This window comes from Falco peregrinus, chromosome 9 (assembly GCF_023634155.1).
Source record: "Falco peregrinus isolate bFalPer1 chromosome 9, bFalPer1.pri, whole genome shotgun sequence".
Classification (NCBI taxonomy): domain Eukaryota; kingdom Metazoa; phylum Chordata; class Aves; order Falconiformes; family Falconidae; genus Falco; species Falco peregrinus.
The window spans coordinates 26,057,859-26,118,347 of NC_073729.1; the positions used below are offsets into that span (position 1 = coordinate 26,057,859).

Below are 60,489 nucleotides of genomic sequence, written 5' to 3' on the forward strand. Positions count from 1 at the left end.
CGAGCCCGCCGCCCCCCGGCCGCCCCCGGCCGCCGCGCCGCCGCCGCGCAGCTGCCGCCCGACTCCCAACTAAACGTTCGCAGCCATTTGCCCCGCCTTTTATAAAGGGCCGCCGGCCAATCAGCGGCGGGCGGAATCCCTCTCCGGCCGGTGATGTGAGGCTGGCGGCGTGCGCGTGCGCGGTTGGCGACGGAGTGTGTGTGTGTGGGGTGGGGGGAGGGAGGGAGGAGTGGAAGGGGAGGGGGGGGAGGAGGGAGCAGCTCACAGGAACCCTCCAAAAAAAAGATGGCGGCGGGCTCGGATCTGCTGGATGAGGTTTTCCTGAACACGGAGGTGGATGAGAAGGTGGTGAGCGACCTGGTGGGCTCCCTGGAGTCCCAGCTGGCGGCCTCCGGCCACCACCACCAGCACCACAAGGCGCAGGAGCCCCTGAGGGCCGCTGGGGGGCTGCTGGGGAACCATGTTGTGAGCAGCAGCAGTAGCAGCAGCAGCCCTAGCCCTAGCCCTGGAGGAGTAGTAGTAGGAGGCAATGCTAATGCCCAGACAGAGAGCAGCAGCAGCAGCAAGATGGGACTGAGTGCCCCAGAGATCACAAAAGCAGGTAACATGGGCAGGGGTGGGGGGCTCTGAGGGAGAGGGGCCCTCCCCTCCCCCCACTCCCCAGCTCCGGCTGCCTCCTTCCCTCACTGCTTTCCCCCCTTTTCCCTCTCTCCTCCTTCTCGTTGTGGCAGGAGCGGGAGTGCAAAGGGTGGTATCGATCATATGGGGGAGAGCCTCCCCTCGGCATGCCCCCTCGGTGTGTATCCGCGCCTCTGCGCCCTCCCCTTTATTTTCCCTCCTCGCCTCTGCTTACGAGAGGGTGTTTTATCATGTGTGGGGGCAGCCTCCCCGCAGAACCAGCCGGCAGTGCCCGTCCGTGACTCGGCCGGTCCCCTCCGCTTTTCCTGCCCTTGTTGCTGGAGTGTAAGAGGGGCTCTCTCGATCTGGGGGGCTGGGGGAGGCAGAGCCCACCCCCTGGGTAACGGCTGTGCCCCCCGTGCCGCCTGTGGCTGCCCCCCTTGCCTTCCCCGGGGGGGAGGTTATGGGGGGGATTCCCTTTTGATAATGCCGCCTTAGCTGTCTGTGTAAATGCTCCTTCCCCTCCCCCTTCTCTGTTGCTGAAGTGCAAGGGGGTGTTATTAATCATGACACCTATTTCCTGTAGAGGAGGAAGCGAGGGGGGATTTCAAGGGGAGGAAGTCCCTCAAAATGCTTCCCCCCCATATCTGCCCGCCTGGATATTCCTCCCCCACCCCCCTCCCTTGTTCCAGGGGCTTGGAGGGGGCATTCGACACCTCCGTTCCTCCTCTGCCCTCAAGGGGGTGTTGTCACAACACCGGGTCCCAGGAAGGGGGGGAATTCAGGCCACGACACCCCACCTCGACACCGTCTTCTGCCGCCCGCCTGCCCCCGGTAGCTCCCTGGGAATGAATGTGCCCCCTCTCCCTGTGGTGAAGGTGCGAGGGGCTAGTGTGAGGGCTGGGACTAAGAGCTCACTACATGGCAAGGGAGGGAAGCTGTTTTTCAGGGGAATTAAAAGAAATGCCTCCCCAGAACCTCTCTGCAATTCCTCCCCCCACCCCCCCCCCGCCCTTTTTATTTCCTTTTTTTGCTCGCTTTCTTGTTGCTGAAGTGTAAGAAGATATTACAGACCCTCTGTTACGATTAATGAAGCTCTTCTAGGAGGATCTCCTTAACCCTTACAACGTGCATCTCTGTATCTGTCTGTCACTATTCTTTCCACATTTCTGTCTCCTTAGGGCCAGGACCTGGACTGTGTGTGATTGTACTTGTGGTAACACCAGGCCTCTCGTCAAGAGGCGTGAGGATTATTCAGGACAAGAAGCTACATCACCTTGTCTCTTCTCGAAACCAGCTTTGCTTTTTATTTATTTATTTATTTTTAAGTATCTCTGGCTGTGGGAACTTCAGATCTGGAAGAACAAATTCTGTAATAAAGTGGAGGGCTCTTCTGGTAACCTGCTCCAGGCCTTGCAGCACTACTTCCCTTGACAGGCCAATGTTTTTCTTTCCTTTTACTTTTTCATGTTTTGCCATTGTTGAGCCTCCCGATCTAACTGTAGGAGATGAAAGGATTAGAGGGTAACATGTGCAGGGCATAGGGAACATGGCTTATTAATGTGTGCTCCACTGCTGTTTTGCCCTCTCTGCCATTGCACTTCTGTTGCTAAGCATTATGTCAGGTTCTAGAATGGGGAAAGAGGTCTAAGGTGGTCTTCCTCCTCCCTTCCTTTGGTTTGTATCAAATCTGTTTTCCCTGTTTTGTCTTACTGTAGTGTTGAAAGCAGGGTGTCACAATTAATATTGAATATGCCAGTCTTTGGTGGGAAGTTAGAGGCTTCGAGATAATGTCTTCAAAGCTGTGATCATTTTGTTCCCTGTCCCGTTTCTTGGCTCCAGGTGGGCTGCCTGGGAGATGGAGAAGACTTGGTGATGAGGGAGAACATTCTGTCTTCTCTGGACCTCTCTTCTTGCTCGTTCTTTCTGTTTAACCTTCTTGTTGTTTTGCAGGAGCAGGAGGAGTGCAAGGGGGCGTTATTAATCATAACACCAGGTCCCAGACTTCAGCTCTGGATGGAGCCACCACAACGAGCACCAGCACCACCACTGCAGTAGCAGGAGGATCTGAGGTCACTGCTGCTCCAGGGACCCTCAGTCAGGGCAAATCGGTGGTTATCAGCACTATGGCAACTGCCTTGTCCACCAGGAATGGCAAGATTGGGACCACAACAGTGCAAACTTTGAATGGGAGTAACGTGGTGATGAATTCTCACCACACAGGAAGTGCTGCTTTCTCTGGGACTCCTGTGACTGCTAACCCTGCTTCTGCACCTGCTGTTGCCCCTCTCGTTAACAATGGACCTGGACCTGTGGGGAAAGGAAATACTGTTAATGCTGTTTTGCCATCGGCTTCCAACACTGTCATCCAGACTTCTTTCCTTAATACTGCTGTGTCCTCTGCATCTTCCTCCTCGCCCACAGTTATCTCCTCGCAACCACCACCAAGCATTGGAACTGGGGCGCCTACAGTAACGCTTGTGAGGCCACCGATTCACACCGCAGGACCCACAGTAGCTGCAGCTGGTGCAGCCACTCAGAACGGGAGCAATACTGTGATCAATTCAACCATCAGTGTGGGGAGTTTTCCTGCTGTTGCTACAGCCACTGTGGGATCTGGAGTTTCCCTCCAGACATCGCTTGTGAACAGCCAGTCTGGTTCCACTGTGCCAGCAGCTCCCGCCACACAGGTCATCAAATCGGAGTCTCCTAAAACTATAGTCCAGGCAGTATCCCAACAGCAGACGCTGGCTACTGGTGGCCAGCCCAGTACTACAGGGGGTAACATGATTATTGGGCAAACTATGCAAGCTGGGCTCTCCAATGTTGCTCCCAATCCTGGTGGGATACCTCCTGCAGCTCCTGGCACCCCCACTGGAATGGCTAAAGGCACTGCCAATACAGTGGCACAAAGTCTGCCAAGGACTCCAACAGCAACTACGAGTGGAATCAGAGCAACTTTGACTCCTACAGTTTTAGCACCTCGTTTGCCTCAGCCACCTCAGAATCCAACTAACATTCAGAATTTTCAGTTACCACCAGGTAAGTAAGAGGATCGAGGGGTTTTAGTTTGGAAGTCTATTTCTTGCAGGGAGGAAGGGATCCAAATAAGATTTTTTTCGCTGTTCAGTTGTGAGTTGTGGAAAAGGCATTACATTTAACAATGAGAATCATCTGGTTTTGAGTAGTAGCGTAGTAGCATTCTACTACTTTGCATCTGATTTTGGGTGACGGAATAGTCTTTTCAGCAGTAATAATTTGAAAATAATTCTGCCTGGAGTCTTTGTTACTATGTGAGTATAGATGAAGCTGCAAATTGCCAAAGCATGACAATGGAATATTTTTATTATTAAATGAAGTGTTGCTATTTCATTTCCACGTAAGGCATTTTGACTTTTAAGGCGGTTTTGTCAGTAGTTCGTGTAACCTTTGCGTGCTGTTCAATTCCCTCTCTGTCCCTGCATGCCCCCAGTACCACAGAGCACTCATGAATAGAGAAGCGGCAGATACAACACAAGAAAACTGCCTTCTTTTGCTTTAAACATCTTCAGAGTCTAACTTAAAAACTCGCAGATTTGAAGCTTATGATCATCTTTTTAGTCACTGGAGTTCTGATACAAAAGGCAGTCTTCCTATGTCCTTACCTCACCCTGTTGTGTCTAGGGTTGCAGCTTTTGTAGTAGCTAGTCTCGTGCTTAGTGCTGAGCACCTCTGGACAAGCAATCTAGTCCTGAGCTCAGTGAGTGGGTAAAAAGTGGGATGAGAAGCATTTCTTTTTTGAGGAACTGTTCAGTCCCTCCTTAGATACCTTCTAGATTTGGAGATTTAAGCCTATATATTTGCTGTTACTTTGAACCAGGCTTGTACTTGCATCCAGGTTCATTTAAAACTGAAAATGCTTGTGTGAACCTACACATAGTTTCCTGTCTTTTTAATAATATATAGTAATAGGTATTCTTACTATTCACTGTTTTCAGGGCAGTATACAAAGAACAACTAACTGAATTTTGCTGCTAGTACCAAATGAAATCAGTGGTGGTTTGTATATCATCTATTTCAATTGGTCTTCATAAAAATATTTCTACTGAAACTCCTAACCAACCTTAAAACAATGCACCTGTCACAAAAGGTAGATCAGAAGCTGTACTATGTTACTGTACGACATTGTTTTGTGTAATACACTATCTATGGTATGTGATGCCATGTAGTTTGATGAAGTCTGTCAAACATTCTGTGTGTCTTCAGTTCCAACTGGCATTAATATTCCTCATATGTTTTTTTAATAGAAGATTATTCCCTATAAGAGTAATTTAAATTGCACCTGTTACTACTTCAAAAAAATAGCAGTAAAACTTGTACCTTGAAAGTCCAGTGCTTAATTTGAAGCTCCTAGATTGATAGGCTGGAAAAGCCTTATTTATTTATTTATTGCCACAGTGTATCAAAGGATTTTTCACGTTTACAGTCTATTGCCATGTATACCTACATTTTTACTAATACTGCATTATAGACCTGATTATGGGAAAAATGCTACTGTTGAGTCCAGTGGGACCTTTTTTCCAGGTAGCTGATGTTTTCAAACTGCCATAGCACACTGAAATGTGCAACTCTTAGAAGCAGCGTTGCCAGTCCTTAAGCATAATTGGACCATAAATTGCTGCTTTGGAGGTCTTGATAGATCAAAGTAAAACAATATAGGTTCTAAACACTTCAGGTTTTTTATTAAGCACTTTTCTTGTCTGTCCTACACTTTAAAAAATATTTATAACTTCAAAATAATAGCATGACTTTTAAAATAAGCAAGTATACATGACTGAATACATAGAAATTGGAAATTGGGCTCTTGCGTGATGAGACGGACAATATTGGAAAGGATTTTTTTAGTGAAACAGATTATTATTTTTTTTTAAATTGCTTTGGTTTACATTTTTATACTTAGTGCAAGTAGCCGACTTTGAAAGTGTTTTGCATGAAGCGTTTCTTTCACAATACTTAAAAACCTGATGGATGTTGAGCTCTTACAGACGTATCACAGGTGCAAGGGCTAAGCATCTCTGAAAGTCTAGCCATGTGCAGCTGCTGTAACCTGTAGTAGAGTGAGTGTCCATTCATAGTGAAAGCAGAATAGATGGGTATGCTTTTGAAATCGTATTTCAAATTACAGTATCATAAGCCAGATTTTTAAAGGCAGCTTGGTAGTATGAAGCTGCAATTGCAGTGCTTGTATGCTGTGCATCTACTGTATGCATCAAATTTGCATTCACAAGTTTATGTTTTTAAAAGTTAGTAGTGCGTGCTCATAGGGGTTTGTAAGGTTTAGTGCTGGAAATAGCTTCAGGTCATATGCTGCACGTGTTGCTTTCTACACCAAGATTTACAGACACTTGGAAAGCAAATTCTTATGGAAGGTTTGACTGATAAGCAGCACATGCTTTATAGTTATTTTCTTACCCTGAATTACTGTTTCTAGCTCTCCAAAATGCAGTTAGTTTCACATGTGTGGAAAGCAGAATATAAAATGTCAGTAAGTGTTATTAACCTGGGACTTGAAAATTGGAAACCTTGAAAGGTTTTAAATGTTCTTTTAAAAAGAACATCTGGAAAATAAACTCAATTAATGCTCTTTAAAATATATTACTTTTAGAATAATGCTTTGTATTACATCAAGGCATCAAATGTTGACTGACCAAGTTAGAGATGCTGGAAGAGCTAATGGGCCGTAGTTGTGACCTTACTGGATTCTGGTGTATCGCTTCTCAAAGAAACTGGGCTATTCAGAGTATCTGTGCATTAATAACGGTTTGCCACTTCTGACCTCTTTGAGGAAGAGGACTGTTGTGCTTAGGCTTTTCTTCAGGAGCCAATGTTGGAACTTGGTGGTCCAATTGGACAGATCCAGGTAATGAAGGTCCAAAAATAATGTTACTTACAGCTTCTTAGCAATGACATAAAAATATTGTCAGATGGTTTTCTAGGGGATGGAGACACAAGTTTCTCTTTATACAATAGTGCTTTAAAGATGCAACATCATACAATTTATTTTCAGTCACAGTTTCAAAAGAAGTTCTTTGTTTCCAAGTACTTCAAGCAATAATGTGAAATGTGTTGTGTACAATAATATGATAAGGGGTAGGAAAATCGGTGAGTTTGTTAACAGCAGAACGTTGACTTACTGCTTTACAGATGCTCAGAAAAGTCTGCAGAAAAGTGTAACTGAGATTATGCCCTAAGATTAATCTTTTGCAGTGTAGGAGTTCTTAAAATGTTTAGAGGTCACTGCTGACACATGGTAGGATCATCTTGTAAAATGACAAAACTTGCGTGCTTTGAAATCACTTTTCAAAATACTGTCTTCTCAGCAACGCTGTAGTACGGTTTCAAAACCAATGTCTATGAGCTTACACTTACTTTAGCAGCGCTGTCAACCTGAGGGTTCAAAGATTTGGTTTCTGTTCTTGCAGATGCTTTAGGTTGTTACTCTCTTCTGCTTTAGTTTTATGTATGAGCATCTCATAATAAGCTTTTAAAGGTGCCTGTGTAAAGAAAGGAGCAGGTTGGGGAGAGTGCTGTAGGTATACAGTAAGAACAATATAGAGCTAGTAGGTCTGGACAGTTTTTTCTACTAGCTTGTGTGAAACTGAAATCTAGAAACCTTCACTTCCCCTTGTCCCTCCCTCTTTTGTTTTACCTTCTGAGTGAATGTTGGTACTGTGAAAATTTGCTAGCTTGATCCTAAAGACTATTCCCACCCCCCCAATATGATTCTGTGATAGTCCTGTCTGTAGATAGCAGGTAGGGTAGGTTGTCTTTATGTAATTTTTTTTTTTTTTTTTAACTTCTGCTATCCTGACTAGTATTTTCATTAGCAGTAATGCAGTTGTGCAGCTGTAGTAGAACTGCTATCACAGATTTGCTTTGCTTTGTATCTAATAATAAAACTTCTTTTTTACTTTACAAAACGCAGTTGGATCTGCCAGTAGCTGATGATCAGGGATGAGGCTAGACTTCTTCATCACTTTCTTTCTGGAGGGTGTCTTGTGCCATTTCTGTGGTGGCTACAAGATGGGCCCTTTCCCAACTGAGGAACTGATGGGGCTCCTTTAAAAATTGAATGTTCCAGAGTTCTGAGCAGTACTAATGCAGATGACCCCTACAGTTGGTTTAAACTTACTATTGGTGCTTTCTAGAAGCAAAGGGGACCTGGAAGAACATTGGTGATATACATCTGCAGACCCTGGGGAGTGGACTACATCTATTCGCATGTTCAAGGTTTTCTTCGTGGCCTTAGAGACTGTAAACTTCACTTGGTGCTAATGGAAGTTTAACTTTTGTAGAAACTGATGATTTTTTAGCTTGTGTTAGCTATCCAAGAAGGATTCTGTCTTAGGCCTTGATTCTAGTGGCTTTAGGATGGGAGAACTACCTGAACACATACTGAATTTAAAGCATGGACTCGGATCCTTTCGAGTTGAGCAGTCATACTTTTTGGAGCTGGAGTCACTGAAAAGTAATGTCTGCAGGAGCAGTTCAGTTTCCTTCAGTAAGGAGTTGGGGTGCTAGGCTGTTGGGCAAAAGAGAGTGGATAGAAAAAGCAGAAAGGTGGCAGACTGAGAAGGATCAGACAGTCTTTTCATTGTAAAACAGTTTGTTACTTCTTCATCCTTTGGTGGCTTACTGTGTACTTGAAACTTACCCCAGAAGTGTCTAAAGTAACTAGGAATATAAACAGATGAGGAAATCTACGGACTCCCATGATGCAAGAAATACAGAAAGGAACAGAAGAAATACTATGAAGTAGTGGAATGTAGTTGTTTCTATTTCTCACTGACTAGTAAGCGAGTTCAAACATATCCTGATTATAGTTTCCCTGTATGTTGCATGTACTGCCAATGTTATGCCTGTTAACTGTGTTGGCATGGCTCTATTTTGTTAAAATAATGTCTAATGCACAATGATAGTAGGAGCTTCATAGAGTACTTATAGTATGTTTTACTTTCAAAGCCTTTTACAAAACTTAATCCTTGCAACATGCCTGTGTGGTTGGTAAATAAAGTAGTATGAACTCTGCTTTAGAGCTGGGGGAAAGAGCAAGTTAGAGAAGTTCTGACTTGCCCAAGGCCATGAGGGAATCGATATTTTGCCAAGATTAGAGCTTGGGAGTCCTATACTTGGCGCATAAAGTGGTATCTCTCTCTCTGAAAGATAACTGTGGATCTCTTCTGCAGCACTCCTCTGGGTGAGGGGTGGATTTTATGTTCAAGTCATGCATCAGCAAAAGGAACATTCCGCTTTATTTGAAATCTGCTACATCAGATCTGCCATATGTCACCAGGCTGAAAGTTGTGTTTGTTCTTATTGAAACTTTCATAACTGAGGAATCCTGCATGCTTAGCTTTGTACCTCAAAGAACTTAACTCAGAGCTGTGCAAGAAGTTATTTTTGGTTTTGTTAAAATGAGTGTCAGTGTCATGAGATGCTTTGCACATCTGATAAGTGTCTCTTTAAGCGATGGGTTCTAATGGGAATATAATTGCAATTCCGTTAAAGTATGAAAGCTATTAACTTTGACTACATATTGTTCAGTTCTGTTATGGAAAATACTGTTGTTCCTAACAGCCTTTGGATGAGCATGTGTGGATTTGCTTCATATGTCTGTCTACACTTGGTGTTTCTGGTTTTTTTGGGTATCGCTAGGCTTATGATCGAGGTTGTTGGTCAATCACCAGAAGAGAGTGATTTATTTCTTTTGAGCCATTTTGCACTCTACTCCTCTAGAAGTTACATGGTGTTTCTATGTTCAGTGAGCTAAATAGATTTCCAGAGATGGAAAACTCATGTGGGTTACTTCTGAAAGGAGCGCCTTGGTTTGAGGACCACAAATTTGGATGCTGCCCAGGACTTGAATCGCTTAGTAACACAGGATGCTGCAGCAAAGTTAGCAATCTGAGGTGAAAATGCAACAGTTTTGGGCAGTGATAAGACACAAATTAGTAGGTGTCACAAATTTTTTAAATTAAGTATTTTGGTGTATGTAAATTGTCACTATTGTTTGTCGTCTCTGTTTGGGAAATGATGTGTAAAAAGAGTCCTAAGAAAGCGTATGAAGTATTTCAGGAATGGGGTTGAAAATACTGATACTAGCCTAACTGTGTTTTAACAAAGAGAAGATACTGGCTCATGGAAAGCTTGCTTTCGGTTCTTACAAAATAAAAAAAAGTGTGGTCTAATACTAAGAGTCTGCTTAGTAGGAACCGGGACATAGAAGTCACTTAAGAACACAATATGTTAAACTTTTTTTGTTGTTACTATATGCAGTTTTTGACAGAAATACTTGAAATGAGCATTTTTACCTGAAAATAACTACTCTTGTCAGGATTGTTCTCTGTGTTGAAGCTTTATGAATGTTTGTAACTCCGTTTATCTGTCTGAATCTGCTCCTTGAATTTGATGCCATTGGTCGATGCTAAAAAGAAGGCTTCTGCCACTTGGAAGACAGGAAGTGTTAGCAAGTTTAACTTTTTTATGTTAGGCATATTATCTCTTGTGAAAGATTTGAAGAGGTAGTGGGATGAAAAAATAATTTTGAAAGTTGTGTTTCTCGCAACTGAAGACAATGAGAGAAAGGAATTTTTAGTTGTAATTAGTATTCAGTTGTATTATGATCTGTAAAGCTACATGTGAATGAACGCCAGACTCTCTATAGAGAGAGAGTATGTGGTGCTCACAAGTTACAAAGGGCTTTTACTGTGCATGGCCACAGGGATGTTCCTGTGTACAAATAGTTTTGTGATCTGTGGATGTTGCCGAAGTTTCCCTGGTGCACGTCTGGGACCGAAGCCTCGGTACGTCTTTATCCCTTTGACAGATTGCACACAGTTGTTTTACAGAGGCAGTGGCTGTAGGGATATTCTGGCTTTGTTTTTGTGTTGTTATAAGTTGTTAATACGTTAACTTGAATTTCGTTTTAAACTAATTAAGGTCTTGTCTCAATGCAAAATGTTGTAGTGTATTTATACTGATAGGTTTTACAACTTCCAAGAAACCTCTTTCTTGTTTGGATACAGTTTTTGCTGTATCAGCCTTCTTGCCTACTGCTTCCTCGTAAGAGAAGGAAAACAGCTTATACAGTAAGTATCTTTTACAATGATATAGTTGTGTCCACACTGGAGCTTGTACTACTAAATTATTGTGACAAAATCGTCCCATTTCCAGCTCAAATGTTGAGAGAAGCGTAAAATCTGTACACAGACCAGGCTGTAATTAAACAGGTGTAAAGACTGTGCAGTCACTCATATTTCAGATTAATGAAGCTTTTTTCCATTGAGGCCATGGACGCATGAATAGAGCAATTTTTTTTTAACTTTATTTTTATTTTAGTTTTTATTTACCTTTTAGGACAGTTTAACCTTAGCTTAATCTGGAAACTTTTACCCTGGTTCTGTTCTGTGGTAACTTCCTTCCAGAAATGCTCGTTGTCTTCTGGAGGTACGGGTGTCTCAAGGAACTGAGAGCCAAGTTTTTACCACAAAATCTCCTGTCTTGGAGTAATTTTCTTCAGGTGTCTTTAGCGCAGTATTTAATGTAAACGGAAATAATTGTCCTTGAGGCCTTATTTATGTCTTTTATTAAGGGTTGTAAAAATACAGACTGTTATGGGGGAGAGTAAAACCTTGATTATCATCACTATATAATGGTATAGATTATCAATAATCGAGAAAGAGGTGATAATCATAAGGAATTGATAAAACTGCATCCTGTTTCTGCAGTGAGATCTGTTCGGCACCTCAGTAGAGCTGTCATAAGGCATTGTACAAATGCAGATAGTCTTTGGCTCTGCAACTGTTGTCAGCCTGGAAATAACGTTTTGAAAATAAGAGTTTCTGCACTTGTATTACCAGTGATCAGAAAGTTACACTTTGACCATAAAAAGCTGATTCTCAGCAAAGTGCATAAATAAGTTATAAATCCTTTTACCCAGGGACAGTGCTTTTACTGTGTATTTGTACAGGATTTAGTGCAAGGTTTGGCTCTGTTGCCAAGCTCTTTTTGTGGGATTTGGAAAAGTATATTGATAAAAATTGAGTAACTTCTTGTCAGTGCAGAACTCTTGTTTATAAATTTGAACTGTAAATTATGAACACCCTGTATCTTTTAATTTTGATGCTTTTTTCCTTAAAATGCATTTCTAAAATATTTTTTCAGTAACATGTTGTAGCCAGTGCCTTGACAACTAATAACACAAAACTTGCACCAGTGTGATGTATTATTTTACACGGCTAGTGTGACTGTTTGAAGATCTGTATTGAATCAAGTAAGCTTGTCTAGTAAAAATGATCTAACTTACCATTGTAACTTCTGGGAGTGTTGAACTTAAAGTTTTTAAAATGTTAAAAGCACCACAGTACTTTGTACAGAATAAAGCACATGCTGGGTAGGCTCTGTACAGACAACCAGTATAAATTCAGTTGAAAAATCTGTGCTCTAGATACCAGAGTATAAACAAAAACTAAGCAATGAGGTGTTGTGTCATGCTCTAGTCTTTCTTAAATGGTCTGGGGGGGCAGCAAGGCTGTAGTAAGCTGTCTTCACACCTTCCTTCAGTTCATTAATCAAATATTTCTGTAAGGGAGGGTTAAATTTAGTTCGTCCCTCAGAATGTAATAACATCAGGTGCGTTCAGCGTTAAGTGGTGGTGTGGCGAGTGGGACCAGTTGTACTCACATGAGTCAGAAGTACCAACTCCAAGGAGCAGCACGGAGGAGTTGCAGCATCTGTAGCAAAAGAGTCAATGGAGGTGGCCAGAAGAGTGTTTGCTGAGGGATCAGTGGAACAAGTCAGAAGAAGACATCTGGAGTAGGAAGGCTGGGGGTGGCTAAACTCTGCAGAAGTCTATAGAAAAGCATGAGGAGCTGTTAGTTTTTAATAAACATAGATGCAGTTATGTTTGCAGTAGTAGCAAGGGTAGATTGGAAGAAGAGACAAGTGTTCATGCCATGAACCTCTTATTTCCTTTCATTCTTCCTTTTTTTCCCAGTGTATTATTTGGTTTTCTTTCCTTTGCTTTCCTCCATGGGGGAGGGGGAGAGAAAGCACTAATTATTTATGTGTTAGTCATACCCAGTCATTAAGCTTAGTCATTACTCAGGACTGTGCATTTGATGGTTGGTAAAAATCAAAACGAGACTTTATTTTGTTTAAAAGCTCATAGGTGTGAAAATACTTCTGTGTTCAGCCTAACTGAAGCAGCAGTGCTATTTAATAAATGTTGCTGTCAGCCAAATGACGTGTAACGTCATGTCCATGTTGATACTTTGTATTCGAACTCACAGGCATAGCGCTTGGCATACTCTCAAAGCAGAGTAACTTCTGTACCGGCAGCGAGAGAGTCGTAAAATCGCAGGCTGCCTCTGCAGGGGAGGATCTGAAGGGAACGTTTCCACCGAGGCTGCCCTGGGTGTAGCTGTCAGTCGGCTGGAATTGTCTGACATCGGGTCTCCATAGCTCCGGGTGAAAAGGTGAAAGAGTTTTTACACCTTACAAATGGTGTATACCTAGGGTAGGGCATTCACAGTGGGGACAAACTAAACGAATGAGTTTTTTATCACTTTTCATGTACTTGTTTTAGGGTGTTGCTTTTTGAAGGAGAATACTGTGGATTTAATGCAGTATTCCTCATTAACTATTTGTGTGCAGACTGTGGTAAATGCAAAGTAGCTTGCCCATTCCCATTTCATCAGGTGCTTGAACAGCACTAATGTTGATATGCCTCGATATAGACAAACTGCCAGAAATGAAGATTTAGTTGAGTTTTTCAATCTCCTATTTAGAATAACAGATCAAAAGAATTAGTGACATTTTTATTTTCTGTCTTCCTTTCTCGAAAAAGAAATCTGATTTTGGTATAACTGCGTTGTTGCTTGATATAAGCATATTGAAATTAATGGCAGAGCTAAATCTGAATCACTTTGAGATCAATAATTAAAGTAATCGGTTCAGCTCTTGACAGTGTTTTTCTTAGATCTTTCTGCATCAGGCTAAAGACAGATTGGTGTGATGATTGGGTTGCAGTTTGACAGAGCACTCCGGTGTTTTGGCTTTGTATGCTTGACTAGAAAGGAATGTTAACACACTTTCAAGGAACACAGCTTTCCAGAAAAGTAAAAATAGTTTCAAGTGACATTGTTGTTGAAGCATTTGTCAATTGTTGCTGTATAAAATGACATACTTCCCAGAACACTTCTTACACACCTTCTCAACTGAGCAGGTAAGATTTTTTTTCCATTTGGGATCACTGCTAAATACAATGGCTTTTTGGCACTCCAGCATGACATTTTTCCTTTAACTGAATTCTGAAAGGACTTGTGAATCAATAATGTACAAATGATTCACTTCACTTTTTAGACAGTACAGTTGAATTCTGTAGCTTGAAACTGTTTTCTTGCATAATAAGAGTAAGCAAAAACTTTTACTATGAAGTTGAATTTCTTTTGTCTGTTGACTCTTTAGTAAGAAGAAGCAAAAGCAATTTTTCATAATGTGAACTTGTGTACTTTGGTCTGTACAAAATACATTTTCTGTGCACTCCAGTCAGGATTTTTGACATTTTTTGAGAATGTATCTTTCATCTGTGTTGGTGATAATCGTAAATCAGCTGTTCAAGATTTAGTATTTCACAGACCATAACCGTTAGTTATGATCTGTGATCTGTGTTTGCAGATTGGGCATATGGGGAGAGTAATGACAGGCAAATGAAGCAGGGTGCTGTAGAAAATAAACTAATGCTGTACCAAAACTTTTAGGCATTGTATCTGGCTAAGATTTTACTTGATTCCAGAGTGACGTGAGCTGAAAAGCGGAAGAAGTGATGTGCTTTTGTCGATCTTGTAAGTTCTTGTCCAAAACTCTGTGCCATGCCAATCTTCACTACGGTGTAATGTTTAGTGCCTGTCAGGAGAGACTCCAAGTGCTTTGTATTAGAGGTGCTCTGAAGCAACACCTGACGGTCATGTTTTTTCATGCCAAGTTGTAGCTCACCTTAAACACAAAAGGTGCTGAACATTTAACAGGCACCCTTAAGATGTGTTCGGTGCAGCCTGGGCTGTGTGCTCTCAATACGAGTGTGTGCAGAGCCTCAGCATTCATTGCTTTAGGGCGCCCATTACTCTGAAACAAGAAGCGAGGGGATCTGGTACAGTATCTTGGGTTGCTCCAGTGTGCTGGACAGCTCTGTCACCACCTGGCTCTTTTATGGCCTGTAGACCTGCAACTTAGCAGGGAACGTATCTACTGCTAGCTCAGTTCGTGCAGGCTGACCTCATCTGTGCCAGTGCAGTGCAAGTCGTGTGCAGCAGGTGAACTCACAGGTAGCTGTGGGCTCATTTTCAACAAGCTGGCTTGCTGGAGCTGGTACCAGCACTGTGTAGACTTCTCCATAAGCACGATGGTTATCCTTGTGGAGCTAAGAAGCCTTTACACAAGTCACAAACCAGCCACGCTTGTTCATGAAGTTCAAGAACCTGGATTACTGATGGTGTCAAAGACTTTGGCAAGAAAGTTCAGGTAGAAGTTTTCTGGATTTGTTGTGCAGCACAGATCACCTGAGGTTCCAAGCATGTAAACTAATACAGTGTATCTAATGTGGTGGTGCACATCTCTTATCAAGTACAAAATACTGTGTCTTCAATAACATCTAATCCACAGCTGTGTTGCCATTCTAAGTTCTGTGTTGTGCATCTTGATTAGCAATTGCTGTTTCTCTTGAGTTGGTGTATAAATTGTCCTTCATGAGCTGCTATGCGTCTGCTGGTTTATTACAGATGTTCTTTGACATACGTAAGTAATTCTAAATCTGCTAAAAGTTGTCTTGTATTAGGGAAGATTCCCTTAATTACCCAGATTTTCATGGAGCTGCGGTGGACTAGCACTGGTTCTTTCCCCATTTCCTGGCCTTCCGTTCCTATAGAGTGAGAACTTTTCCAGGCAGTTCAGTTACCATAAGAGGAGGAATGGTGGATTGTTGGACAGCATTGATGTCATACCAGGGTATTTTCTTTTCTGCAATAAGGGGCCATATCACGTACATCACTGCTGCTGGAAGTTCTTCCTGTAGTTTGTATAGGCAGCTATCCTTTTCTCCAGCTGTCTCTCCAGTATTCCAGCTTTTTTGTATTGGGAAAATCCTAGAAACTTTGTCCTTTTAAAAAGATTTTGCCATTCCAGAGTCTCTGTTTGCCTGATCCAGTCATCTGCAGAGCATTGACTCATCCCCTTTGCTTGATATGGGTTTTGTGGTGTATATGATACCAACTTGCATAACCTTACACACGCTTGCTTTCCTTTTGTTGCAACAGAATCTCTTCTGACAATGCAGAAGGGATGCTATTATAAAGCTTTCTTCTGCTAATACGGCACAGCCTGCTTATGGTTGCTGTCAGATATTTTTTTCGCCATGTCAAATGTTTGCAGCATCTTGCCACAAATGAGTATGTGCTTGAGAGCTTAAGGCACAAACTGCTTTGACGTTAAGATAACCTCTTGGTGAACTTCTCTGGCAAATCTAGTTAGGGTTTGAAGATTTGTTGATGTCAGTGGACTTTATGATCGATAACCCTCTTTTCTAGAGATGTTTGTAAGGTCTTTGATTTCCTACACCAGAAGCATCAATCCTCTAGCTATTCTTTTAGGCTTGGACATTCTTTCTGAACATCAGCGTTTGTGTATGGAAGGTGATTCTTTGTTGCCTAACAGTTCTCCCTGACACTGACTGGTGGGGGTTGTTTTTTGTTTTTGTTTTTGGTTTTTTTTTTGGTTTTTTTTTTTTTTTCCTTCTCCTGGAAATAAAGTTCAGTTACTTTTTTACTTTAAGAAGAGAATTTCCTCAGGAGACCGGAAAACGGTGTTCTCCATTCAATTTCAAGATCATGCATCCATTAATTCTTCTGTGATGTCTCAGCTGCTAAAATAAAGAACTTATTAAAAGTCTGTGTTCCTTAGTAATGGTTCTGAATTGATCTGGGTTAGACCATGAGTTACATCGTGGGTAATGAGCAAAATCTGTCAGACTGAACCTTCTGTTCTTCTGTTCAGTATCTGCGTCAGAGAGAGAGATGTTGTCACTAGTGATCCTATAGGATGCTTTCTAGGTTTTATATTTCACAGGTACGCAAGGGTTTCGTTCTTGCATGCTGGTATGCCCAGTGACAGGCATGGGCGTACCTTTGTATGGTCCTCGTGTTAGGTGCTTGCTAACTGGAGATGAAGTCTTTCAGTATGTCACCTACCGTATGAATAGAGTCCCTGAGAAATGGAGCATTTACTGTGAGAGGGTAACACCTAGGTATGTTGCTGTTGGAGTGGCTTCTTGCTAGGTGTGCTTGTCAGAGGTGACAATTTGCTGCTGTGTATTTCCTCAGAAAACCTGAAGATGCCTGCTATATCTGCAGGAAGTTTTAACTCTGTCATTGGGAAGTCCAGCTCCAATAAATATTAATAATCTAGGTTTACCAGTGAAAACTGGTAACAGAATAGGAAACTCTTGGTTTGTGGTTTTTGGATGTAGAGGTTCTCTAGCAAGAAAGCTGCATGTCTCAGGGGTTATGTGGACAATCAGAGCGGTGTGCAAAGGCTAAATATTTCTTTTGTTGTTCTTTTATTATTCTGATAATTTTTTTCTTTAGTCTTTGCTAAGCCAAGCCACGTTTGAAAGAGAGAAGGAAGAGGAAGGCATTAGAAAGAAGTCTGGTTTGTGTTTTTCTGACATGTCGTATGGCTAGAGCTCTTCACTTTTTATTCCAGTGCATGACTTTGCAGGTTTTACTAATTTAAAAAACCCCAACGAACAACAACAACAAAAAACCCCCAAAGCACAACACTTTTAAAATGGAAATGCCATTAGCAAATGGAAATACAAAGAGGGCAAATACAAGAGGTGAAGACAACACAGTATAGAAACATGCGGCTACATTATATAATAATGAACTTTTCCATCCAAACACTCTTGGAAACAGGAGAGATCTGGGAAGGTCTCCACAACAAGAACACGTGAGATGACCATTGTATTAGTCAAGAGTGCAAGTCGTCTTGGCATAAGGAGCAATCCAACTCAATTTTGTTAATCCTTCATTTGGAGCCACGATGAATTGTTTAATTCAAACTAAAATATGAGCCTCTTTCAGGATTCTTTTAATCCTCTAACTTCTAACAAAAATGGTAATTAATTTTCATTTTAATTAGTTTTTTAATGAGAGGCTTGGAAAGAATGCTTGAGTGTTTGCATTTTTAATAGTGAATATGATTTTGCAGTACACGTGATCAGAGTTTCTAGGAAAAAGAAGGCAGAGATGTTTAAAATGCCTAAGTTTTATTGTCACCTTTTCCTAATTGAACACTTCCAATTATCTTTATTAGCTGTTGGGTCTCAAATATCAATCCATCCATTTGTGGAACAAAAACCTGGATGGTAAACTTGAAGTATATTCTCCATCCTAACTTTAAATATGTTGCTGAATTGGAGAGGTGAGATACCTTGGTGTGATTCTAGTACCTGCTAGTTATTTCGGATCTAGTTCATACAGCATTTGCACCCTTATGCACTGGAGTTTGAGGTTATGATACTTATTTATATTTAAATATACTTAAAATCTAAGTTTTTGAATGTAAGACAAAGTGTGGGTTTTTTTTTTCTACATATGTGGCTGTCAGCTCTTCCTTTTTTTACTGTTGCAATGAATGAATCAACTGAGAGATGGTTAATGTATGTGTGGAGAGAGGGGGCTGTTATAGTCATACATTGATTTTGTTTAGAAGCGGGAAATAAATGGGACTTTCTTTTTAATTCTTAATCAAGTTAGCTCCAATGAGCTTTCTGAACTTCACTGAAAATCCACTTAATGCCAGCTTGGGTATAGTTTTGGGTTAGCGAGTTTCTCTTTTAGCTAATTGAGTTGGAAAAGAGTCTGTAGTTGGGCTGGGGGGAGTAAAGCTCTGAGAGCAGCTCCATCTCCCTTTTTAATGAATTCTCAACAAGACTGGAGAGGTGTTAAGGGTTTAGTCAAAAATTAGTTCTCTGCGCACTACTGGTGGATTTCTGCATGGAAGTTTCAATAACAAAGTTCATCACAATCTGAATTTTTACACCTTTTCTGAAATCACCCTTATATATAATTTCAAGCAAGTAAAATTTCAAGCAAGTAAAATGTCTTATATCATCATACCACGACTAAAACTGGTGCAAGACTCGTCTGATGCTTGTAATTGTCTTTGTTTATATGTAGCCCATCAAGTGTGCACAGCAATTCTATTTTCTAAAAATTTTTGTTTCTAAAAATCTATATTTCTAAAAAATCTATTGGTGGTAGACCCTAACTGAATGACATGCTAGAAACAATATAAATTGAAAATAGTTGCATGTCAAATATGAGTGCAGTATAAAAGAACTATTTAAATAGGGACCAAAATGAATATAGTATTGTATGAATTACTTTTTTTAACTTCAGTACCTGAGGGAAGGTTCAGACTTCCCATAGTTAGAAACTTAGCATGGTAGAGCTTAGAGTCAAGGTTTGAATTACAAATGATTGTTTTGTCTGTCTGCTGCCAAAAATTGAACTTTCTTGATGTGTTTTCTAAAGCTCACTTTAATATGCTTTTCAACTGTCTGTTTCAGCAGTTGTGCTATGTTAATGTGTAGGCATGTTCTCATTTTGCATGTAGCTCAGGGAGAATGTTTCATTGTTCAGGTATTGTGCCTGCTCTTCAGGGGTAGTCAACCTTCATTTTGTGGTTATCTCCCTTCTTTTCTCTCTCATTCACGTTTTGGGGAACAAAACAATGAGGTGACAGTACTGGTGTCCCGAGGGGTGGTTGTGCTGTTGAGGGATGTCAATGTGTGCTGCAGACCCATTCCTGAGCCCGATGTGTGTATGGAGGTGCGGACTGGAACAGGTATTGTACAGCTGGTGCCTGATCCCATAAAGCTGCTCATATGCAGGTGAGCTGCTTTGGGTTGGCACTTTCAAATAAGTGTAGTTGCTTTTGTGCTGAGAGAGAAGTTTATAAAACAAACACAACCCCCCCTTCCCAAACCCAAACCTAGAGTTAGTATCTCTTATGTTGCTTCTGGAAGGAAAAAATGTATCTCTGAAGAATTTGGATGGTATGTTAGCCCTAGAATATCCTAGGGAAGCCCCAAAATGGTGACTCTTAAGGAAAAAGTTCCTTATGGGATGTCAGTACAATTCTGTGACGTTTAAGGGCTTCTGAAAGTACTGGCACATATAGTTGCATGGGGCTTTTTCAGTTGCAAGAAACAACAAGCTTTAATATTTGCCATTGATTTGAAAATAGCTCCTGTAATCAGACTTCCACTGTACTGATATTTTCAGTTATAATAAAATTGAAGATGTCCACTGATTCAGTGTTTAGCTTCTTCAGCTGATTACTATGAGGGATGACAAAAATGGGCAACGTGAGTTCATTTCCCAAGATTTTATGTTTGCAGATTTGGAGAGGATGCCAAGCTCTGTGCAGGAATGAGCTTGATGTAGTAACAGATCACTCTTTTTTAAAACGTTGAATTTCTCTGTGTTTTGTCAGTAGCGCCCTCCTTGTAGTGTGAAGCTGTTGGTGAGAAAGTAGTGATGGCTCTAATGAGCAGCTAGCAGGATAAAGCTCTGTATTCACTATTGAGGTTTTAAAATTTCTTGTAGGCTGTGGTGATAGTGTATGCTCTTGCTGTTTTAATGAAAATGCTTCTCCCTACGTAAGTTACAGAAGAAAAGACCTTACTTTTTGGAAAGGCTTGCAAAATGTTTTTTGGACTTGACAGCTAAACTAAGTATTTATTTCTAGTCTGCAAGATTATAAGTAAGCTTTTCCCCCTCCTCCTTTCCTACAGAAAAACAGTTTGAGAATATTTGTTTCTAGATATAACTGTTGTCCATAGCACATTGCAGTCCCACCTTAACACTTCTAAATAAGTTGCAATGGAAAGTCACCTTTTTGATGTAAACTAGTTTAAAGTCTCTGTGTGACTCTGTTTCATTAAAAGAGAGTTAAGTAGAGGAGAAAATTAGGGGCAAATCAACTAATGTAATCTGGTTTTCTTTTGAACTCAATTTTTGTAGAAATCGGTATATGAATTTTTGCGGTTCAATGCTAATTTTCAAACAGTCCAAGAAAACTGTTTAAGGCATTGTCTGTAAACATTTCAGCACTTCAGCTGAATAGGAAAGCAAATAAAAGATTGATTCTTTTGAAGTAGTCATGCTCTGAGATGGCATAGACCAGATATTCAGATATTGTTGGAGAGTATGTATAGGCTTTTTATTCACTGAACAACACTTAAACTTTCTGATTTTAGTGGTGCCTCTTCATGGTGAAGTTTCCTCCTGTAGTTTGTTGCTCAGAGAGGCTAACTAATTTTGAGTGCCCAGTTTGTTTCCTTAGGTGGATTTTCCAGAGCTGATGAGCTCCTGAGGCTCTCATGGAATGGCTGAGGCGTGCTGAATGAATGAGCGCTTGGAAAACAGTTCATGTTATCTAGATCCTGTTTGTGCCTTTGAGAAAGAGAGTCTGTCATCTGAAAATCTGCCTGGTAGAATCTGGTTCCCTATAGCTACCCAGTGGGGTTAAGTGTATTGATCTGAGTGACTGAGCAGGGAACGACTGCCTCGTTTCCCTCTCCATTCTATTTTTCTTTTGGGGTGTAACATGGCACAATGCAGTCTGTTGCAGATGCACACGAGAGAGATTATGATTTTACAGCCACTCTTGTTACTAAATTTGTTATGGGAAATTAATTTAGAACTTAGACAATCATGTTCTTATTGATAGTGAAGCCTATGTTTGATGGTATTTTTTTTCCTCTTAAAGACAAACTAACAGGAATCTTACCTATGGCAAGATTTTCTTTTATTTGCATTGTTTCATTAAACAAATTTCTTAGTAAAGAGCAGGTAGGATTTTTACGTGATTGCTAATTTTAACTTCTAGTCACATGGAATTTTTTGGTTGGGGTGAAATCAACTCTGTGTGTTCTGATGCACACCATACCGAGCATTTTGATAGAGAAAGAGCGTTTCTGTAATTAAGCTATTCTGTACAAAACGTGATGATGCAGCTGGGTGGTTTGCTTGTCTTCTAAACCACTTTTGTTAGCGTGTAGTCTTTCAACAGTACATTAATTCCATATGTATCCAACTTAGATAAAAAAACTTGAAAAAATATGTTCTTACATTCTTTTGAAATATGAATGGCTCTTGACTAATTTCTTTTTTGACAGGCATGGTCCTTGTGCGTAGTGAGAATGGGCAGTTGCTGGTGATCCCCCAACAAGCCTTGGCGCAGATGCAAGCACAGGCACACGCCCAGTCTCAGCCTCAAAATACGATGACTCCTCGTCCTGCTACACCTACCAATGCTCCTCCAGTGCAGATATCGACAGTGCAGGTTAGTTCAGTAATTTGTACTGTTAAAAACTGTAAGTTTATTAATTTTTTTTTTTGTTCTTATGAAGAATACACCAGAAAGTAGGATATAATGCTATCGATTTGGAGAAACCATTAATCAAACTGGTGCTATACAGGCTTTTCCACATGGTGTAGGCATTGCGTTTTGTTCCTAATTCTGTTACAGTTTGGCTGTTACTCATCAAAAATATTTTTACCTAGCTGAATCACATTGTTTAAAACTGATATAAAGACGACCATTCAAGACCATATGTCATTAGTGTGCCTGTCTTTGCCAAAGAATCATTATCCTTCATGAGACTAAACGAAAAAAAACCGGAAATGCATATACGTACACTGAGATAATCATGGTTGCATTAAGTTCAAGACTAAAAATTCTTTTCAGTGTTATAGTGGTCCTGATGCATTCTTTTGCATCTGTAATAATGGCAACTATCCAGAAACAAAGTACAAGATTAAGGCAGATTATATTTAAATATAGGAGCTAATGTGGGTTTTTTTTCCTCTTCCTCAGGCTCCAGGAACACCTATTATTGCACGACAGGTGACACCAACTACTATCATCAAGCAAGTGTCTCAGGCTCAAACAACAGTGCAACCCACAACAACGCTACAGCGTCCTCCCGTTGTGCAAGTGAGTTTATAGAAAAGTAATGTATGAATGAGATACATTGGTTGTTAAGATAAACTGAAAACCTGCTCGAGACTGCCAGTAATAAAGGAAATGTAATTGCTAAGTGCATGGAGGAAGTATGTGCTGGATTATCCTTTGTAAAACATTTGCAGTTTTCAATTTACTGTGTATTCTAATGTTTATATAATTTTTTATATGTATATTTTTCTTATTTCATGTTATACCTATATGCTTACATATATTTAAATATATCCCGTTATTAGTTTGTATTATCATAAAACTGACTAAAATAAAAAAAACCTCTAGGCTTTCTGCCTCAAGTCACACCAATTCCCTTTGGATTTGGAGCTGTGATGCTATTCCTATGGTGGATTTGTAGTTCTCTGAATTCTGCAGCAAAATTTACAGTTACACTGGTAGCCTTCTCTTCCGCAAGCCTTACAGGAGAGTTTGCTTTGGTCAGTGTACTTAAGGAGATTCTAATAACTTATACTAAGACACCGCTATTTCTCCATGTGGGCTGTCTTCTAGTAGCCTGGCCTGTATTAATGATGGGCTTTCTTGCAGATTTTTTTTTTTTTTGAGGGCGGGTGGTGTGAGTTTAAAACACAGTGCAAAAGTGTGAAATTCTCCACATGGCTTCCAGGCAACAGTGATACAATATGATTGCTGTCGCCTAATCTGTTTCATTGTGCTTTCTTCATCCTTTGAGTAGATGGGATTAGAGAGTTTTAATTTAAAACATGCAGGTTTTGCTATGCATCCAGTTAACCTTTTTCCCCTCAGAGAGCCTTTGCCTATGCCAGTGATCTTTCCAGATCTAACAGTTAATTTACCTAACTGAGTGGCCTTAATTTGTGCTGCTGTTACATTGGACAGAAAAAAAAATCATTCCATCTGCATATTTTTTGCTGTAATGAGCATACCATGGACTTAATTTATCTTGATTTCACAAAATGAGACAAATTAAATCCTTGTCTCCTTTTTTTGTCTTCCAAAATACCAGTGAAAGCTAGCTTTGGCAGTGCTGGAGCCTCTTTTCTTGTGCATCCTTATATAAAGAGCAAGCTTACAAATGATTTATTACAATCCTGAGAGCTAGCCTTAGCTTGGTAAGAATTACTGTCTGTCAGGTTGGGTTGTCGTTAGTAATTAGACTGTTGGAAGTCTATGAATGTGCTGTGTATATGAAAAGTTCTTGTATACAATGTTGATACTTTAAAGGTAGTATTCCTACTTTGAATTACCAATTTGTCTGCAAAACTAGAAAAATGTTTTGTCCCATTGTTCATCAAAAAGACCTAGATCAGACCTGAGCTTTTGTGTCCGTTGTGTCTTTTTAGAAATTCCTCCCTTTGAAAGTGGCATTTAAGGGAGCAGGCGAAACAGCTATTGCATTCACAGAAATTTAGCATTCGTTTTAATTATGTTTTGAAACCACAGTGTATGAGGCTATGTTTATGGTATTATTTTGCCGTTTTATTCAGTAACCAAAAATCGTGCAATTCTTAATCAACTTTTAGGAGCTCAGGTTTGAATGCGTAGTGGTTTGTGCCATCTGGTGGCTCGCTCTTTCCACTGCAGCTGATGGCAGGTTTGTAAACTCCTTTTTGTAGTAGCTGTGAAAGGTATTCCACTGTCCTGTCGCTCAGCTTGTTTGGCTCGGGAAAACAGGTTTTCTGTGTTCCAAGTGAAATAATCTTATGTTTGTATTCTCTGCAGCCTCAGATTGTTCTGGGTGGTACTGCACAAACAACTACGCTGGGGACGGCAACAGCTGTACAAACTGGAACTCCTCAGAGAACAGTGCAAGGAACAACGGCAACCTCCACTGCTGCCACAGTAAGATACTGAGTGCATTTAGAATCTTTTTTTACTCGTCCCCATATACATGCGTGCAGGTATGTGTATATATATACACATGTACATAACACACACACACAGATCAGAGTGGAGAGTAGTAAAGATGCAGGAGTCCTGTGAACTATTGGTCTTGAAAAGGTAATTTTAGTAGAACCATATAATTTACAAAGTGTGAACACAGGTCACTTGAATTTTGATGGCTTTCAGAGTGTTAGTTTTGATTTCTCTTGTGGTTTTAAAGCACTCCTGTTTGTTAAAACATGTTAGTGGTATCTTACAGAAGAGTGAACTGTTCAGCACTGCAGAGTAGAATCAGTCTGAGACTCATTCAAGATGCATGTTCCCAGGACTGCAAAAGAGGGGGAATCCATGCACTGGGAAGGAGGAGCTTTGCTGTTTGTTTGTCCTGCTAAAAAGTGTATTTTTGCATACACAATGTGTCATTCATAAAATACTTGGTGTTTCCTGATTTCATTAGGAATCATAATTTATTAAATTTTGACAACAATGAGCAATACATATGTATACATGAAGCAAAATAATAATTTCAGTCTGATTATGTTTTAAGGGGTGAGGGACAGGAACCTATAAATAATATTCTGCAGTGATGAACTAGAGAAGGATTTTATTTTTCAGACTATACGGTCAGATTCTCTATTGAAAAGGGCTTATCTTCCTTTATCTGACTGTTTCCCTTCTACCCCTTCTCCTCTTGTGACAGGAAACTATGGAAAATGTGAAGAAATGCAAAAACTTTCTGTCCACATTAATAAAACTGGCGTCATCTGGAAAACAGTCTTCAGAGACTGCAGCTAATGTGAAAGAACTGGTACAGAACCTGCTGGTAAGAAGAGTTCATTAAAAGTTGTAAGATACAGTATCTGGGCAAATTTAGCCTCAAAACTGAGGTGTTTTTTTGTTTGCTTTCTTTTTTTGAGAGGAGGGAGATTATAAAATGAGGTAAATCAAATTGAAACTTTGGTTCTTCTGAATCAAAATAAGCTTGTAATTGAGAGATTACTGTTTATATTCATGCATGAGAATGTGAGTTAAATTGAAGTGCAAATAGTGTAAATTAAATTCTACATGTTTTTATTGATAAAACAGTGAATAAAAAGATGAATTCTGTACTGGAGGGAGGATACTCCAGCTAGTGCAATAGCCCAGTGTAGGAAATACGTTTTTACAAAAAAACCCCACAACAAGTAATATTATCTGAAACTAATGTAAAAACTTGACATAGGTAATATTTATAGAATGAGTGCTACTATTGCTTAGCCTAGTTGTTGGTAACCTTTAAGTTAAGGTAGAGCTCTCTATTCCAGGTGTCATCATGTGATAACCAGAGGTTGTCAGAAGACCAAAATTCAAAGTGTATCTTCTCCTGAGGAATATATATTTAGTTTTGAGAGACACATCTACCTTTTGAGCATGTGATGGGCACAACTTTAGTTATTTGAAATGGGGTAACTGTAGTACCTTTTGGAAAAAACAACACCGGAGATGGGGCTGCCCGGCTGCTCTGAGCCAATTGATAGTTGGCTAATTGCAGATCAGGTGAAGTATTCCTGTAGGTTCTGCCTGGCTCTTTGGTTTATAGATAGGACATTCCTGTAACAATGAGAAAACTGGAGATGTTTCTTAAAACTGACTGAAAGGCAGGAAGAAGAAAAGGAAAGATGGGACTGTAGGTCTTACTAGTTAAAATTTGTATTAAAATTAGTTACTACCATAAAGCTATTGGTAACTAAAAATAGTGAAGGATGATAAAAACACTTATTTTCAATAGATTGTTGTCTTAAACGTTTTTTTATGTTGAATATCTGTAAATAAACTAACTTGTAAAAATTAACTTCTGAACGTTCTGTTTCGAAGGATGGAAAAATTGAAGCAGAAGACTTTACCAGTAGGCTGTACAGAGAACTTAATTCTTCACCTCAACCTTACCTTGTGCCTTTCCTGAAGGTATCTCATGTTCTGTAGTCTTTATATATTTTTGTGCTTATATATTGGCAGCAAATGAACACAAGCATGCCTTTTACCAGTGTAGGTGGAATTCCAAAACGGTGTAAATGGCAGTTTTAAATGGTGCATGGTTAGACTTTTGCTTCTGAGTTTGTTAGTATGACTCATTGGCACAGTCAGTAATGGAATTTCTACCATAAAGTTTTCTTTCTGTGACTTATAAGCAATTTCTCTCCATAGCAGCAAACCTATGAACTGATTTATTATCATCTTTTTATTGGAAAGAAAACAAGAGATTGAATGATACAGAAAATCTGGACAAACTCATACTGTTGCCTGTGCTGTATACCTCTTAGTATGAATAAACAGAAAATTTGTCACCTCTCAATAATAAGTCCCATTTGTCATAAATTTTATAGTAATTGAACACATCTCAAAATTATGTTTGTTCCAAAACATTTACCATTTGAAAATCAGAGGAAGTACAACAGCACTGTAGGGTAAGAATATAACTGCTTGACTAATATATGATTAAGGGTTATAGTTGTAGGTGTGTGTTGACGTTTCTGGGCACCTAAATGCTTTTTCAACCTTGAGCTGTTCATGAGGACAAAAATTGTTACCATAAGAAAATAACTAATGTAAGAATCCAGTAAAACACTGGTCTCTGAGCTGTTCTGAAGTCTTCCCTGGTGTTCCAGTATGTTTCTTAAGCCATCACATGTTATAGCTTGAGAGAGAGATAGATAGGAACACAATCAAGGAAAGCAGCATGGGCTTGGATTGTTAGATACATACCAGGGGGTCCAGATAGGCTTGCATAACCTAGATGCCCTTGATATCCAAGCTTCTACAGCTAAAGGTACTGTCACTCTGTCTGGCTTTAAATGTGAGGTAGCATTGCTGCGTGCACCCCAATCATACTTTCTCGGGTGTGTGCAGGTTGATACAATGGACTGAAATGAAATGTATTGCTTTATACAATTGATTTTTTCTTGTGTGATCTAGGATTAAAATACTCAAAAAAAAAAAAAAAATCTTTCCTTTCCTCTTTTCAGAGGAGTTTACCTGCCTTGAGACAGTTAACACCGGACTCTGCAGCTTTCATTCAACAAAGTCAACAGCAGCAGCCAACAACGCAAGCAACGATAGCCACAATTCCGTCTGCGGCAGTGCTTCTAAGCTCTTCAGTTCAGCGCACAGCAGGGAAGGCAACTGCAACTGTAACGAGTACTCTCCAACAACCTGTAATCAGCCTAACACAGCCTACACAAGTTGGTGTTAGTAAACAAGGGCAGTCTACGCCACTGGTATGTAAACTGAAGTGCATCATCTGTTATTGCACAGGGTTTTTTTGATAATACAGTGACTTTTCTTTTTAAATTGGTGGTTTAGCTCAATCGGATCTTTGATCTCTTTAAAGAAACTAGCTACTAAGGAAAAAAAAGTGGGATTTAAAATCCATTCTTGATTAAAATAATATAGTATTTCCTATTTTAGCATTAAATACTGGCAGATTGTCTCAGTCACTGCAGATCCTGAGAGCAATGTTCTGGAGGATCTTTTATTCCTCATTTCATAACTTTAACAACTTACGTAAAACATAAATTTACGCCAAAAGAGGAGAAAGAATAACCTTCTTGGGCCTGGACATAAACCAAATAAGAACAATATAATATGCATCACCTTTTTTCCCCGCTTCTCACAGCGAAGCAGTGTCTGAGTGTAAGCTTTTTCTAAGATGTGTATTAATATACATTATTAAATTACTAGAGGTTTTTTTGCTGCTTAGTACTTCAGTGTTCCCTGTAGAATGTTTGGCATTCATCTGAGCTGCTCTGTCCAGAAATTTTCAAGTGAAATAAAACGGAGAGATCTACTTTGTCAATCCACAAATATTTTTCACTTACTTTGAGAGAAAAACTGGTGATTTTATCAGTCTTACTGCCTTTATAACCTAGGTTTTATAGAAGGAGGTGGTTAGGAACCTAGCGAAGGAATAAAACCTGAACATTGACTAGTGCTGGATTTACAAGGAAATAGTTTGGTTTTTAACTTAACTATATAAGGTAGCAGCAAAAGAAAGACTTGCAGAGTTAAAGAGGTGGAGCTTGCAAAATAGGCAGAGTTGGTAGATTTCTTTACAGTAGTTTGAAAGTAAGTTTTCTGAAAACTAGTTGAGGCCAGAAGACAGGTTTGCATAAATCGCTCTGTAGCATCGTGATGTAACCCTGCTTTTATGCGTTCATGTTCAGAAGCAGCATGGGTACAGTTGCCTGAGACTCAGTCTAACCTAACAATCGAGTAGTACAAAGCTACATGGCTATAGCTTATGCTGATTCTGGTTGAAAGTGGCATACGTAGAACCAGCTGGATTACCTTCATCATGCCTCTATTATTTTTATTTCTGGAGTTTGTTCAGGCAGATCCAGTTTGCCTCTGCATCTCTAACGTAGACACCACAGGTAGAAAATTTTAACTGAACCTTTGTGATTATAGGTGTTTGGGTGTTTTGGTTGGTTTTTTTTCTCACAGAAATAGGTTACTGATTTTTTTTTTTTTTTTTTTTTGTGTCACAAAGTGGAATATTAATCTTCCTGTAAGGTATGATTTATCTGAAGAAATGTTTAAGTACCTTAAAATGTGCTTATTCTAGATCAATGAACAGATGTGTTAAGATCACAACTTACAAGTTGATTGTTAGGGTTTGTTCTTCCCACCTGACTCTTACTCTTAGTTGTGTCTCAGATTGTTTACAGTTTTTTTTCTTATTATTTGCAGGTTATCCAACAGTCTCAAAAAGCAGGGACGTTGATAAGGCCTCCACAGGTAACGTTGACACAGACACCAATGGTAGCATTGCGGCAACCGCATAGTCGTATTATGCTCACTACTCCTCAAATTCAACTGAATCAGCTTCAGACAGGTAAGAGGTCAAGGTATTTGATATATGCTATATTTGATAGCATTAACTGAAGTCTGGTTTATGAATGTCAGTTGTTAAATGCCCTGTAGCTTTATGGTGGCTGTTGTACTACTGCTAGAAATCTTTAGTGCATAGTGCCATAGTGGCTGGGGATACACACACGTCAGGGCAGCATTTACAGCCAGAGAAATTGTTTGGGTACTGGAATTGTGTGGGAGGGTCCTGTTTTGAGTGTGTGAAATGCTGAGACAGGGTCTTTGCACCAGACCCATTGCCATTCCTACCCCTGACTGGCTTGTAAATCTGAACTCTGGTACAGATTTGATGGGGTACAAATCTTGTCTTTCTCCTTGCAGTCCCTGTGGTAAAACCAGCAGTATTACCTGGAAACAAAGCTATTGCCACTGTTTCGACACAAGTAGCTGCTGCTCAGAAGAATAAACTGAAAGAACCGGGGGGAGGCTCTTTTAGGTGAGGAACCACGTGTATTTGTGCCTGTGCTGCCTGGGCAGCCTGCTGAACGCAGGGGGAACCTTTCTGTGTGCTGCGGTGGTGCTGAATAGGACTGGGTAAACTTGCAAGAACTAGAGGGGGATTTTCTGTGGGCAGGTTTGCTACTTCAACAGAGACTTCAGCTGTGGACATACTTGTGCCAGATTGAATTTAGCGTTTAGCTGGCACTAAGGGTAAATACCAAACTTCACAAACAACTCTGTTCCTTCACCTCTCCCAGCTCTGCTTGGATTATTCGAATGTACAGCCTGCCTTAGTGATGAGTGTTATTGTTTTGGGACAGTGATGTGTCTGGTCTCTTGTTTCTCAGGGTGTTGAAACATTACGTAAGAAAGGATCTTGAGAAAACAGTTAGGAAGTACAAAACTGCCAAAATACTTCTAGTGCTCTTTGGAATCAAATTATGCTAGTTTTATTTTATCATATAATAAAAAAAAATAAAACTAAAAAGTGAAATAAAGTATTCAGGTTTACTGTGGAATTCATTATGTGCAGCTATGGGTATTGTAGCAGTGAGTGCAGATAATCACTAAATGTGATTATAATGAGTTTTCCTTTCTTAAGGGATGATGATGACATTAACGATGTTGCATCAATGGCTGGAGTCAACCTGTCGGAAGAAAGTGCTCGAATATTGGCAACAAACTCCGAGCTTGTGGGTACACTAACACGGTCCTGTAAAGATGAAACCTTCCTTTTCCCGGCACCTTTACAAAGAAGAATATTAGAAATAGGTATGTTGATTTTTATATTTTTGAACTTTAATAAACAAATTTCACTAGTCTTGGGTTTAATTGAAGGCATTTTCCATAGAACTTGATTTGAATAGCTTAATGTTGCTGGAGTAGTTACCTTTTGTATATTCTGATGCTTCTGGGCAATCGTTCAGCTTATGAAAGTGGAAGAATGTTAAGAGATAGCAAACCTATGGAGTAGCCCTCTAAAATGATGACAATTTAACATCAAAATTTCTGGACCTGGTTAAAATTCTGACTGCATAGACTGATAAGGTGTAACAAAAATAATGACGCTTACTTTTTAAAAAATAAATCCAGAAACACTTTTGTCGTGTTTACTTACTAGTTTAGAATTGATGGTGGAACAAAAAGCATTCCTCAATTATTTTTTATATTATAGTATACAGCATTTATTAATGGATTGTAGATTTTGTTAAGCTAATGTAAACTTTCATACATATGCCTTTTCCTGTTTAATGCTTGTCTGAGAAATACCCGAAAGCCTTATTTTGCAAATGGTATTTAAATTTCCATGTCTGAGATTAGCCACATGTTTAGCTGTATCGTAAAATAACTTTTTACAACTGATTTGTGTCCTGACCATAGGTAAAAAACATGGAATAACAGAAATCCATCCTGATGTAGTTAGCTATGTATCGCATGCTACACAACAAAGAATACAAAACCTCGTGGAAAAATTATCGGAGACTGCTCAACAAAAGAATATTTCTTACAAGGTAACTGTATTTAATTGCACAATTAAAATGGCAAAATTGCACAAATTCAGCAGGCTGGTGTGTTGGCTGTAATACATGCATTCAGGTGTTCCTCATTCTGTAAAGTCAGGTTGTTTATTCTCTTTGATTCATCTTACATTAATATCTTAATACACATGGATGACTGGAACTCTTCAGTTGCCTATACAGAGTGGTTTTAAAACAAATGCAGAGAAACTGTGCCCTCCCCTTTATTTATTATGTCAAATATTTAGAATCTGAGTGATTGTACAATCAGATAGGCGGATAAAAGCACTGCTTTGAATTCCCGAGAGAGTGCTATCTGACAGATGTGTGTTCTTAATAAATGCAAATGCCTAAACAGCGTTTAAAGAACCCACACAGCTCTGTGAAGTATGTTCATGAGGTTAAAGCTGTGATGATATTAGTTAGAAGTCAAAATCTGATGATTCATGGAATAGAACAAAATGCTTTTAAGAATTCTAGCTGATTTGACTGGTGTAAATACATCCTTGCTATTTGTTTGAAAAGGACGAAGTGAACATTTGAGCTTTTAAATGTATATGTTCTTCTACAGTGCAGTACAATCTAACAGCTTTGTTAAGAAATGTAATGAGAAACATATTTGCCGTGTTTTCAGGATGATGAAAGATACGAACAAGCAAGTGACGTTCGGGCACAGCTCAAGTTCTTTGAACAACTTGATCAAATAGAAAAGCAGCGTAAAGATGAACAAGAAAGGGAAATTTTAATGCGTGCAGCAAAGGCAAGTGCTTGGATTTCACACACGTTTGCAAAGTGTCATTTTTGACGTCAAAACTGCAGTTTCTTTTCATTCTAAAGCACTTGCAATGAAGGGGAAGACTAATCTTCAAAGATGGAGCTTGATGAATGTGTTCTTCAGCTAGAGCTCTGTTCTGCTTTTCATGGTAAAGCATGTGAGACAGCTTCTTTGCCAGTCTCATTGCATGTTCCCAAATCAAAGTAGGTCTTAAAACTTAGGGGGTTGTACTTTGTGTTGTGAAAAAGATAAATTTTATAGCTTGGTGGTACTCTTAAATAGAATAGAGAGGTTACAGGTATTTTGGAGAGTAGAAATAGATTCAAAAAGATTTTTGCAAGTTGGAGAAGTACAGTAAATAGGAAGCAGTAAATGTAAGCATTAGACTTTGTAGTTTTAGTCAGTGACCTGAATACGGGTTCAATATGACTAGGCAGGAACACTCTAGAAATAATTCACAAAACAACTTAAAGTTTCTGTTGGGTTTGTGGTCTCCTATGAGTTGATAACGTCAAAATCCAGTTTTTGTAGTGCAGTGCAAGTTGTGAACTAACACCTCTGTTTCAGTTGGTTCCTGTTGGACCTGAGCTTGAATACTCAATCCAGTTTTTGGGCCCTACACAAAGTAGACTTCAGGAGGAAATTAATTTAAAGGTCTAGAAAATGTGACCTATAAAGTAAGATTAGAGAGTAAATCCATTTACTTCAGAAGAAAAAAGACTGGGGTGAGACATAAGTCTTCATGACTGTGCTTTGCACATTCATGTAATTCAGTTTGCTGCACTTAAAATGCAGCAGGAAAGACATAGGTTAATCGTTAGGAAAAGTGTAGTATTTTAAGGTTACTTGAGCACTGAATTAAAATAGTTGATATTGTTGCTGGTCTAAAGAATGTATGGGATTAACAACAGTCAGGATTTGTTTGAATATAGTTAGCCTTGCTTTATGTGAGAGTACAGATGAAAGACTGTCTTGAAGTTCTTAGTGTTTCCAGTTTTATTTTTTTTCCAAGAAGTTAACTAAGACAACTGATATACGTAGCAAAACCCCCTAACTGGCGAATGTGTGTTAATAGTATTGGACAATAAAGTTTGCCGAAATTTTATGTTCTGTTACTTTCGTTCTGGTGAGGTTGAACCTCAAATACTGTGTTGTTTTGGGGCTTGGCCCTGCAGGACAGACCCTGAGGGGCTGGAGCGTGTCCAGGGCCGGGAACGGGGCTGGGGAAGGGGCTGGGGCACAAGGCTGGTGGGGAGCGGCTGGGGGCACTGGGGGGCTCAGCCTGGGCAGCAGGAGGCTGAGCGGGGCTGAGGGCTCTCTCCAGCTGCCTGACAGCAGGGGGTGGGCAGGGGGGGTCGGTCTCTCCCCCAGGTAACAAGCGGCAGGACGAGAGCAAACGGCCTCCAGTTGCGCCAGGGAAGGTTTAGGTTGGATATTAGGGAAAATTCCTTCCCCAGAGGGTGGCCCAGCACTGGGACAGGCTGCCCAGGGACGTGGTGGAGTCACCAGCCCTGGGGGGGTTAAAGGACACGTAGATGTGGCGCTCAGGGACGTGGGTTGGTGGTGGGCTTGGCAGCGCCGGGTTAACGGTTGGGCTCGATGACCTTAAGGGTCTTTTCAGACCTAAATGATTCTATGATTTGAAAAATATGATAAATAGAAGTAATTGTAGGTGCTTAAGTAAAATGGGCAATTGCTAATGTAAATGGTCTGTTGGTCAGCGGTAGTTTGTTCCAATTGGAATCTGAATTGTGTGTAGGTATAGCAGAAAGATACGTTCTTAGTAAGTGCGTAGTTACACAGCAAGGGGAGGAATTTTTCCACAAAGTACAGGTCTAATTCCTTTTTTCATATGCAAAGTGTGTGCATTTCAATTCAGATCTGTGCAATATTTTTGTAATGGTTTTGTTAAAGGCATTAATGCTTAGCTATTGCTTTGCTATTTTTAATAAAGCTGAAAAAGGGGATGCTTTTTCAAAAGTAGGTATCTGAAACTAAGAAATGGAAAACTACTTTTAATTTCTGGAAATGCTTTCCCCTGTTGCCCTCTCTGGGAGCTGTAGGTATTCTCTGTTTCCTGCTGAAGTTTAAGAAAAACTTTCATGTGCTATGTAAAACTTAGAGTCTTTAACTGCTTTTGTAACCAAATTTATTTTTCTTTCTTTTTCTCCAACCATTCCATGTTCCTCCTTTATCAACATAGTCTCGATCTCGACAAGAAGATCCAGAACAGCTTAGATTGAAACAGAAGGCCAAGGAGGTAAGTGTTCACCTTAACATGAACTTTTATTTTGGAAATTGAAAGAAAAATAATTAACTCTGTTTGTTCTGGCAAATGCAGATGCAGCAACAAGAGCTAGCACAGATGAGACAGAGGGATGCCAACTTGACTGCATTAGCTGCAATCGGTCCCAGAAAGAAAAGAAAACTAGATTCATCAGGATCTGGATCAGGGACAGAGGTACAGTGTAATTGTAATCTTTGGTTTTGCTGCATCAGCCTCTGTAAAAATCCTTCTGTTCAGAGCTTTTTCCCTAGTTTGTGGAAGTTTTTTGAGCAGCAGAAGTGTATTTTATGTTCAGATTTGCTTGCTCCAAAGCTGGGATCAATTTTTAATGTCTGTGTGGTGGCATAAGGAATAGAATTTGATTTGTCATTCCCTGATTCATGGAACTAGAGGAATGTTAGAAAAGCCACTGCTGTTCTCTCAAGTCTCTGCTTTTTTGGACCTCCGTAGTTTTGAGAAGAGATTGTTGTGGTTGTAGCCAGTCTAACTAAAACAAGTGCAGAGTAATGCTGCTGAGGTGGGTGCAGTGGTAGAATTGAATCGCTGCTAAATTAGACAGCTGTAGCTTCAGGTTATAGGAACTTGCCTAATTTCTTTCTTCAGCTCTTGATTTGCCTTAGTTTTAGCTATCTCTACAGCAGATTAGTTTGACGAATTCCATCTGATCATGATGATCTTGAATGTCCTTTGTATATTCTGCTGTTCAGTCTGGCCTTTTAAAAACTCTGCAAAGTACTGTTAGTATGCTCGGTATCTGGTTAGTTTAATGTTAGTCTACCAATCTACCCAAATTTAAATTATCTGCTGTATTTCTAAACAAGTTAATAAACATGAAATGGTATAAAATTGCTTTCTGTATGGAAGACATCCAATGTGGGATTTCTCTAGTGTTTAAAAAGAATCAAAGCTTCTTAAAAGTTGAATTTTCAGGGCCAAAAGCTCTCTTCATAACGTGAGGATTTTTCCCTGCAGAGTTTTGTGACTAACAGCAAGTGACAGGATAGGAATGGTTTCATAATTTTGATTATTACTCCCTGACCACTTCAAATTTTCAGTGATGAAGCATTTATACTGTAGAAAAGCCTCTTGTTTCAAAAGAACTCACCTTGTTTTGTACTAAATTGCTAGAAGCAATAATTTCTATGTGCTTGATATAAAATGTTAGAGAACAATCTGAATAGTAGTAAATGTTTTTATTTATAAAAAAATCAAGCCTCGAGCATCTTTCAAAGTAGTTCTGAAATTTACTAAAATGCCTGTTTCTGATAATAAGACTTACTTTTATATAAGTTGACAAATTACGGTGTTAAAGGCTTATAAATGTGGTTTAAAATTATAAAACTCACAGAATGTGGCACTTCCACAAGATAGATGTGTATATAAATGAAGTTGTCTCTGAGGAATATGCCCGAGTATCTCATGCAGCGTTAATGTTGGCATTGCTTACTTATGCATGCTCAACTGTGCAATGTTAATAGTCTGTTAATGTCAGGTTATGGAATGTATTTTACATCTACTGTGAACACGTGCTTGTATTTCATCTAAATCTGACTAATTTCATTATCCCATATTAATCACTTACTGGTTAACCAATTAACTACAGGTTCCCTGGAAATCTAATCTTTTTGTCTGTTTAATTAAGAACCAGTTGCTTTTGATCTGATAGACTCACAGCTGTGCTTTGGCTGCTGTGTTACTTGACATTTTTAAATTGAGCTCCACTTGTCACCATTTGTGTACAGTTTGTAGTTAAGGCATATCACAAGAAGTGTGGAAAATAAGGTTTGTCATTACTTAGACACAGATTTGTAAATGCAAGCTTTTGATGTCTAGGAATGCTGAATCTTAATTACATGTAAAATCACTTCTAAGTAGTAATTGTGCTGTTTTGTTTCAAAATTCAACAAAACAGGTTGCTGTCGGTTTTAGAGCTTTGTGTCAGTGTGATTTTATTGAAAGTTACCAAAAAGCATCTTAACTTACTCCATGCCTACAGGAGTAGCATAGTTTTGTGCCTTCAAAGACTCCTGAAATTTTACCTTTGCGTCTGAAGTATTATAGTCTGCGTAATAAAATCAGGCTTGAGCTTCTACTAAAGAGTATTTAAACCCCCCCAAATTAAAAGTCCTTCCAGCCATTCTTTCTGTTGTCCTGTTATAGTCATATGTATATATTTGAGAAAATTTAGTTAGCATCCAGTGCTCTCCTGCATCTCCTAATTTCCATTGCAGTTGATGTACAACTTAGGTGCCTAATTTCCAAGTGCCTTAAAATACCCCTTTGAAAATCCAGCCTTTAAACTATGTTCTAACTACAGGATTTCAGTGATTTGATGCTCACTGGTTCAACAGGTAACTTGCTTGAGTAACAAAAGCCTGACTTCACTGTTAGCAGTGTGGTGAAGCAGTAACACCTGCACTGAGCGCGGTATACTACTAACCCAGAGAGAGTAATTTCTAGCACAGGTTTAGATTTGTTTCTTAGTAATGTGCACTGATCATAAATATACTACTTCCACGAGTAGAGAGGACTGTATTAGTGTGAGCCTCAGCAGCTTGTTCACACGGCTTTTGCACTACTCTTAAGTTTTTGCTTTTTTCAAGTCTGGGGTATTCTTATTTAGAACAATATTTTAAAATTCTCAAACTTTTAGGCAGATAAAATTTTATTCACTAGTGGAGCGTGTTTTGACCTTCTGGTGTCACTAAATATTGAAGTTCCATTAAAAATGAAAAGAAAACATTGTTCTAGTAAACTGGAGGAAAGAAAAGAATCCATAGATAAGCCACAGAAGTATAACCTGTGCCTAGTCACTCAGAACACCTTCATTATTTCCATAAATACACAGAGAGCAAGGCATAGGCAACAGGCAACTGCCAGAAAGACTCCCGACTTTAAAATTCGCGGTGAAAGCTGCATTTTCGGTCTCTGTGTGCCATCTACTGGTGCCTGTGCCATCCTGCTGCCACAGCCGGGAGGCAGGGAGGGTGGAGGATGGATGCTTCAGCGCGGTTTGGGTCGCTGATGCTCTGAGCCGCGCTGCCCTTTAGCTGTCCTTGCTGGACCATGCCCTTCTGGCAGCTGCCAGCCAGGCTGCGTCCCTCTGGCACCAGGATCACTTTTGCGGTACCATGTGCGCAGGATGTGATCAAATCCAAGTCTTCACTGGAAGAGAGAGATACCTTGTTACTATGTGGTGTTCCTGATGATTCTGATGGCTGATAGCTTTAAAGCACTCCAGGATTTCCTTGCTTGTAGAAAGGAAAGCATAAAAGTTGTAGAATTGCATTAATTGTATGTATCCTACCAGAACGGTGATTTCTGCAAGTGAAAATGTATGGCGTTAGCCCCAGCAGACTTGCTTTATAACTCACTTAACGGGCAGTTTACATCTAAATAGCTGAAGGATGTGGGTATCACTGAAGATATTGAACGATTTTTTAATTTTTTTTTTTCCTCCTGGTTGTTTGTTTTGAAGTGACAGATACAATAACACGCTATTTATCTCATTAGTATGGCTGGAAAACTACCAGTGTGTCGCAGAGGGCTAAGTGTTGCTGAATGATGGAGAAGAGTTCAGAGATCGTTAGGGAATGTCTTGACTGTGTCTAGGATAGCTGCTTCTTAATATAATCCAGACCTTGGTTACAGCTGTTGTCACCAAAAGGAGAGCTCATGGCACCCTAACCATGAAGTAAAGGGATCTAGGACATTATTCAAGACCTCGTGGTCCAGGGCATAGGACTGCTCCCCAGTTCATCAAGAACGCCAGGGCTACCCTTGGATCTGTATACCAACCTTGTGAAGATTATGGTCTCTTCCGTTTTGGTTGTTGGGATTGTCTACTGTTAGTGCCTTCCTAAAGATAAGAGCAGTGCTTTGGGTTTTTTCTGACTATATGAAATGCCACTGAATACTTCTGATTGTTCAACTGTTATTTATAGATAAGAATTAAACCCAAATCTCTGATCTAGTAGCGTACAGCATACTGTTTGGTAGCTTCCTGTACGTAGTCACTTAGTTCTTACTTTGCATGTTTTCTCTGAACAGTTTTGGAATATCCGGGCACTGACATGTTCTGATTTATCTGTTCTCATTTCCAGGGATCTGGTTCAAGTGCAGCAGTCCCAGGCAGCTCTGGAGTTGGAACAACCAGACAGTTTACGCGACAAAGGATAACGCGGGTGAACCTCAGGGACCTCATATTTTGTTTAGAAAATGAGCGAGAGACAAGCCATTCACTATTGCTATATAAAGCATTCCTTAAGTAAAATGGAAAAGATCAAGGTATTTTTGACGGAGAGACGCCTGAGGACATTTTTTAATATATTTGCAAATTACGCCTTTTTGTAACAAGCAAATGGGATATTGTTTAAAAAACAACCACCTCTTTACATGGAACAGTTTTATATTCCTGTTTATAAATAAACTCTTCGGTATAAGAGAAATACGTTTCTGTAACAGTGAGGATACTTACAAGGCCTGTGGATACTATAAAAGGACAATTAAATTTTAACTCATCTCTTGATTGAGTGGCCTTCTTGCCAAACAAGCCATATATAAAGACTGACGGAATCGTTTAGCAAATAACTAGCTACCCTTTGTCAGCCCTGTAGCAGTTTCGACATTAATTGTGCATTTTAGTTCAGTTTTATTCAACTAAATCAATTACATAGGATATGTCTACAGCAGATGACCTCATTTCATTTAGCTTTTTTTTTATACAGTCAGTTAGCAAAGCAAACTGATTTTTTTTTAAAGAATATTTATCTTTCCCCAAAATGTTCAAAATCTAGAGGGATATACAATTAATTTTAAACATAACCTCAATTTTAATCACATTATTGCTTATTAGAGGCCCTGAAATCCCATAAAGGAGGGTTACTTCTGAATGTTTTAGCAGCATCTGTAAAAATGCATTTTATTTGCTATAGTTTGTAAAGCTGTAAAGTTAAAAAAGGAAAAAAAGGAAAAAAAGAGAAACCTTTTCAGCATAAATATATTTTACTTGCACTGTGTTTTTTAGCTAAAGTGAAAGCTTAGATTAAATAAAATCAGAGTTGAGAGGAATCATCAAAAGACTGTTTCTCAGTGTGAATCAAGTGTCGAAAAATGGTTGGTGTATTTTGTCAGTAATTGTACATAATTTTTGGCACATAACATAAAAATGGCTATGTAAACTATAATTATTTTGCTAAAAGACTGTATGCAAGCTGTGGGCCTACTTTAAAGATGTCCAGAGCAAAGTCCCTTCTTTGTACCTATTTTTTTATTACAAATATACTAATTGGTTCTTTATATTTTCAGAGGTTATTGTATTAAATTGTCTATTGATAGTACTTTTATGACTGTAAATACTTTGGCTTTCTTTGTGTGAACTCTCATGGTAGAATTTAACTCTCTTGCGTGTAAACTGAATGCTGATCAGTATTTTTATCAACACCTGACAACTGTTACACCCCTTTTATTTCGTCTTTTAGGAAATCCTGTCTTTCCATTTTTTTTCATGTAAATTTTGCACAGTTACTTGTTCATATGTAAATATTTTACTTTCAAAAATGAAGTTTTTAATTGCTATTGTTTTATATAGGATTGAAAGAAAATTAACTCCTTTATTAAAAACAAATTTATCTGTATTTGCTAATGTATTTTTCTCTCTAAATCTTTTCTCATCTTGGATTTATTTTTCTTGGTACAGTAAAAGATTAGTCTACTTGAGGGGTTGCCATTTCCTAAAGATGCACTTTGGTTGTTTTTTTTTTTTTATATTGTTTTGTCAATATTTTGGAGGTACGTAACTTTGTGACTCTCTACATCTCATTGTCTTGGGGGATCTTGGACTAAGATCAGTGGATAGTGGGTTTGATTTTGTTTTTTAAGCAGGGAAACTTTCTGAAGAGATTGTAAAAGTATTTTGGTTTTGTCTAGTGAAGGTCTGATAAAACACTCTCTCCTTGAGCACAACCTGTTTCCTCAAACACAATTAACTGTGGTGGCTTTTCAGAAGGGGTGACGTAAAACACAGAATTTGGAGCACAGCTGTGGAAGGATATAATCAGGGAGATGCTTTAGTTTGTTCACGTGAAAATCTGAGAAGGTGTCTTTCTCGTGCTTTCTGTCGCGAGCAGCTTCAAAAAGTAATAATTCACAACTGTGAGGGCCTAATCCTGCTATTAGGTAAATGGAAAAATCACATTAATTTGGTAATTATTTCTTGGATACAGACAAACCTTTCTACAGACTACAACCTGCTGTTGCACCGGCACCCAGCCCGGCACTGACTTGGTCCCATTGTCTCTGGAAAAACAGATTAGCCTGAAGTGATGTACTGGCCTGGCGCTGCGCGTGGCACTGACTACAAGATTTTAATTGTTTGTAAACGCCAAACTGTCTTTCAAGTTGCATAATGTTATTAAGTGGAAAGAAAACGACTTTGACTTTTGGAAGAAACACTGTTGTAGCCTTTCTTTAACTGTAACGAGTGTTGGTTGTAAATGTTAATCATCGCTGGACGGAGCACAGGATCTGCAAAGCTGTGGCAGGTTAAGTTGGGAAATAGCAAGTTGGAGGTAAGGCATGTTTGAAAAATTAAAGTTATGACATGGTGTGCTGTACTTCGCGCTCCCTCTTTGGTAGAGGTAGTAGCTTAGAAATATGCTGGAGAGGCCAAGGGATTTAGGAGAGAGGAATCTTCTATAAGACCGTAGCTCTTGGCTTTGTTTTAAATAACAACATGGTTTTTAAGTGCACAGCCAGCCCTTCCCTCCATATAGTTTTTCTCAGCTTTTTAAAATTTCCCTTCTTTTAGTCTTGAAGAGCTGTTGGTGTCCACCTCCCTCCAGTAGTTCGAGTTCGTGTAGTTTTTGGCTGGGATATTGGCACTTTATTGTTGGTGCTGGAGTGGACAGTGCCTCGTAGCTGTGGGCATGCTGCTGAGGAGCTGTTCTCATGGCTTAGCAGTTGCTGAATTTGTGGTTTGTTTTTTTTTTTAATGATAAAAATGGTATCTATTTTTGAAGCTGCTCGGAAGGTTTGCGTTTCAGAGCAAAGTCACAGCTGAGGGAGGAGGGGTGGCATTTACAGGGCAATGCATGTGTACAGCAGCACTTCTCTTGTGCATTAGTGACCTGTAAGGAGCAAAGCTGGTTCTTTTTCTGGCCCCTGCTCTTGCACAGCTCCACCAAAGAGTGAGGGTTAAATTTGCAAAGGAATTTCCTGTCCCTTTTCTTTGCCCTCTTCATCCAAAGACTGATGCAACTTCTTTGTAGTGCCCTCAAAACTGAGGGTGCGTGCACTGAAGATGGCCACAGCTGGGAGGCTCGCTCTCTCTCTCTCTGTGTCTACAATGGCTTATTTTACTTTTTTTTGTAATGCCACTTCCAGCTCAGTGTTGGGGACAGCTTGCTTCTCTCTTGCCTGTAAGTTTACCAGCATTCATGTATGTGACCTAGAGGTGGGCTTTCTACCCTGTTGTACAGGAGTCTAGATGTCTCTGTATTTTTTTAACACCTTTGATTAGTGCATAGCTGGAATGTTCCTGAACTGCTGGTAACATTCCCTTCCTAGCACAAAAATTCAACAGAACAAACAGGATATAATAAGGTACCCTGAATTCAGCCTGTTTTCTGTATTTCATGGGCATGTAATTAAATAGATGTGTTTTCATCTATGAAATACACAGTGAGAGATGCATGCACGAATGCTCTGATAAATGCCATCAAACAATAAGATTTTACTGGAGATTTTCATGTGATCCAAGAAATTCCCCATACTTCTGAGATCGTCTGAATTACAAATAATGGTGTGAGAAGTCTAATGCCATTCTAATCTTCACCATATTCATATGTTCACAGTTATTTTTCCATCTGCAGGGAAGAGGCTTAACCTTTGGGGGTAGGTTGGCAGCTTGGCTGGGCACACAGCTGTAATCACGGTTCCAGCAGTAGCGCTTCCCGGGAGCGTGTGTCCAGCTGTCCAGGTAAGTGTGCAAACCCTTACAGCTGTGTGTTCCAAGCGGGAGGGATCCCTTCTTTGAAGATTTCCAGTGTTTGCGCAAGGATTTTTACACATTTGGGCTTTAGGCAAGTGCAGGCCAGCCAAATGGATTGAAATGGGGTATAAAGTGCAGAGAGGAAAATGTTCAGGTACTGGGGGTTGATCCTAATCTTTAGGTTTTTGGAAATGTTATTCAAGCAGCACTGCACGTAAGGCTGGCTTCTGGGTATTTGGGGAGGTTTTTTGGCGAGTGATGTTCCCTGTTTGTGAAAGTTGCCGGGCTGGCAGATATGGAAGATGTTTGTTTGCTGAAGGGATGAACTGGGAGGGCAGCACGCTGCTGCCCGCTCTGCCTTGCTGACCTGCCTTTAACTTGCCTAACACGTGCCACCTCTGTAGGTGAGTGTCCAAGTCCTCCCAGTTGGAGTACCCTGCAGGCTGCCGGTGGGACTGGACTTCAGATTGCATTTTAATAGCACAGATCTGCCCCTCTGCTGCAAAGCTGCCACGGCCCAAACCTGCCCTCTCAGCTCTTCCCTTGCCACCTGGGCACGGTTTGCACCAGAGACTGAGGAGCAAGCCAGCACTCCTTTATTTTGGTGGTGGTATTACTCAGTGGCATACTGAGCTGTGAGAAAGGCAGCGAGTTCTTTAGAACTTGCTTTTAGGAATTCAGTTACGGTCAAAGGTATTCCTGTGGCTCCAGAGGGAAACTTGCTCTGTGCTGCTGCAGACGTGGGAGTGTGAGCAGGAGCTCGGGGCGCACGGCAGGGGAGGCTTTGTGCTTCATAGCTGCTACCTGATTTTGCTTTTGTTCTGCTACTTCAGCAACAGCTTTCCTTATGGAACAGTGCACATTTTCCCTTTGTTTTCCTGCTTGGCTTATTTACTGTTACTTTCTGTAAGGAGCTGGGTTGCACCCTGTTTGGTTTCCTCCTGGGAGTTTCTCTGCTCTGAAGTCAGTAGACAACTTGTACAAACAACACAAGCAGCCTTTGGTCTGTGATATGTACCGTGCTTCTGCAAAAGCACTGAATAAATGCATAACAAATCTCACTTTTACTGCATTGTGAAAGTATTGTATAGCTTTACTTGAGCCCTTACGTACTTTTCCAATTCAATAACAAAATTAAGTTGCCAAAAAAAAAAAAAAAGTTGCTAGTGCTTTCTAGTTTACTGTGATGCATTTGGTACTCTAATTTCAAGTAACCACATTGGAGCGTTGCCCAATTATTGCATGTTGGGCTGTGAAGAACAATGTATCTAATTTCCCAGGAGACCAATGTGGTGATGTTTAGATACAGCCTCTTTAAAGAGGAAATGAAAACCCTAGTATTGTCTCAAGCATATCACTGTTTAGCACTCGGGCTCTTTTACTCCGCTTTGAGAAGGACAGGAAAATCTGGGTAAGTTATGGGGAAAGCCCTTCACTTAGAGGTGGAGCTGGTGGGGCTGGTTGGTTGTATTTGAGAAATAGGAGTTAAGTGCCTAAAAAGATGTGATACTCTTGCTCTCTTCATACTGGCACAGAGCAGTGGTGTGTGATTTGATGTGGGGTTTTTCCTTCATATAGTAGCTTTTCTTTGTCCTTCTGACTTCTTGAATGGTGGGAGTACGTTTTGTGTGTCGGCGCTTATTCCTGATGCAGATAATGTTGTGGTTTAACCCTGGCCAGCAGCTCAGCTGCTCGCTTGCTCCCTGCCCCAGTGAGATGGAGGAGAGAACCAGAGGGGTAAAAGAGAGAAAATTTGTGAGCAGAGATAAAGACAGCTGGGGAGGTAAAGCATAAGCTGCGCAAAAAAGCAAGAACACGGCATTTGTTCCCCACGTCCCACAGAAGGAGAGGCCTAGCACCCCCAGGGCAGCAGGGCTCCTGCACCACGGGGACTTGGGAAGACAAGTGATGTCCCATGGTATGGAATGTCCCTTTGGCTAGTTCAGGTCAGCTGTCCCAGCTGTGCCCCCTCCCCCTTTCTTGTGCATCTGCTCACTGGCAGAGCACAGGAAACTTGGAAAGCCCTTGACTTAGGATAAACATCACTTACCCACAACTAGAACATCAGTGTGTTATCGACATTGTTCTCATACCAAATCCAAAACCCAGCCCTGTACCAGCTCCAGAGAAGAAAATTACCTTGTCCTGGTTTCAGCTGGGATAGAGTTATGTCAGGTGCTTAGAGCAGAGCCCTAAACCAGTTGTGTTGGCAGAGCTGATGGTGAACACTGTTGCTGTCCAGCCGCGCTCCTGCCCCAAGCCCCTGGGAGGCCTGTTCCTCCCCGCAAGCCCAGCCCGAGTCCAGCAAAACCCCCTTGTTCTCTGCAAAACGCTGGAGAGCTGGTGTGGGCAGGGGTGAGGGCAGGAGCTGATAGCTGGGAGGGAAGGGAAGGGAAGGGAGACCTTCCCCTCTCCCCAGCCTTGCCTGGGGATGGGCGAGCTGGCAGCTCTGAGCCCCTTCACCCCACAGGAGATGAGCCCCATTTTTAAAAGTAGCTAAACCAGGTAGCTGGTACCCACACAACACAAATCAGGGCTGTGCCAGCATCCCCCGTTTCCTTGGCAATGGGGGCACACAGTGGGCTACGTGGGGGGTGAGTGGGGTCCAGCCTGGGGGCAGCTGCCGTGGAAGAGGTGGGGGGAGGGCTCACCCCCAGTGCTGGCATCGCACCCCTGCGATGGGAATGGCTGGCTGGGGGATTTTACAGGCTTGGCCAGATCCTTTTGTGGGTTCATGAAGTTGCTTTGCCAGTGTGGGGGGAAGGTGAGGAGGTGCTGCGTGACCCGGGGCTCCTGGTGGCCTGGGCTGCACCCAGCCGCTGCCCCTGCTCCCAGCCTGCTCTGTTTATTTACACATATATACATACACTTAAAATATGTGTTTGTGTATATATTTCTATATAAATACATGCATATGCACAGACACACACACATATATAAATTTAAATGTTTCTGCTTTATATATATGTGTATATATATAGTATGTGCATATATATATATATATATTTATGTATAAAAGCCCCCCTGGCAGAGAAGCTCCCTTCTCCTGGCAGCAGGGCTGGCCTGTGACCCAGCAGGTCTCCAAAGCTGATTTTGGGGGATCAGGGAGGGTGAGTTGTCACCCAGAGCTGCTCAGAGGTGCTGGCGGGAATCCCTGCAACTGTGCGGCCAGGAGCCTCTCGCAGGTCTCGTCCTGCACATGAGACACGCGTAGGGGGATGCTCGCTTGGAGGGTGCGGGTGCCAATAGCTCCTTCAAGGGAAGTCACTGGGTGTTTTTCAGCTGCATCCAGCGTGCGTCTCTGTTGTGGAGTATTTTGTGGGTGGATTTGGAAAGGGGGGTTGGGAGAGGAAGTGTGAGGGGGTGTGTGGGGGGGTGGGGAGCAATAAAGTGTTGACAAAGCAGTTCAACACTCAGCATGAGTTTAATGGCAGAAACCCGGGGTCAGCGCAGGGTTGGGTAGGAGAGAGTAACACGGTCAGCACCCAGCACTGGGGCTTGGGTGCCCCGCGGGTGGCGGAGAAGGAAAGGCGCGGGGGGGGGGGGGCGGGGAACTGGTCCGTGCTGTCCTGAGCCTTCACCCATGGGGGGCTAACACCGCCCCCCGCCCCGCCTCGGCTGAATTCCTGCTGAGGGAGCACATGGAAACCCGCCGCTGGGAATTGCTCTGTAATTGCCGTTAGTTCATTAACAAGGCGCCGCACCCGGCGGGCGGCAGGTGGTGCTCTGAGCCCGGCTACGCCGCATCCCTGCAGCCTGCATCCCGCCTGCATCCCGCCTGCATCCCGCCTCCGTGAGATACGGTCCTGCCCAAACCACAGGCTGGGGTGAGGGGAATGCTTTTCTGTTTAAGGCAAAGTATAAATTATTCATTGACTGAGTGCTAATTAATACAAAGTGGGAAGGGGAGAAAGGGGAATGTAGCTTAGTTCATGTCTAAGAAAAAAACAACCCCAAACCTCCAATTAAAAAATAAATAAATAAAAAAAGAAACGAGGACGGCCCTGTGTGCTTCAGCAGACTTTGATCCGAACGGGTGCCCCAGAATATTTATTTCTGTATTTAAGTCTTTTTGGAGGGCACAGTCACTGCGTGTAGCAGATGTCTGAGCTTCCAGGTGCAAAGGCAGGTACGAGCCAGGGGATTGAATCGAGGCGCAGAAGAAAGCGAGCTGCCGATTAGAAACGTTTACAAAACAGGACACAGATGTTCAAAGGGATCTTCTGGTGATGGCAAGATGTAAGAAAATCAGTGTCAAAAAACATGGTACACACGGAATCAACATTTTAACCATTGCCTCTTAATTTCCCCACTTCTTTCAAGTGCTGTGATTCCTACCAAGTTACAGACCTATAACGCTCCATACAAGATGTGTTTGAAGAGGATGGAGGTCAGCTGATGCCAGGACCTGTGGCTGCTGGAGGTAGGAAATCCCAAATATCTCAGGAATGTGCTTTGGGAGGGCTGTCAGGCAGTGAGAGCAGGGGCTGCCCTGGTTCTTGTTTCGATCAGCTTCACTGCTGCTTTGTGCCTTTGCAGGACAACTTCTGTGTGTGGAGGAGTGGGTTGGTGTGGGTTTCCCTGCTGCCTGGAGTTCAGCTGGGCTCCCTGTGGCTCTTCCCCCTAAATCCTTGTTAATCTGTGCCGAGTTGAGCAGTGGTAGGATTTTTTTCCCCCCTCATCTATCACTGGGGGATGCAGTGATGCGTAGAGGTAGGCGCAGGGCCAGGCTGTGGGGACAGCAGAGGGTGACGCTGCTCCTATCCCATCCCATCCACACTGCTGGCAGCAAGCAGAGGGTTCCGCCTGCCCCTGCTCCCAGCTCCCTGGATGCCTGAGTCACTGCACACCTCAGGGATACTCCACAAGCCCCACTCTAGTGTCACCCCAAGCTGGCTTGGCCCCAGCTGCAGCACTGTCATGTCCTGGCCCCGACTGCCGCATCGATTCCGGGTCAAACTGCCCCATAGGCAGCCCCGTGTTAGGGAATCGCTGGGTTTCTAGGTCGTTAAGTCCTTTGCTCTTTAATTCTTTGCCTCCTGAACACCCTTAAGGTGTGTTACAATCACCCAAAATGTAGCTGCTAATTGTTGGGTGTCCCTGGCAGGGAGGAAGAGCTGAGTCGCATTAAATTGCAATAATCAAGAGCTTCTGTAACAAATGAACTCAAACCTACTTGACAGGAGGAAGCAGAGGTGCTGCCTCACTCTCTGTGAAGGGCCATGTTTAGTGGTAATCTTATTTGTGATCTAATCAATATGTTTACTGAAGGAGAGAATATCATCAAGTATTACTTTAAGACACTTAGGGGATGTGACACCGTTCACAACTCGAATGTAAACGCGTTAGCTGACTGCATGTGCTAATAGGAAAAGCACGCTATGTTTTAGCAGGGCTGGAAGGGGGCTGTGTTTGGGGAGCAGGAGGGGACCTCATCTGCTTGGAATGTCAGGGATGGGCTACCCTGTCTGAGCCTCTCCTCAGCTCCCCATCCCACCATCTCCAAGTGAGTGCCCTGGCCCTTTCCTGGGCTCATGAGCAGGTGGTCACCTCCAGACTGCTGTGGCTGATGCTGATGCCTGCCCTGAGCCAAGCCTGCGTCTCCTGCCTCATGAGGCTGGAGAGATTAATCTCAGGAAGGTGATGTCAAAAGAGGTTTTTTTCCCCCATAGGAGTTCAAGACGTTGCTATGAACTGCTAACTAGTGCTTTCGATCAGGGAAAGACAAGTGGTGGCATCTTGCCTTCAGCCTGTCTTCTGCTTTTGCTACTTGCTTTGCTTCTCACTGATGCTGGAAGGACCCCTTGACTTGGGTCAACACCAAGGATCATGAACCAGAAGCATCACAGTGTCCCCATTATGCCACCCCAGGCCGAGTAGAAGCAGATGGGGCTGTGTGGGGCGCGTGGTTGGGGAAGCGAAGGCAGTGGGAGGAGGAGGGCAGGCAGGAGCCGGCAACGCTGCGGGCAGGACCTGCCCCAGCACCAGGGCAGCAGCAGGAGCAGGGTCACCTGTGTCAGAGGACACTGTTTAAAGGCATCGCCTCTTTAAAGGAAGAGCCAGCTCATGCCTTGGTAAGGAGGAAAAACGCTTTTGAAAGTGGAAATGAACTAAAACCAAAACCCCCGTTGGCTCTGTATGTTGCTGGAGAGGGAAATGCTGGCAGCTCTCCCCCAGCCGCAGGCAGGCAGAGGAGAGCAGGGCTTGTGCCCGCAGGTGAGGGTCCAGGGGCAGCCTGCTGGCTTCAGGGGCCTCCCTGGAAGCCTCTGCAAGAGCTGAGATCTCCAGGCTATGCCGCTGGCTGTGGGAGCAGCTCATGGGCACCCTCCCCTGCAGCTGCCAAACATCAGCCTGGCTCAGCAGGAGCGCTGCAGGAGTGGGGAGATCTCAGCGAGGGATTTGAGGCTCTGTCCCAGCCCAGTGCCTGGGATGACCACCAGCTCCATCTGTACCAAGTGTTTCTCATCCATTGGATGCTCTTAATAAGGAGCTGTTCCTAAAATAACTAGGGTTTTCTGAGAACTCTGGTTTGCTCCTTCTAGGGCTTTTGGAGTGGGTTCTGATATGCCTGGGCCATCGGAGCTATGCAGGCACAACCTGTCAGTGCTGGTGATGGAGACTGAATGACAAAAGTCAGTGGGGACTGTGCCAGCCCTGGCAGCTCGGGGACACACGACTGTGGGGACGAAGACGAAGCTGTTGAAAGGTATATTTTCAGAGCCCTGTCTCCAGGGCAGCCCCCGCTGAAGCAGGAGTCAGAAGTATGAAAAATCAGGCCTTTTTTTTTTTTTTTTTTGGTGTGTTTTGGAAAATTTGGAGGCCTTAGTAAAAACTTACAGGGCATCACGTAACATCTATAGCAATTAGGTTTTAATGCACCCAATGGAGGCGTTTCCCACTCACGCCAGGCAGTTAGAAGGTGCCTTTTGTCCCGAAATGTGAGGGTTATAGATACAAAAGCATATAATGTTTCCCTCATGAAGTTTTTATCCTGTCTAATGTATCCCAAAGCTCTTTAGAAACTGAAAAAACAGTCTCCAGAGTTTGGCTGTGGTTGCAGGGGAAGGGACGGCTGCTTAGTTCAATGCAGCCCCTGCAGACCAGCAGCAAGGGAGTGTGTTTGTGTCCTACCGGGGCAGAAACACCGTCCAAAAGAGGTGGGATTGGACCATCCTGATGGGTTTTGGCCAGATGTGCTGAGCTCCTGAACCATCTTTCAGTATCCAGAGCCCACAGCATTGCACAGGCACGCATCTACCCTGCTGCTGCAAAGCACCTTAAATCTGAGCTAAACTGACAAGGAAGCTGGTAGGAAAATAGAAACAACAGGAGAAATAAATGCTGCCTGTTGAATTATTTAAATTAAGACTTATTTGAAAGCTGTGTTTGCAGCAACCCCCCTCCCCCTTTATTTTTTAATGAGCTCCAGTGCATTGAAAGGGGGGCAAAAAAACCCAATAAGCTTCCCCTTGCAGTTTCCTAACGTGTTTAATTAAACTAGTAGGAGAACCCCCTCCACCTACCGCTTCCAGATCAGGCAGCATCAGCGCTCCTTCCCCAGCACATTATCCCTACCTGTGGGAAAAGGCCCCAGGGGATTTCTAGCAGGGCTGGGGGACCCCTGCTATGACTCAGGAGGGGTTCGGGGGTGCAGAGCAAAGGGTTCAAAGAGCTTCTCTCCAGGGAATCCAAAGAACACAGCCGGTCCCGCTCATGTGAAGGCTTTCCTGCCTCTCTAGTGCTGATGCTGCAGAGGAATGGACTCACCCCTTGCCTAGACCAAAGGGAAAAAATCACAGAGGGAAACATATGTCATTTTTACCCTTCTTTTGTTATTTTAATTGAATCGTGTCACATTGCTTTACTTTGCTAAAAATTGTTAATTAGCCGCTCAGAGCAGTGGGCCAGCAGAAAGGGGGAGGTCTTGTCTCTCTGATATTAATGCGGTAACTGCAGGGCTGAACTGGGGAGTCAAATAAAATAAACTATCTAGGGAATAATGAAATAGTTGGAGATAGCTGTGTGCGAGGAGGTCAAGCATGTGAGTTGGAGCTGGGGCCATTTGCAAACTAATTATGGCCAGTTATCTGAGCAGGGAGCTGGGCAGGTGGGTTTAGGTGGGTTTTGGAAATTGTAACTCTACTCCTACTGCAGCCCCAACAGTAGGAATAGCAAAAAGCAGCTGATAGGGCATACAAGAAAATTATGATTTTTGCTTGTCTGTTCTTATCTTTGTCTCCCTACCTGTGGTCTTGTTTGGGAAGGGCCATCTCCCCCTGTACGTACCTTGCACGGTGAAGCCCTGTACTGGGGGAGCCACCATTCACTGCTGTGCTTCAAGAAAATTGAAAAGCAAAGGAAACCCTTATGCTTTAGTTTTATCTCAAATACAGGAGGGGAGTGTAGGTGGAAAGCAAAATCGTTGGGTGGAGTAACACAGACATTCTGCTTTGCATCCAGGCTGCACAGGACAGGTGTGCGGGACGTGGTGGTGGCCATGCCTTTCACCTGCCTAAGGTCACCAGCTCCCATGGGGCGAGCTGCCCTGGGCTGAGTGGGAGCAGAGGAGAAGCACGAGTGGTGAGTGGGTTTCCACCAAAGCATGTTGTATGGGTGCTCTGGAGCTGTTATCTCAGCCAGGACATTCCCTGCCAGCTGCTGTCTCTCTGGTCACATAAATATTTTGGCTGTTGATCTCCTTGTTGCTGCTCTAGCCATCGGAGCAAGCTCGAGGCTGCTGGTCCCTTAATTTAAGGGGTACTGGATGGGAAAATGCTAAAGAGGTGCGATGTTTCAGGGATGTCTTCCCAAAGCACTTGCAGGAGACAGGTAGCTCTTTCCCCCCCGTGCTGGCTCAGACTGCTTTTTACTCCTCATCTCCACTCACTTCCCGCTGAACCTCCCCGTGCCAGTGCAACGGGGCTGTACAACCCCGAGGAAGCCATGAGCAGCTGCTGGCATCCCAGCTTGTCTTCCTGCTGCCTGCAAGCAGGGAGCAGTGTCCCCACGCCGGTTTCTCTGCAAATCTTCAGTTGGCGTGTGGTGACACTTCCACAGTCAGAAACATTGTTCCTGGACACCCCGGCCGCTGTCCCTCTGTCCCTGCCCATCCGCACAGCGCCAGTGCCCTGCTGCTCCTGCACCCACTGACTGGCAGGAATCGGTCCTGATCCAGCACATCCAGACCCGAGCACCGCTGCTCTCGTGTGGAGGGGGAGGGGGCTTTGCTTTAATTTTGTTATTATCAGATAGACTGAGTCACACCAAGATAAATACTGCAGATACTACGGTCTGTCTGCCTTAAAAAGAAGCTAACATTGCTAGTTGTCACCATGCTATGAGAAATGCTGTAGAATAGAGAAAATATAATAGATACTTCAGATTTGCAGCCTTAATGGCTTTACAGCACATCCTAATTATTATATATCTATCACATCAGTACACTGCGACACTCACATGGTATTTTTATTTAGCTCCATCTGGTGTATGATAACATGCTCCTGATACCAAAATGTGCATGAATTGGTACAAAATTTAATATATAGTTTTGCAGAAAATTTCCTTAAAAGATGTCCTGAAACAATCAGGCATCGTGTAAAAACAATACTGCGGTTTGGACAAAGAAAGCACTTCTGGGGGGAAAGGAGGGACCCGAGTGATTGGAAGTACAGGTGCACGGGCGCGCTGGTCCGGGTTCCTGTGCATTGGACGTTGATGCCGTGTGTGCTGATCTCTCGGCACTTAGCCTGTATCCCGAGGTACAGGGTTACAGCTTGATTTCAGGTTTTCTCTGGCTTTGCAAGAGATGCAGGAGTGGAAGAGTCAGGCAAAGGGACACTGGAGACTGAGAAGCGAGATGGGAAGGGGTCAGCAAAACCCCCTGTGAATATGGGCCGTGGAGAAAGGCGTAAATACTGAACAGCAAAAGCAATCCTGCTTGCTGTTGCCTCCTTTGCCAAGAGTTTCTGACTTCTTCAGCTGTGCAGAGGAGAAAATGGCTTTACTTAAATGGCAAAACCAACAAAATAAATTCCCTGCTTGTTTCCCCTTCTCCTCGCCAATGCACAGTCCCCTGGGTCACACGTCCCCCACCGGCAAGCAAAGGGCAGCCGGGTGGGTGCTGCCAGCCATCATGGCACCATCCAGGGCAAATGGAACAGAACTGGGGAGTGTTGCAGGACACGTGTTAAGAGGGAGGAAGGGGCTTTGTGGGGGGGGGGGGGGGGTAGGAGTGGGTGAGTGGTGGTAAGTCCATTCCTAATATATGGGGTGAAGGAGATGATGCATGGGCCTTGCTGCAAGCATCCCTTGCTGGGGAAACCTCCTGCAGAGCCCTGGGAATGCACCAGCATTTAAACCCTCTTTTCTCTTTCTCTTACAGAGATTCACCTTCGTTCTCACAGACATGCCCTAGAAAATGTAATTGTAGTGAACAACTCCAGTAATGAACTACTGGATCTGCAGAGAATCGGTTGATAGCCAGGCTAGCAACGAGCAAGTATTAAATACCTGGCTCCATCTAGCCCCAGGTGCCCTTGGAGCACGTTGGCACTTTGCATTGACCCTTCAGGCTGCTCGGAAAAAAAAGCACTGAGCAAGCACAGAGTCATACAGTGGTTTAGGTTGGAAAAGACTGTTAAGATCACCGAGCCCAACCGTTAACCCGGCGCTGCCAAGCCTACCACTAACCCACGTCCCTGAGCGCCACATCTACGTGTCCTTTAACCCCCCCAGGGCTGGTGACTCCACCACGTCCCTGGGCAGCCTGTCCCAGTGCTGGGCCACCCTCTGGGGAAGGAATTTTCCCTAATATCCAACCTAAACCGTTCCCGTCCCTGGACACGCTCCAGCCCCTCAGGGTCTGTCCTGCAGGAGGGGCCCGAGCTGGGCACAGGGTTCGAGTGGCCTCAGCAGGGCCGAGCCCAGGGGGACGGTCGCCGCCCTGGCCCTGCTGGCCACACCGTCTGGGACACGAGCCGGGCTGCTGCTGGCCGCCTTGGCCACCTGGGCACACTGGGGGCTCCTGCCCAGCCGGCCGGCGACCAGCCCCCCCGGCCCTGTCCCGCCGGGCAGTTCCCCCCGCTGTGCCCCCGGCCTGGGCGCTGCGGGGCTGCGGTGCCCACAGGCAGGGCTCGGCACGCGGCCCTGCTGGCCCCACACAACTGCCATGGGCCCAGACCCCCCAGCACCTCCTGCCCCCCAGCAGACCAGCCCGGTGCCTGGGACCTCCCCGCTTGGCCAAGGCTGCTGGTGGGTGACGGGAATTGGCCTGGGAAGCACTTCCAGCAGCTCCCGCAGGCTGCGTTCCTGCCGGTGAGGAGCTGTGTGAGGTTTTCCAAGATTGCCCATAACACCAGGTGCAAGAGGTCAGCGATACAGGCAGGTGAGCTGAGACCTCCCCATTTTGGTACCTGTGTATTCAAGTGGGATTTTCTGAGGGCATCTGGCTCTGCCTCAGTAGCAGAGCACTGGTGGCCACACAGACCCAGGTGCTGCGGTCAGGAAGGACAATCCCATCACAAGCTTCTGTATAAAACTGACCTACAGCCCCACGCGTCTGGTCCTACACTGAATGCAGAGCGTGCCTAACCGACTTGTGCCACAGCAGTGCCACAGCAGAGGAATGAGGGGCTGTGCTATATTCACTGCTGGACTACTTTTAATCATATGTTTTCTTCCAAACAAAGAATTGCCAACTTGGTACTTAGAAATCAATGCATTTTATTCCTCACCTCCAGGCAGGCACTGTTTCCTATTAATGTTTTCCTTCCTTTACAGTCTAATTAAGGTCACCTGAACAGCAGAATGTTCCTGTGTTTGTTTTAAACTACCATGCCTAATTTTTTTTTTTAAAACCTTGCATTGAATAGTCTGTGTCAGACCAGCATGTCCCTGCTGCCGGCTGGAGGCTCAGCACTGCCTCCCTCATGCTCCAGGGTGGGAGCCAGCACATGTGGCCATATTGCATATGGTCTCCTGTGATGCTTTTCTTTAAGGTATAGGAGCTCAGAAAAAGCCTTGGAAGCTGCTTGGCGTTGACCCAGCCTCTTAGCATGAGCAGTAGCAGGGTACCTTGCCGTGGAGTGACCTCTGAACAGTGGGAAAGTCCCACCTGAGCCCCGTGGGCCAGGAACACCCGAACAGTGGTGCATCTCCTGCAGTTTTCTTTGATGTAGTCCCCATGCTGTCAGCACTGGTGTCATTGACCTTGGTTCAGTGTCACGTCTGATTTCGTTGCAAATAACCTCAAAATCCTTTGAAGGGCATGGCTCCCCTAAACAGATTGTAGGACCTCCACCTACCTCTCCGCTATGTTTAAATCGAACTTCTCTGAATATATTACACCACAGAGCCATATGTTCAGTGCCACTTCCCTCAGCGTGTCATGTATTTCATCAGTTATGGGCTTCCTGAGATAATATGGACATTGCCAAGAAAGGGAGCGGTGGATGAGCTGCAGCAAGAAACCCATTCTCAGCTGCCTGAGGAGGAGGTGGGCAGGGAGTGGGCTCGAGGGGCAACCACTATGTGCCATGCACAAGTAGGTCGCTTATATGTTACTCTGTAGATCCCATTCAGTGAATGGGGTGAGGATGACCCTTCCTTCAGCTGGTGTTGGTGGTCCTGCTTCTTGTCATAAAGCCTTGCAGCTTTCTGCACCTCTCAGCAGGCGGAGCTTTGCAGCTGCACTGCAAAGGTGGTTTTGCCACCCGTCGGAGGTGAGTGGGTGCCTCTGCCCAGCCCCCTGCTCCTGTCATGTTTGCTGGTACCCCCAGGTTTGTTGGGTCTTTGAGTCCTGTTGTACCTACCCCAGCTAATACCTGATGCCCTGGGTCTAGTCCTGTCCCACTCAGTATTTTTCATGGTTTTCAGTCTGCATTTCCATGTAACACTTGGCTGGATAAAGGAAATTGGAGTGTGTCGGGCAAAAGGCATCAAGGGCAGTAATAAATTTTTGCTGCCATGGGAGGACGAACATATTCCCTTCCCATCTGAGGAGAATGGTATCTGCTAAAGACCTGCCAGGTTTCATCTTCATTAATATTAGCAGTCTCTCCATGGGGCCATCAGGTCCCCGTCCCCGTAGCGGAGACCATGCCTCCTGCTCTTCTCCCGCCATCCCCACCCTGGGAAAAGTCCAGTTCTATTTTGCAGGCTCCCTTGCCCCGCCCTGTTTTGCCCCCTTTGGCTGTGGCCACCCTGAGAGGGGCTGCCTGTGCCCGGGTGATGCAGCCACCACCGCTGGGGATGCGTGGCGTGCGGGAGGTGCTGGACCGCAGCACTCGGCCGCAGGCGCTGCCTGGCTCCGCGCTTGGCAGCAGTTTGGGTGCAGGCAGGGCACTGCCAGGCCCCGCTGAACGGGCACTGTCGAGTGCAATTACGGCTCTGAAATGTACTTTCCTGTGAATACGTTCCAGTACTGGCTAATATATGCTCTGATATTGGCACTGCTTTCGCTAATATTCCTGCCAGCAAATTCTCTGCTCTGCTTGAATATTCATGGGAAGCGAATGTGAAGAGAAGCACAAGCCTAAATGAGGTGAGTTCATTTAAAAATTCAGGCTCAAAATTCAGTGGCTATTTCTTGCAGCACTCACCCAAGCGTTAGCTCCTGCACTCTATTAATTTAAGCCTGTGTTTCGGACTTCTGAGCAAATTTTCTGCATTTCTCCCTCACTGAATCTGCAAACTCGTCCCCCCTCAAGATCAGTAGCTTTGTATAAAAACAGCAACTCTCCGCGCTGAACTTTGCAGTCAAAGGATTTGTTTTCCGTGACTCTTATTTAAATTATTCTGCCTTCACCTCCTCGTGCATGGTTCAGAGCGTGTGGTGGCTCTGTGCTGGGATTGAAATGATTCTTGCTTAGGCAAACTCTCATTTGAACTTGTCAAAGGAATTCAGTGTGTTTGTAATTAAATGCCTATCACACCTTCTTTAACCTCGCTTACATGAAGTCAAAGCGCTAAAAAAGCCTGTAAGAGGCAGAAAAGTCTCATTTGCACCTTGAAATGCCCATGTTTTCAGAGATCAATGCTGTCTGTATGAAACAAAACTATAAGCAACTTTCAAGTGCTTTTTTTGTAGTGCCTCTTTTACATATTGGATTTATGTCTGATTATATAGCGACTAAGGTGCAAGATAATAGGGAAACAGCCTCTAATGCATTAACTCCTTTACACGCGCAGTGGCTCCAGCACGGCTTGCCTATGCTTTCTTGTGCTTACTCTCGCCTAAATATAATCATACCCAACCGAATGATGGAAAAGAAACACTACCATTACAAAGCCAAGCGTAGGAAGTTTAGACTGTATCAGAATTAGGGTAATTAGTGTTTGCATTACGCTGTTTCTCAGCTGTGCAACCAGTTCCAGGTGCAGGGGAGGCAGGAGGGGCTGCTGCTCTCCTCTTCCTCCTGGGAGGTGCCATCAAGACCACCCGACCTTCTCCTTGCCCTCTGGCTCTGTGGCAGCTTAAAGCACGCCGCATCCATGAGTCTGCGTTGAGCTGGGAATTGAGCAAGCCTAAGCTTTGCCCAGCTACTGCTCTGCCCACGGTGCTATCAGGGTCAGCTGGAAGCAGGTACCTCTGTTAATTGTCCATGAGCCACTCATGAAACACTATGAAATTTCCGATTAGCTGGGAAAAAGTGGAGATAAGCATGTAATTCTCAGTCCAAATTGAATCAAGTGTCCAAGAATCCTTTTCCCTCACCGCTATATTACATCCACCACTGCCACCTCCCCTCTGCGTCATTTAGTGTAGGACATTTTTCTTTTTAATTGGTGACAGACGTTATATTTGTAGTTTAAACTTTGCTAACGGATGGAAAAAGGGGGTTGTCGTCTTTATTTGATTAAAAAGAAAGGCTTTGCTGTTATGAGGATCTAATGCATAGCTTTTTTTGGGTTTCATAACCACTCCCGTGCCAGTCTGGTGGTGGCAGACTGCGTCTAGTCTCATGCAGCAGAGGAAAGCAGGAAGCTTAGTTTGAGATATGGCATCACATGGGCTTGAGGGGTGGAGTCCTGGACCTGGCTCATCAGGAAGCTCTGCCAAAGGGTTTGCATTAGAAATGCATTGATGCTGCTGAATATGGAAAGCCAAGGGAATATTAATGGACCATTTATTAAAAATCTCAAAGTCCATTTAGGAACCCGTAGAGACCCCAAGTAAACTAGAGATCAGGAGACAAACCGGTGCTGTTGTGTAAGGAATGTCAAGTCTGTGCAGCCAGCCTGTTCCAGGCAAGGGACATCCCTCACGGACAGCACCCATGAGGAGAGACAGAAGGCCAGACCCCAGGTTTGCTGTGCCACTGACATCTTCCAGACAAAGCCCCAGCAGATGCTGAGCATGAGACAAATTGGAAAACCTTATACAGAGATAAATGAATGATGCATCAGGCCTTGGCTTGCCCCACTGGAGCAGCATTTTGGGTGCTTGGAGGTGGCTTTTACAGGAATGGGTACCTGCTGGAACTGTCCTTATTCTCTTTGCTCAGCACAGAGTAATTCCATTCTTCCCACCTGGAGTGAGTGCCCTTTCCCAAGGCTTTCTGATGTTTACTGCCTTTTGATATTTAGCAATCAAAACCTGACACAGACCCTTTTTTATTTTGTTCTATCCCAGTATGAGATTGTGAAAAATGTCCAAATCACAGGGATGGCAGGGAGCCTGTTCCACCCCATCTCAGTTGCTTTCCCAGCACTGGGCTCATCTTAAGAAGTACCAATCAATTATTTTTCTGTCTATGCAGCAGTTGCTCCTAATTGCTGTCTCCATTGTGCACCTTCTGGTTTTGAGCATGGCTAGTGGGAGGTTTGTGCTTGGCTTGAAAGGATGCAGGCTTTTAATGATCAGAGAACATGCCAACAAGCTGGAAGTTCACAAAGCAATGCCCTTATTTCTGATTTCCAGTGTGAACTTCTCCCATCTGTGGCTTCTGGAATTTAACAATGTGGGGGAACCCAGAGTTGGGCAGGGAGGTTGCAGGATGGATGATGGTTCAACTGCAAAACCATCATGGGGGTGTTAAAGCAGACTTCTGGGGGCAAGCTGACGCAGTGGGACGGCTGTTCGTGGTAAAGCATGTTGGGGTGGTGCTTAGCAATCTGCATGCAAAAAGCTATGGTTCATCTGGTTGAGTTCACCCTCTTGCTGTACTCAGCAATCCCAACACTGCATCACCTGGATCCACCACCTGGAAATATTGGGGCAGGCAGGAGGGTTGGGCAGGCACCGAAACACTGATGGCTACAGCAGCCCTTCATTCCAGCACAGTCACAGCCTGTGAGTGGGACAGTGTGGTGGCATCAGCTTCTCCTGCACTTACACCAGAGGCTTGGCTTTGCTTCATCATTTATGTACCAGCACGAGAAACATGAATCCTGCGAGAATGTGCCTTATGCCCAAAAAAATTCAGCTTGGGCCAGGTGGAAGCAAGAGTCGGGTCACCCTGTCCCAAGGTGGCCTTTGCCAGTGAGAGCAAGACCCTTGGTGGGACAGCTGGGTGAGACAGCCCATGGCGATGGTCACTGATCATGGTTAGCGCAGGGCTCCAGATGGATGCCGTGGTGGGTTCCAAGGGCAATGCAGAGCCGATGAAGTGGGATCAGCCAGCACCTTTGGAGGCAAAGCCCTGTGATGGAAGTAGAGGGCTGCTCTGCTCAGGGCTGGGCTTGCTGCTGCAGAGAGCTGGAGGAGAACTCACCTTCACCACCAAGCTGCTTTCCCCAGCCATGGGTCTCATTTGGCAGGATGGATTTGGACATGCTGCTTTGGCCAGTGATGCCCGTGATGGGACAGTGAGCAGCTGGGAAGAGCTGGAGGAAGGGACTAGTGGTCTTTCTCCCATGCTGGAGGGAAGCATCACTCCTGCAGCCACACACCCTGATTTTCTTGTACAGTTCCATGGAAATGGGGATGATTGTGGTTAACTAGATAGGTTTTGGCGGAGAACTTTGATCCCATCAGCAGAGACAGGAGAGTGATGGAAGGGGAAGAGAGTGCAGGGAAGGGAGTGGGGGGGTGGGAAGCACTGTCGAGATGCTCCCAGCAGAAAGGAGGTGGCAGGTGCAGGGGGAGATGCTTCCCACTGCTGCTCAGATAGGCAAGGGGAGGGCAGGAGCTCGGTCTCCTTCCCGGGGAGAGCTTTATCTCAAACTTAAGCTGTGGTTTCCATTGGTACCATCAGATCAGCCCCTGAAATGCTGGCAGAAAGGGCAGTTTGACATCAACTACTGTGGTCCTGTCTCTCCCTGGTTTCACAGCAGCCCACGGAGTGCATTGCAGACAGATGTGTTTGACTCGCAGACGTGATATAGTGCAGAATATTAGGTGGTGTGTTGGGTTTGGTGATGCTCCGGGTTTTTTAGTGGGAACTAAGACACTGAACAAGCTGGAAGCAATGGCCTCAGTGAGCATCAAGCTGCCCAAATCCCTGTTCACGGGGCAGAGATCCACACAGCCGCAGGGAACTCTGGCAGTCATGACTGGCAACACTCAGGACATGGGGACGGAGCAGGCGGGTGCTGGCAGCCTGCCTGCTGCCAGCCCATCTCAGAGCCAGTTGCTTGTGCTTTTATTGAGTCCTCCCCAAATGAAGCATCAGACATCCACGGGCTCACATAGCTGATAGCGGCGCTGGGTGTGCAGTTCCCCTGGGAGCTGAAGGATTAATAAACCCAATGCAAAATAATTAATATCAGCTCTCCCTTTTTACCTTCCTTCTTTTGCAGGGGAGTGCTGTGCATAGGGGTCTCACCTGCATCTTTCTCCAACATGAAGGCCAGAGTTATCCTGCAGCTGCCACCATCCTGCCTCCTGCTTGGCTTCCCCATCTGCGGTGCATCCCAGAGGATGAAGCAAAACTTGTTGGGATCAGATCTTTTTTGTAAACGCAACCTCAACACCCCCACACTTTAATACAGCACTTCCAGTTCTCTGCTGGAGGTTTTGTAGTGGAGGCTT

General features: G+C 43.1%; 1 protein-coding gene across 1 annotated transcript; it reads left to right on the forward strand.

Moving 5' to 3' along the window:
• The first annotated feature begins 240 nt into the window (after positions 1–240).
• Positions 241–40,164, forward strand: TAF4 (TATA-box binding protein associated factor 4). Its single transcript, XM_055814318.1, has 16 exons — positions 241–601; positions 2,572–3,660; positions 21,899–22,065; positions 22,600–22,719; positions 24,442–24,561; positions 25,304–25,426; positions 26,458–26,547; positions 27,606–27,857; positions 29,329–29,473; positions 29,830–29,944; positions 30,551–30,720; positions 31,330–31,460; positions 32,101–32,226; positions 34,445–34,501; positions 34,583–34,702; positions 38,632–40,164. Exons 1-16 carry the CDS (start codon positions 286–288, stop codon positions 38,797–38,799), a joined length of 3,309 nt encoding a protein of 1,102 aa, XP_055670293.1. The 5' UTR covers positions 241–285; the 3' UTR covers positions 38,800–40,164.
• Positions 40,165–60,489: the final 20,325 nt, after the last annotated feature.

Bases quoted from the DNA above. Each gene is read 5' to 3' on its own strand.
- TAF4 (XM_055814318.1), top strand. From the start codon at position 286: ATGGCGGCGGGCTCGGATCTGCTGGATGAGGTTTTCCTGAACACGGAG. The intron at 602-2,571 runs GTAACATGGGCA...GTTGTTTTGCAG, and splicing joins CCCAGAGATCACAAAAGCAG to GAGCAGGAGGAGTGCAAGGG. The intron at 24,562-25,303 runs GTAAGATACTGA...CTCTTGTGACAG, and splicing joins CAACCTCCACTGCTGCCACA to GAAACTATGGAAAATGTGAA.